This window comes from Salvelinus alpinus, chromosome 1 (genome assembly GCF_045679555.1).
Source record: "Salvelinus alpinus chromosome 1, SLU_Salpinus.1, whole genome shotgun sequence".
In the NCBI taxonomy this organism is placed as follows: domain Eukaryota; kingdom Metazoa; phylum Chordata; class Actinopteri; order Salmoniformes; family Salmonidae; genus Salvelinus; species Salvelinus alpinus.
Window position 1 is genome coordinate 45635817 of NC_092086.1, and position 68131 is coordinate 45703947.

General features: G+C 43.6%; 10 protein-coding genes across 10 annotated transcripts; 5 read left to right on the forward strand and 5 right to left on the reverse strand.

Moving 5' to 3' along the window:
- Nucleotides 1–22734: 22734 nt before the first annotated feature.
- LOC139540025 (hemoglobin subunit alpha-like) lies at nt 22735–23725 on the reverse strand. The gene is made up of 3 exons (XM_071343564.1): nt 23485–23725; nt 23052–23259; nt 22735–22942 (listed from the first exon to the last, which is right to left on the reverse strand). Exons 1-3 carry the CDS (start codon nt 23577–23579, stop codon nt 22814–22816), a joined length of 432 nt encoding a protein of 143 aa, XP_071199665.1. The 5' UTR covers nt 23580–23725; the 3' UTR covers nt 22735–22813.
- Nucleotides 23726–25059: 1334 nt separating this feature from the next.
- Nucleotides 25060–26022, forward strand: LOC139539716 (hemoglobin subunit beta-1). The gene is made up of 3 exons (XM_071342946.1): nt 25060–25239; nt 25451–25673; nt 25827–26022. The coding sequence occupies exons 1-3, from the start codon at nt 25148–25150 to the stop codon at nt 25953–25955; spliced, it is 444 nt and encodes a 147-aa protein (XP_071199047.1). The 5' UTR covers nt 25060–25147; the 3' UTR covers nt 25956–26022.
- A 5196-nt stretch (nt 26023–31218) lies between these two features.
- Nucleotides 31219–32155, reverse strand: LOC139539963 (hemoglobin subunit alpha-4-like). Its single transcript, XM_071343453.1, has 3 exons — nt 31962–32155; nt 31559–31766; nt 31219–31465 (listed from the first exon to the last, which is right to left on the reverse strand). Exons 1-3 carry the CDS (start codon nt 32054–32056, stop codon nt 31337–31339), a joined length of 432 nt encoding a protein of 143 aa, XP_071199554.1. The 5' UTR covers nt 32057–32155; the 3' UTR covers nt 31219–31336.
- On the forward strand, nt 31651–34871 carry LOC139539764 (hemoglobin subunit beta-like). Its single transcript, XM_071343078.1, has 4 exons — nt 31651–31789; nt 33848–34048; nt 34221–34443; nt 34623–34871. Exons 2-4 carry the CDS (start codon nt 33957–33959, stop codon nt 34752–34754), a joined length of 447 nt encoding a protein of 148 aa, XP_071199179.1. The 5' UTR covers nt 31651–31789; nt 33848–33956; the 3' UTR covers nt 34755–34871.
- Nucleotides 34872–36219: 1348 nt separating this feature from the next.
- On the reverse strand, nt 36220–37191 carry LOC139540215 (hemoglobin subunit alpha-like). Its single transcript, XM_071343903.1, has 3 exons — nt 36945–37191; nt 36537–36744; nt 36220–36427 (listed from the first exon to the last, which is right to left on the reverse strand). The coding sequence occupies exons 1-3, from the start codon at nt 37037–37039 to the stop codon at nt 36299–36301; spliced, it is 432 nt and encodes a 143-aa protein (XP_071200004.1). The 5' UTR covers nt 37040–37191; the 3' UTR covers nt 36220–36298.
- Nucleotides 37192–38356: 1165 nt separating this feature from the next.
- On the forward strand, nt 38357–39451 carry LOC139539902 (hemoglobin subunit beta-1-like). Its single transcript, XM_071343328.1, has 3 exons — nt 38357–38675; nt 38904–39126; nt 39256–39451. The coding sequence occupies exons 1-3, from the start codon at nt 38584–38586 to the stop codon at nt 39382–39384; spliced, it is 444 nt and encodes a 147-aa protein (XP_071199429.1). The 5' UTR covers nt 38357–38583; the 3' UTR covers nt 39385–39451.
- Nucleotides 39452–47660: 8209 nt separating this feature from the next.
- On the reverse strand, nt 47661–48567 carry LOC139540080 (hemoglobin subunit alpha-4-like). Its single transcript, XM_071343674.1, has 3 exons — nt 48408–48567; nt 48003–48210; nt 47661–47910 (listed from the first exon to the last, which is right to left on the reverse strand). Exons 1-3 carry the CDS (start codon nt 48500–48502, stop codon nt 47782–47784), a joined length of 432 nt encoding a protein of 143 aa, XP_071199775.1. The 5' UTR covers nt 48503–48567; the 3' UTR covers nt 47661–47781.
- Nucleotides 48568–50419: 1852 nt separating this feature from the next.
- On the forward strand, nt 50420–51386 carry LOC139539832 (hemoglobin subunit beta). The gene is made up of 3 exons (XM_071343201.1): nt 50420–50626; nt 50799–51021; nt 51161–51386. Exons 1-3 carry the CDS (start codon nt 50535–50537, stop codon nt 51290–51292), a joined length of 447 nt encoding a protein of 148 aa, XP_071199302.1. The 5' UTR covers nt 50420–50534; the 3' UTR covers nt 51293–51386.
- A 3446-nt stretch (nt 51387–54832) lies between these two features.
- On the reverse strand, nt 54833–55713 carry LOC139540153 (hemoglobin subunit alpha-like). Its single transcript, XM_071343779.1, has 3 exons — nt 55555–55713; nt 55134–55341; nt 54833–55024 (listed from the first exon to the last, which is right to left on the reverse strand). Exons 1-3 carry the CDS (start codon nt 55647–55649, stop codon nt 54896–54898), a joined length of 432 nt encoding a protein of 143 aa, XP_071199880.1. The 5' UTR covers nt 55650–55713; the 3' UTR covers nt 54833–54895.
- A 5570-nt stretch (nt 55714–61283) lies between these two features.
- On the forward strand, nt 61284–62221 carry LOC139540275 (hemoglobin subunit beta-1-like). Its single transcript, XM_071344027.1, has 3 exons — nt 61284–61440; nt 61669–61891; nt 62027–62221. The coding sequence occupies exons 1-3, from the start codon at nt 61349–61351 to the stop codon at nt 62153–62155; spliced, it is 444 nt and encodes a 147-aa protein (XP_071200128.1). The 5' UTR covers nt 61284–61348; the 3' UTR covers nt 62156–62221.
- The last annotated feature ends 5910 nt before the right edge of the window (nt 62222–68131 follow it).

Below are 68131 nucleotides of genomic sequence, written 5' to 3' on the forward strand. Positions count from 1 at the left end.
TATTTGGAGGGCAGGTTGGTCAGGATAATGTCTATTAGGGTGCCCATGTTTACGGATTTAGGGTTGTACCTGGTGGGTTCCTTGATGATTTGTGTGAGATTGAGGGCATCAAGCTTGGATTGTAGGAATGCCGGGGTGTTAAGCATATCCCAGTTTAGGTCACCTAACAGAACAAACTCTGAAGCTAGATGGGGAGCGATCAATTCACAGATGGTGTCCAGGGCACAGCTGGGAGCTGAGGGGGGTCGGTAGCAGGCGGCAACAGTGAGAGACTTATTTCTGGAGAGATTAATTTTTAAAATTAGAAGTTCGAACTGTTTGGGCATAGACCTGGAAAGTATGACAGAACTTTGCAGGCTATCTCTGCAGTAGATTGCAACTCCTCCCCCTTTGGCAGTTCTATCTTGACGGAAAGTGTTATAGTTGGGTATGGAAATCTCAGAATTTTTGGTGGCCTTCCTAAGCCAGGATTCGGACACGGCAAGGACATCAGGAGTGTGCTAAAGCGGTGAGTAAGGCAAACTTAGGGAGGAGGCTTCTGATGTTGACATGCATGAGGCCAAGGCTTTTTCAATCGCAGAAGTCAACAAATGAGGGTGACTGGGGACATGCAGGGCCTGGGTTTACCTCCACATCACCCGAGGAACAGAGGAGTAGTAGGATGAGGGTGCGGCTAAAGGCTATCAAAACTGGTCGCCTAGAGCGTTGGGGACAAAGAATAAAAGGAGCAGATTTATGGGCGTGGTAGAATAGATTCTGGGCATAATGTGCAGACAGGGGTATGGAGGGGCGCGGGTACAGCGGAGGCAAGCCCAGGCACTGGGTGATGATAAGAGAGGTTGTATCTCTGGACATGCTGGTCTCAATGGGTGAGGTCACCGCATGTGTGGGGGGTGGGACAAAGGGGGTATCAGAGGTACGGAGAGTGGAACTACAGGGTCCATTGCAAACCAAAACAATGATAATGAAAACTAGCCTGAACAACAGTATGCAAGGCATATTGATATTTGAGAGAGACATACAATAAGGCATAAAGTGATTGCAGGTCTTGATTGGGAGAGCTAGCTAAAACAACAGGTAAGATAACAGCAGCAATAACAGGGTGTTAGTCTAACACAGCAACAACAGGTAAAAATGGCGACGACTAGGCAGAGAGGGTCGGATTAACTACACACAGATCCTGAGTTAAAGCACAGAGCCGACAGGTAAAACACAAATAAACAGAATGGAGTACCGTGAATTAATGGACAGTCAAGCATGCATCAGCTATGTAGCCAAGTGATCATAGTGTCCAGGGGGCAGCCGTAGATGGAGCAGAGGAGGCCTCCACTAAGCTAGCACGCGGCGTATAAAGTTAGTAGCCCGGGGGGTGGTCTGCTCAGACGGAGGGGGTCTGCTCAGACGTGGTTGTGTCGACAGAGAATCCAAGCCAGATGGCGATGGCGAAAGAGAGGTTGTGAATTGTAGAATTGTGTTTGCTAACTGGTGCTAGCTTCGTGGCAGTGGCAGTGGCGCTAGCTCTTCAGCTAGCCGGCAGATGGGCCTAGCTCGAGGCTAGCTCAAGGCTAACTGGTGCTTGCTTCGGGACAGAGGTGTTAGCCAGTAGTAGCCACTCGGTTGCAGCTAGCTAGCTGTGATGATACGGTGTAATTGTCCAGAGCTTGCGTCAGGAATCCGGTGATGTGGTAGAGAAAAAGCAGTCCTATATGCTCTGGGTTGATATCGCGCTTGCAGCTAGCCGGCAGATGGGCCTAGCTCGAGGCTAGCTCAAGGCTAACTGGTGCTTGCTTCGGGACAGTGGTGTTAGCCAGTAGTAGCCACTCGGTTGCAGCTAGCTAGCTGTGATGATACGGTGTAATTGTCCAGAGCTTGCGTCAGGAATCCGGTGATGTGGTAGAGAAAAAGCAGTCCTATATGCTCTGGGTTGATATCGCGCTTGCAGCTAGCCGGCAGATGGGCCTAGCTCGAGGCTAGCTCAAGGCTAACTGGTGCTTGCTTCGGGACAGAGGTGTTAGCCAGTAGTAGCCACTCGGTTGCAGCTAGCTAGCTGTGATGATACGGTGTAATTGTCCAGAGCTTGCGTCAGGAATCCGGTGATGTGGTAGAGAAAAAGCAGTCCTATATGCTCTGGGTTGATATCGCGCTTGCAGACTGGCAGGTATTGGCCCGGTATTGAAGCTGGCTGTGTCCGAGTTGAGGGTGAAGACCGCAGCAGTGGCTAACTGACTACTAGCTAGTAGCTAGTTATCTGGCTAGCTTCTGCTTGGGGTTACGGTTCTAAAGTATAACAAAAAAATAGCAGGTCCGTACCACATTGGGTGAGGCGGAATGTAGGAATGTATATTCAGTTCCTAGATGGAAAGTGAAATTAAAATATATCTGAAATGTATACGAAAAATACGAAGACTATTTACTATTTACTATTTACACGCTACAGGACAATACAAACACACGTCCGACTGCTACGCCATCTTGGATTTAAGTTTAATGACTACAACAACCTGACCACTCCATAGTACACTGAAGAAAAATATCAACTGGCAAATTCTCTAAAATGACGGAGGCGGCTTATGCTAGAGAAATTAACATTCAATTCTCTGGCAACAGCTCTGATGGACATTCCTGCAGTCAGCATGCCAATTTCACGCTCCCTCAACTTGAGACATCTGTGGCGTTGTGTGTGACAACTGCAGATTTTAGAATGGCCTTTTATTGTCCCCAGCACAAGGTGCACCTGTGTAGTGATCCTGCTGATTGATCAGCTTCTTGATATGCCACGCCTGTCAGATGCATGGATTGTCTTGGCAAAGAAATGCTCATTAACGGGGATGTAAAACAATTTGTGCACAGAATTTGAGAGAAATAAGCTTTTTGTGCGTATGGAACATTTCTGGGATCTTTTATTTCAGCACATGAAACATGGGACCAACACTTTATTACTCAAAAAAAAAATGAAATGCACGTACATCAATCAATCAAATGTATTTATAAAGCCCTTCTTACATCAGCTAATATCTCGAAGTGCTGTACAGAAACCCAGCCTAAAACCCCAAACAGCAAGCAATGCAGGTGTGGAAGTACGGCGGCTAGGAAAAACTACCTACAAAGGCAAAAACCAAGGAAGAAACCTAGAGAGGAACCAGGCTATGAGGTGTGGCCAGTCCTCTTCTGGTTGTGCCGGGTGGAGATTTATAACAGAACATGGCCAAGATGTTCATAGATGACAAGCAGGGTCATAATAATAATCACAGTGGTTGTAGAGAGTGCAACACCTCAGGAGTAAATGTCAGTTGGCTCTTCATAGCCGATCATTAAGAGTATCTCTACCGCTCCTGCGGTCTCTAGAGAGTTGAAAACAGCAGGTCTGGGACAGGTAGCACGTCCGGTGAACAGGTCAGGGTTCCATAGCCGCAGGCAGAACAGTTGAAACTGGAGCAGCAGCACGACCAGGTGGACTGGGGACAGCAAGGAGTCATCATGCCAGGTAGTCCTGAGGCATGGTCCTAGGGCTCAGGTCCTCCGAGAGAAAGAAAGAGAGAATTAGAGAGCATACTTAAATTCACACAGGACACCGGATAAGAGACAGGAGCAATACTCCAGATATAACAGACCGACACTAGTCTAGACCACTGACACAATCTAAACGCTGTGACCCCTGTCAATACACAGTATAAACCGCCACCCCTGTCAATACACAGTATAAACCGCCGTGACCCCTGTCAATACACAGTATAAACCGCCGTGACCCCTGTCAATACACAGTATAAACCGCCGCGACCCCTGTCAATACACAGTATAAACCGCCGTGACCCCTGTCAATACACAGTATAAACCGCCGTGACCCCTGTCAATACACAGTATAAACCGCCGCGACCCCTGTCAATACACAGTATAAACCGCCGTGACCCCTGTCAATACACAGTATAAAACGCCACCCCTGTCAATACACAGTATAAACCGCCGCGACCCCTGTCAATACACAGTATAAACCGCCGTGACCCCTGTCAATACACAGTATAAACCGCCGCGACCCCTGTCAATACACAGTATAAACCGCCGTGACCCCTGTCAATACACAGTATAAACCGCCGTGACCCCTGTCAATACACAGTATAAACCGCCGCGACCCCTGTCGATACACAGTATAAACCGCCGCGACCCCTGTCGATACACAGTATAAACCGCCGCGACCCCTGTCGATACACAGTATAAACCGCCGTGACCCCTGTCAATACACAGTATAAACCGCTGCGACCCCTGTCAATACACAGTATAAACCGCTGCGACCCCTGTCAATACACAGTATAAACCGCCGTGACCCCTGTCAATACACAGTATAAACCGCCGCGACCCCTGTCAATACACAGTATAAACCGCCGTGACCCCTGTCAATACACAGTATCTCCTAATTTATTGCACAAGTTGACTGCAAGTATTTACTTACAAAGTAACTACAAATTTTCACGACTCTCTCCTGTATTTGGGAATCATCACTGCTTCCACTGGGCATTCCGCTGATTTCAAAACTTGGTCAACTTCTTCCGTGACAACACTGTTGATCTGCGTTTTGTCTGATTGAAGTGATCGGGGGAAGAATCTACAATGTCTGGTTCAGTGAGAAATGTTTTTACCTAAATAAGGGATTTCCACATCGTCTGATTCATTTTCAGAGTCCGCGTGGCACGAGCGTCCTCTAGGAAGTAGTCAGTCACAACCTTTACCCACTGGTCTTTGTTGATTCATTTTCAGAGTCCGCATGGCACGAGCGTCCTCTAGGAAGTAGTCAGCCACAACCTTTACCCACTGGTCTTTGTTGATTCATTTCCAGAGTCCGCATGGCACGAGCGTCCTCTAGGAAGTAGTCAGTCACAACCTTTACCCACTGGTCTTTGTTGATTCATTTTCAGAGTCCGCATGGCACGAGCGTCCTCTAGGAAGTAGTCAGTCACAACCTTTACCCACAGGTCTTTGTTGATTCATTTTCAGAGTCCGCATGGCACGAGCGTCCTCTAGGAAGTAGTCAGTCACAACCTTTACCCACTGGTCTTTGTTGATTCATTTCCAGAGTCCGCATGGCACGAGCGTCCTCTAGGAAGTAGTCAGCCACAACCTTTACCCACAGGTCTTTGTTGATTCATTTTCAGAGTCCGCATGGCACGAGCGTCCTCTAGGAAGTAGTCAGCCACAACCTTTACCCACTGGTCTTTGTCGATAGCGCTATTACCTTCAAGGAAGCAATGCAACACTGTTTCAGTTCTTTATGATCTCTTAATGAAGAGAAAGTTGGGATTAGAAAGGATCATCCACACCTACTGAGCAGCTCATGTTATAGACAGAAGTATGTTACGTGGCAGACCAATCCAAACTCATCTCTCGGCATATCAGCCAATCATGGCTAGCGGGTAGGTTCCTGCATGGCTAAACCAACTAGGCTCATAATTGAACACTTGTATTTACAGATGGCGTTCACGTTTGTTATTAAGATGAAAGTTAATATGTTCCAGAAGGCATTTCTGCCCATTTTGATAAAGAAATCATTCAAAAATACCTCTCCTGTGAAGACGTGCCACATACACCTAGCTTCCTGAAACGGGTCAAATATACTGTTTAGGTTTTCTACAGACAAGTTTACGCCTTACTATTGCAGTGGAACGTTTTGTCCAGGAAGTGGTCTAAAAGGCATTGCATTTGTTGTTGCCTAATTGTATTTTTGGTAGGTTTCTTCACTACTTTCCTTCCATCTATGACATTTCTTAATATTATGCCGTTCCTTTGGTGCCTCATGAGTCAGTATTGCTCTGTTCAAGTAGACTGTGATTGTGCTGTGGTCTGATAGGGGTGTTAGTGGGCTGACTGAACGCTCTGAGAGACTCTGGGTTGAGATCAGTGATAAAGTCGTCTCATGACTGTTCTGATCAGGTTACAGGAGACCACAACCCTACAGATTATCTCACCCCCAACAGAGGAGGAGAGATCTAGGGGTATGAAGATGTGGGGGTTTTATGACCCCTCACCCCATTGTAAGTCTTAGGCAACAGACTAAAATCCTTTGTCCCTCTCACTATGGAGAACCAGCCTCAGAACATTAAACATGAAATAAAGGGACTTTGGAACAATGGTTTCCGTCAGCCACAATGGTGGTCATAGATAGAAGGAATATGAAAATTTGTCATTTTTTGTTTTGTTATTAAAGGTTAATAAATGACGTTATTACGAAAACATTGTAACTTTAAGAGTTTTCCTAGTATATGCTTGATGTTTATACATTGTACGTTGTGTGGAAAATGTCCAAATCAAAGAGAATGTTTTGTTAAAGATGAAATGTGAAGTTGTCTAAAATGAGATTTGAGTAAAATCCAGACCTCCAGCCTCTTAACTTGGTACACCCAGAGAATTGCCCTAAAAGGGGTTACGCCCACTTCTGACCCGAGGGTATGGGGGTTACGCCCACTTCTGACCCGAGGGTATGGGGGTTACGCCCACTTCTGACCCGAGGGTATGGGGGTTACGCCCACTTCTGACCCGAGGGTATGGGGGTTACGCCCACTTCTGACCCGAGGGTATGGGGGTTACGCCCACTTCTGACCCGAGGGTATGGGGGTCACGCCCCCTTCTGACCCGAGGGTATGGGGGTCACGCCCACTTCTGACCCGAGGGTATGGGGGTGACGCCCCCTTCTGACCCGAGGGTATGGGGGTGACGCCCCCTTCTGACCCGAGGGTATGGGGGTCACGCCCCCTTCTGACCCGAGGGTATGGGGGTCACGCCCCCTTCTGACCCGAGGGTATAAGACATGTGAGTTAAGAAGGAACATATCAGACTAAGTGACCCGAGTTGCAGCTATGGTTTGAATAGTCAACGAACCCAAAACGCAACACAAGGTTGAAGACAAATATTTTTTCTATCCAAGCTACGGATGAGTAGCTGAGTCTAAGCGGGTGAATTCAAGCAGGACCACCTAGCCTCCACTCTCCATCGAATCGTGGTATCTACACTTTTTTTCATTCCTACGCTGTGAGCCCTGAGCTACAGAGCTGTCTGTCCTCAGAAGACCCCTTCCAGAGCAAGGGTGAGGAAACAGACCACTAAGCCAAAAGGACACCATGACACCGCGAGGACAACCAGAGAGTTGCGCAGGAGAAGTGCGTCATTGAGAAGCCTAAACGACCCACGCGGAGCTTCCCATCTGAGACCTCCCACACGTAATTACATCATTATATTCTGACCAATAAGAGCAGCAGTTCGGGGCAAGGCCAGGGTTGAAATAAGCATAGCTGACAAATGCACCCAAATGTATATTTCTCTCGTGTACTTTCTCTTTTTCTCTCTCTTTAAATTCCCATGTTGGGTGACACGCGCCAGAGTGTGTTGGCCCGTTGTACTAAGTTCTAATCAACAGCCTAGAATGTGTTTTTGTGTTTCTTTTATCATCATTTTAGCTTTCTAGTAAATAAATAATCCACTAAGATTGATGTGGTACGATCTCATTGGTGGGACCCGGGTCCGTGCAGATTCCCGGATTATGCGACGTTCAGAATGAGATTTGTAGAGGAAACTGATTAATTAGCGACTGTTGTAAAATCGATATTCTAATATTCTTTGAGTTAATTTGGGAAATAGAAACTCAATAATAAAACAAATTTTCCCATGGTGCCCCAGGTTAATGAGTTAATAATTGCTTGATTAATTTAATCACGCAATTCGAAACCTTTAATCATTCGATGAGCAACAGTCGTCACATTAACTAATACAGCGTCACTACAGTAGTCTACAGTACTACTGCAAAGGGATGAGCTATAGGTGTACCTACTGGAGTAGGAGTCCCCTCGAAGCCTACCATTGACTGTGCAGACCCAGCGTGTGACAGAGCTGCAGGAGTTGTGACCCGTTTTTGTTGGTTGTTCTGTCGTAGTTGTGACTAGGGGGGCATATGGGGGAGGGAATGCTGTCACCTCCAGGCAGGTGTTTGTCCCCCTGTGTGCTGAAGGTGTCAGGTCCTTGTCCGGTTCTGGCATTTAGGTCTCCACAGACTAGTACATGTCCCTGGGTCTGGAAATGATTGATTTCCCCCTCCAGGATGGAGAAGCTGTCTTCATTGAAGTATGGGGATTCTATTGGGGGATATAGGTTGCACACAGGACATTTTTCTCTGAGATCATTTCCTTATTAATGTTCCTGTTTTGATTAATTTAATAGAGTGGGTTAGGTCTGCTCTATACCAAATGAGCATACCCACTGAGTCGCTTCCCTGTTTCACACCTGGTAGTGTGGTGGATGGGATTACCAGCTCTCTGTAACCTAGCAACCAGTGGGTCCATCTCCTCTATACCCCCCACCTGGTAGTGTGGTGGATGGGACTACCAGCTCTCTGTAACCTAGAGGGCAACCAGTAGGTCTGTCTCCTCTATACCACCCACCTGGTAGTGTGGTGGATGGGACTACCAGCTCTCTGTAACCTAGCAACCAGTGGGTCCATCTCCTCTATACCACCCACCTGGTAGTGTGGTGGATGGGACTACCAGCTCTCTGTAACCTAGAGGGCAACCAGTGGGTCCGTCTCCTCTATACCACCCACCTGGTAGTGTGGTGGATAGGACTACCAGCTCTCTGTAACCAGTGGGTCCGTCTCCTCTATACCACCCACCTGGTAGTGTGGTGGATGGGACTACCAGCTCTCTGTAACCTAGAGGGTAACCAGTGGGTCCGTCTCCTCTATACCACCCACCTGGTAGTGTGGTGGATGGGACTACCAGCTCTCTGTAACCTAGAGGGTAACCAGTGGGTCCGTCTCCTCTATACCACCCACCTGGTAGTGTGGTGGATGGGACTACCAGCTCTCTGTAACCTAGAGGGTAACCAGTGGGTCCGTCTCCTCTATACCACCCACCTGGTAGTGTGGTGGATGGGACTACCAGCTCTCTGTAACCTAGAGGGTAACCAGTGGGTCCGTCTCCTCTATACCACCCACCTGGTAGTGTGGTGGATGGGACTACCAGCTCTCTGTAACCTAGAGGGTAACCAGTGGGTCCATCTCCTCTATACCCCCCACCTGGTAGTGTGGTGGATGGGACTACCAGCTCTCTGTAACCAGTGGGTCCGTCTCCTCTATACCATGTTTGTTGTAGGATGTCAATGCCTGTATTTCCAATTTCTTTGAAGTCTGGGTTGCTGTTCTTTAGGTCTCAGACAGATGACCTCAGACCTTGTATATTCCAGGATGAGATTGTTAAAGCTTTGTGTTCCATAGTTTCCAGTGTTGTTGTTTGTGTGGTTTAGGCCCATACCATTAGGAGTGAGTAGAGCATACTGAGCATCTGATAGGGTTGGTTTGGGAGGCCGTTAACTGGTTGGTTTGGGAGGCCGTTAACTGGTTGGTTTGGGAGGCCGTTAACTGGTTGGTTTGGGAGGCCGTTAACTGGTTGGTTTGGGAGGGCGCTAACTGGTTGGTTTGGGAGGCCGTTAACTGGCCCTGGCTCTCTTTCACTGCTTCTACAGACTAAATAGACGGTGCTACTAGCCTCTGGTGTCTGTCTGGGGAGGGGTAAAGGACTGGTGATACTAGACGGTGCTAGTAGCCTCTGGTGTCTGTTTGGGGAGGGGTAAAGGACTGGTGATACTAGACGGTGCTAGTAGCCTCTGGTGTCTGTCTGGGGAGGGGTAAAGGACTAGTGATACTAGACGGTGCTACTAGCCTCTGGTGTCTGTCTGGGGAGGGGTAAAGGACTGGTGATACTAGACGGTGCTACTAGCCTCTGGTGTCTGTCTGGGGAGAGGTAAAGGACTAGTGATACTAGACGGTGCTACTAGCCTCTGGTGTCTGTTTGGGGAGGGGTAAAGGACTGGTGATACTAGACGGTGCTAGTAGCCTCTGGTGTCTGTCTGGGGAGGGGTAAAGGACTAGTGATACTAGACGGTGCTAGTAGCCTCTGGTGTCTGTCTGGGGAGGGATAAAGGACTAGTGATACTAGACGGTGCTAGTAGCCTCTGGTGTCTGTCTGGGGAGGGATAAAGGACTGGTGATACTAGACGGTGCTAGTAGCCTCTGGTGTCTGTCTGGGGAGGGGTAAAGGACTGGTGATACTAGACGGTGCTAGTAGCCTCTGGTGTCTGTCTGGGGAGGGGTAAAGGACTGGTGATACTAGACGGTGCTAGTAGCCTCTGGTGTCTGTCTGGGGAGGGGTAAAGGACTGGTGATACTAGACGGTGCTAGTAGCCTCTGGTGTCTGTCTGGGGAGGGGTAAAGGACTGGTGATACTAGACGGTGCTATTAGCCTCTGTGGTGTTTAGTCTCTGGGCACAGCTTGGTCTAGTCTGTCTAGACACAGCTTGGCAGTAGTTAACATTAGACACAGCTTGGCTGTAGTTAACATTAGACACAGCTTGGCAGTAGTTAACATTAGACACGGCTTGGCAGTAGTTAACATTAGACACGGCTTGGCAGTAGTTGGCATTAGACACGGCTTGGCTGTAGTTAACATTAGACACGGCTTGGCAGTAGTTGGCATTAGACACGGCTTGGCAGTAGTTGGCATTAGACACGGCTTGGCAGTAGTTGGCATTAGACACGGCTTGGCAGTAGTTGGCATTAGACACGGCTTGGCAGTAGTTGGCATTAGACACGGCTTGGCAGTAGTTGGCATTAGACACGGCTTGGCAGTAGTTGGCATTAGACACGGCTTGGCAGTAGTTGGCATTAGACACGGCTTGGCAGTAGTTGGCATTAGACACGGCTTGGCAGGAGTTGGCATTAGACACGGCTTGGCAGGAGTTGGCATTAGACGCGGCTTGGCAGGAGTTGGCATTAGACGCGGCTTGGCAGGAGTTGGCATTAGACGCGGCTTGGCAGGAGTTGGCATTAGACGCGGCTTGGCAGGAGTTGGCATTAGACGCGGCTTGGCAGGAGTTGGCATTAGACGCGGCTTGGCCAGGAGTTGGCATTAGACGCAGGGCTTGGCAGGAGTTGGCATTAGACGCGGCTCTGGCAGGAGTTGGCATTCAGACGCGGCTTGGCAGGAGTTGGCATTGGGCGCCGGACTTGGCAGGAGTTGGCATTCAGACGCGGCTTGGCAGGAGTTGGCATTAGACGCGGCTTGGCAGGAGTTGGCGACTCAGACGCGGCTTGGCAGGAGTTGGCATTAGACGCGGCTTGGCAGGAGTTGGCATTAGACGCGGCTTGGCAGGAGTTGGCATTAGACGCGGCTTGGCAGGAGTTGGCATTAGACGCGGCTGACCCTGACCCCCTCTGCCATGTCTGGTCCCCTGGCCCAGTTCCAAATGGTGTTCCTGACCCCCTCTGCCGTGTCTGGTCCCCTGACCCCCTCTGCCGTGTCTGGTCCCCTGACCCCCTCTGCCGTGTCTGGTCCCCTGACCCCCTCTGCCGTGTCTGGTCCCCTGACCCCCTCTGCCGTGTCTGGTCCCCTGACCCCCTCTGCCGTGTCTGGTCCCCTGACCCCCTCTGCCGTGTCTGGTCCCCTGACCCCCTCTGCCGTGTCTGGTCCCCTGACCCCCTCTGCCGTGTCTGGTCCCCTGACCCCCTCTGCCGTGTCTGGTCCCCTGACCCCCTCTGCCGTGTCTGGGCCCCTGACCCCCTCTGCCGTGTCTGGTACCCTGACCCCCTCTGCCGTGTCTGGTCCCCTGACCCCCTCTGCCGTGTCTGGTCCCCTGGCCCAGTTCCAAATGGTGTTCCTGACCCCCTCTGCCGTGTCTGGTACCCTGACCCCCTCTGCCGTGTCTCGTGTCTGGTCCCCTGACCCCCTCTGCCGTGTCTGGTCCCCTGACCCCCTCTGCCGTGTCTGGTCCCCTGACCCCCTCTGCCGTGTCTGGTCCCCTGACCCCCTCTGCCGTGTCTGGTCCCCTGACCCCCTCTGCCGTGTCTGGTCCCCTGGCCCCCTCTGCCGTGTCTGGTACCCTGGCCCCCTCTGCCGTGTCTGGTACCCTGGCCCCCTCTGCCGTGTCTGGTCCCCTGACCCCCTCTGCCGTGTCTGGGCCCCTGACCCCCTCTGCCGTGTCTGGGCCCCTGACCCCCTCTGCCGTGTCTGGGCCCCTGACCCCCTCTGCCGTGTCTGGTCCCCTGACCCACTCTGCCGTGTCTGGTCCCCTGACCCCCTCTGCGGTGTCTGGTCCCCTGACCCCCTCTGCCGTGTCTGGTCCCCTGACCCCCTCTGCCGTGTCTGGTACCCTGACCCCCTCTGCCGTGTCTGGTACCCTGACCCCCTCTGCCGTGTCTGGTCCCCTGACCCCCTCTGCCGTGTCTGGTCCCCTGACCCCCTCTGCCGTGTCTGGTCCCCTGACCCCCTCTGCCGTGTCTGGGCCCCTGACCCCCTCTGCCGTGTCTGGTACCCTGACCCCCTCTGCCATGTCTGGTCCCCTGGCCCAGTCCCAAATGGTGTTCCTGACCCCCTTTGCCATGTCTTGTACACTGGCCCAGTCCCAAATGCTGCACTACTTTGGACCAAAGCGTTTGGACCAGAGCCATGCCAGCCCGCTGCCAGTATATATACTGTACCACCCCTTCTCTGATCCCATCCTCGCTCCTCTCTCTCTACCTGGCCCCTGAGTGCTGGGCTGTAAGGCCTCTCTCTGCCTTCTCTCTCTACCTGGCCCCTGAGTGCTGTGCTGTAAGGCCTCTCTCTGCCTTCTCTCTCTACCTGGCCCCTGAGTGCTGTGCTGTAAGGCCTCTCTCTGCCTTCTCTCTCTACCTGGCCCCTGAGTGCTGTAAGGCCTCTCTCTGCCTTCTCTCTCCACCTGGCCCCTGAGTGCTGTGCTGTAAGGCCTCTCTCTGCCTTCTCTCTCCACCTGGCCCCTGAGTGCTGTGCTGTAAGGCCTCTCTCTGCCTTCTCTCTCTACCTGGCCCCTGAGTGCTGGGCTGTAAGGCCTCTTTCTGCCTTCTCTCTCCACCTGGCCCCTGAGTGCTGTAAGGCCTCTTTCTGCCTTCTCTCTCCACCTGGCCCCTGAGTGCTGTGCTGTAAGGCCTCTCTCTGCCTTCTCTCTCTACCTGGCCCCTGAGTGCTGGGCTGTAAGGCCTCTTTCTGCCTTCTCTCTCCACCTGGCCCCTGAGTGCTGTAAGGCCTCTTTCTGCCTTCTCTCTCCACCTGGCCCCTGAGTGCTGTGCTGTAAGGTCTCTCTCTGCCTTCTCTCTCTACCTGGCCCCTGAGTGCTGGGCTGTAAGGCCTCTTTCTGCCTTCTCTCTCTACCTGGCCCCTGAGTGCTGTGCTGTAAGGCCTCTCTCTGCCTTCTCTCTCTACCTGGCCCACGAGTGCTGGGCTGTAAGGCCTTCTCTCTCTACCTGGCCCCTGAGTGCTGAGCTGTAAAGGCCTCTCTCTCTGCCTTCTCTCTCTACCTGGCCCACGAGTGCTGGGCTGTAAGGCCTCTCTCTCTACCTGGCCCCTGAGTGCTGTGCTGTAAGGCCTCTCTCTGCCTTCTCTCTCTACCTGGCCCCTGAGTGCTGTGCTGTAAGGCCTCTCTCTGCCTTCTCTCTCTACCTGGCCCCTGAGTGCTGTGCTGTAAGGCCTCTCTCTCTGCCCTGGCCCCTGAGTGCTGTGCTGTAAGGCCTCTCTCTGCCTTCCCCCCCCCTGATGTAGAGGTGACAGGTAGCATGACAGACTGTTTCCAGCAGGTAGAAAGTGATGACCTCAGGTGAGTTCCCACAGTCCAGGCAGATGACACAGCAGATAATGACAGCAGAGAAACCTGCACCGTGCTGCCTGTCCCCAGATGAACCAGTCAACCAGCTCACAGTTCACAGTTCATCTCCAGGGAATTGACGAGCAGAGTCGTAGGACACTTTGGACTCAATGGTAGTGCACTTTATAGGGAATAGGTGCCATGTGGAACACACCCTGTCATGCTTTCACTTCTCGGTCGCTTTCCATGAATCTCTCCACTGGGAAACATGAGTCCTGGTTGCGCGATGTTTTGATACAGCAGAGTTACTGGTGCTTCAACTCTGGATCACCTAGATCTCCTTGTCCAAACTCTAGCACAGGGCTTCTAGGAGGCACCACCCCAAGTGGGGTCACCTGATATGAAAATGGGGTCGTGGGACAAATCTTCGAAATCCTCCCCCAAAAATAAATATAAATGTTATATATATATATGTATTAGTACCAGTCAAAGTTTGGAGCACACCTACTCATTTAAGTATTTTTACTATTTTCTACTTTAACTTTAAGTGCACGTTGTGATTTATTTTTTAAATTTTTTAAAAACCATTCCTGACCCTGTGACCAGAAACAAGCTACATAGGGGCAATACCAAAATAAATGATCTAGTGATTCTGTCTCTTCGAGGAAAAATCTACAGAGCTGAGATTGTTGCCCCATATAAACATATAAAAACAGAAAGGTCCTCTCACTGTCAACTGTGTTTATTCTCAGCAAACTGAACATGTGTAAATATTTGTATGAACATAAGATTGAACAACTGAGGCATTAAACTGAACAAGTTCCACAGACATGTGACTAACAGAGATGGAATAATGTGTCCCTGAACAAAGGGGGGGTCAAAATCAAAAGTAACAGTCAGTATCTGGTGTGGCCACCAGCTGCATTAAGTACTGCAGTGCATCTCCTCCTCATGGACTGCACCAGATTTGCCAGTTCTTGCTGTGAGGTGTTACCCCACTCTTCCACCAAGCCATCTGCAAGTTCCCAGACATTTCTGGGGGGAGATGGTCCTAGCCCTCCAATCCAACAGGTCCTGCAGAGGTGAGATCCAGGCATCTTCGACTGGCCATGGCAAGAACACTGAGCATTCCTGTCTTGTGAGGGGAATACAGCACAGAACGAGCGGTGTCTGGCTGAGGTGGCATTGTCATGCTGGAGGGTCATGTCAGGATGAGCCTGCAGGAAGGGTATCACATGAGGGAGGAGGATGTCTCCCTGTGCGTTACAGGGAATAAATGCGAACCCGACCATCACCCCTGGTGAGACACACAACCGCGACTCGTCAGTGAAGAGCACTTTTTGTCAGTCCTGTCTGGTCCAGTGACGGTGGGTTTGTGCCCATAGGTGACGTTGTTGCCGGTGATGTCTGATGAGGACCTGCCTCACAACAGACCTACAAGCCCTCAGTCCAGCCTCTCTCAGCCTATTGTGGACACTGATGGAGGGATCGTGTGTTCCTGGTCTAACTCGGGCAGTTGTTGTTGCCATCCTGTACCTGTCCCGCAGGTGTGATGTTCGGATGTACCGAACCTGTTCAGGTGTTGCTGCATGTGGTCTGCGACTGCGAGGACGATCAGCTGTCCGTCCCGCCTCCCTGTAGCACTGTCTTAGGCGTCTCACTGTAAGGACATTGCAATTTATTGCCCTGGCCACATCTGCAGTCCTCATGCCTCCTTGCAGCATGCCTAAGGCACGTTCACACAGGTGAGAGCAGGGACCCTGGGCATCTTTCTTATGGTGTTTTTCAGAGTCAGTAGAAAAGCCTCTTTCAGTGTCCTAAGTTTTCATAACTCTGACTGTAATTGCCTACCGTCTGTAAGCTGTTAGTGTCTTAACGACCGTTCCACAGGTACATGTTCATTAGTTGTTTATGGTTCATTGAACAAGCATGGGAAACAGTGTTTAAACCCTTTATCATGAAGATCTGTCAAGTTATTTGGATTTTTTACGAATGATCTTTGAAAGAGGGTCTTGTATAGCATTCTGTTGGTGGCAAGTAACTTTTATATAATTTAAATTGAAGATGCTCGAAGTGTTGAATCAAGTGTTGTTTTGTACCAGTTCATAAACCACGTGGAATCGGTACATCTCGAATCTCTCTTCCTTTTATTTTGCCATCTGTGGCGCAGCTGTCAACATTTTTGTCCTCAGATGGAGGTGGTATATGTTTCTGTTTATGCCAGTTTGTCTGAAAGTAATTAAAGAGCAGCAGTAAAATAACAAAGAATGATGACTGAGTCGTGTCCCGGGGGGTACTGAGTCAATGTGCAGGGGCACCGTTTATTCGAGGTAATATGTACATGTAGGTGTAGTTATTAAAGTGACTATGCAACGATGATAACAACAGAGAGTAGCATCGGTGTGAAGAGAGGGGGTCGGGGGGGCAATGCAAATAGTCTGGGTAGCCATTTGACTAGATGTTGCATAAGTCTTTGAGTTGCAATAGTCTATTCGGGAGAAGATGAAAGCATGGATGAGAGTTTCGGCCGACAGGACAGGAGAGGGAGGGGCTGACTTTGGCGAATTTGCGGAAGTGCAATAATAGTTTTTTTTACAGGCTGACGGATGGGGTGGTTGAGGGATAGTGTCTTAAGGTAGACAAACATACATATTTCTGTCCAAATACCTTTCACAATTGCCTCATACAACCTTTGGATTGCTGCCATTGAGGTCTGATTCATCATACCACTGTGAGGACACAGTGCAGTTGACGACAAAATGTTATCCTTCTTCCTCTAGCTGAGGAGTAGCAGGGGGTACACTCCTACCTTGTGGAACCTATGTACCTGGAATCATTCATGACAAAATAACTCCCAGAAACACAACAAATCAGTCAAATAATGACCTTTAGATTTACAGTCTTAAATGAGACAACAACAACAAATAAGTGCCCTAAGCTAGAAATGCAGAAATCTTTTTAGAGGCAAACATAATAAAGCTTACCAGCTTGTTTGCTGCATTAACTTTTACTTGGTACTCATCCCGGATCCGGGAGCACCCCCATCAGTAAAAAAGCTGACTAGCATAGCCTAGCATAGCGCCACAAGTAAATACTAGCATCTAAATATCATGAAATCACAAGTCCAAGACACCAGATGAAAGATACAGATCTTGTGAATCCAGCCATCATTTCTGATTTTTAAAATGTTTTACAGGGAAGACACAATATGTATTTCTATTAGCTAACCACTATAGCAAAAGACTCAACTTTTTTCTCTCCACCATTTTCTTACTGCATAGGTAGCGTTCACAAATTCGACCAAATAAAGATATAAATAGTCACTAACCAAGAAAAAACTTCATCAGATGACAGTCTGATAACATATTTATTGTATAGCATATGTTTTGTTCGAAAAATGTGCATATTTCAGGTATAAATCACAGTTCTACATTGCAGCTGCAATCTGAAATAGCGTCGATGCAGCCAGAATAATTACAGAGACCAACGTCAAATACCAAAATACGCATCATAAAACATTTCTGAAAAATACACAGCGTACAGCAAATGAAAGACCAACATCTTGTGAATCCAGCCAATATTTCAGATTTTTTAAGTGTTTTACAGCGAAAACACAATATAGCATTATATTAGCTTACCACAATAACCAGAAACACAAGCAATTTACCAGCAGCAAAGGTTAGCGATCGTAACAATCCAGCAAAAGATATATAATTTTTGACTAACCTTGATAAACTTCATCAGATGACAGTCCTGTAACATCATATTACACAATGCATATAGGTTTTGTTCGAAAATGTGCATATTTAGCAGCACAAATCGTGGTTATACAATGTGATCAATAGCAACATTTCAGGCATTCTGGCCGGCGCCATCTTGGAGAGGCACCTAATCTAATCGATAACTAATCGTAAACTTGACTAAAAAATACAGGTTGGACAGCAAATGAAAGATGCATTAGTTATTAATGCAACCGCTGTGTTAGATTTTTAAAATTAACGTTACTAGACATACAGTGTGCGTTACAGCCAGACCAGTGTCGAAATTAATGGCGGACAAATCATTTTATATTTTTCCACAGAAATACGGATTAACATCATAAATAGCTCTTACTTTTGGAAGAGCTTCCATCAGAATCTTGGGCAAGTTGTCCTTTGTCCAAAATAATCGTTGCTCGGTTGTAAAACGTCCTCTTCAACTTTGGAAATAGCAGCAAACATTAGCTATGTGGCGCAGACATGCCCAAATCTTCAAAACGCAATACAAAGGAAATTCCGAAAATCGCAATATACTCACATAAACTGATATAACTCGGTTTAAAATAACTTCGTTATGATGTTTCTAACACCTATATCGAATAAAATCAGAGCCGGATATATCTAAGGCCTATAACTTGAGCTTTTGAGAATGCCATCCCGAAGGTTGAAAAGAGTGCATCCCCCATGCCATGGGCTTTTATAAGGTCTCAGATCTGCCTAGAAACTCCATTCCAATTCTCATTGGTTACTGACATCCAGGGGAAGGCGCGTGCAGTTCATGTCGACCCATAGGATACATACAGAGTTTTAAACTGATCCTAGAACAGAGTCTACATTTTCAGATTTTGCAGTACCTGTCAGGAATTTCGCTGCCAAACGAGTTCTGTTTCACTCAGAGAAATAATTCAAACGGTTTTAGAAACTAGAGAGTGTTTCATATCCAATAGTAATAATAATATGCATATTGTACGAGCAAGAATTGAGTACGATGCAGTTTAATTTGGGAACGATAAATGGTAACGTTGAAACAGCACCCCCTATATTGAGAAAAGGTTTTAACCAAGGTTGCATATCTTCCATGTGTCATTGTCTTATTTGCCCATTCATCTGTTGCCTTCATTTTTTGGGCCTCTAACTTCACCTTTAGCTGTGTTTTTACACCACAGAACATGCACTTCTTTGATGCTCCTCCTATTGATGTGTTACAACTAGGACACAGCTTACGGCTGGAGCCAGGAGCCATTCTGCATGAAAGGTGAATACGAAAGTGTCCGGAGAAAAAGCCCTATACACATAACTTTGACTGATGGAATGCACTAGGGAGATCCACTTTGGCAATGGGCTTGAATTGACAAGGAGAACTAGAGATTGTGAGATAAAAACTATACTAACAATAGCAATTAATAAAGAGAGTTTGGCCAACTAAGGAGCTGATGTTGAGTTCGCATTAAACGTCAAGCCCTGACCCTTCTCAAACCCATTAAAGAAGTGCTATGTGTGTTTGAAGGTGACATGGGTATCACTGACTCGATCATATGGGCCAGATCTGATAATGGACCTCACCTGGTACTAAAACTAAGCCTGGGGATTTAACATTACCCCACATGCCACACTGTAACGTAATGTGTCATACTAACTGTTGACTACTATTGTAACCTAGATGTAGGCTACCTGCAATAGCTTCAGGAGCATAGCGCAATGAGTGTCGTTAGTTGACAGATGAAACACTACCTGGGACAGTGGGATTTGGTTACTTATTTTAAGCTACACATTTTTAATAATCTCCTCCAGTTGGTTTGCATTTTTAAACTACAACCTGGTTTGGTTTTTGAAAACACAAGAAATGGGAAGAAAGCTGAATTAAAAGAGAAAAAGTCTCCACCTACTTACGTAAAATGCAGAGAGAGAGAGAGAGAGAGAGAGAGAGAGAGAGAGAGAGAGAGAGAGAGAGGAGACTAAAGGTGTCAGCCATAGGTTTAAGTGGTCTGAATAGAAGGGTTCAGGTAAGTGTGAGTGGTCTGAATAGAAGGGTGGTAGGTGTGAGGGGTCTTTATTTGGAGCTGCAAAGTAAACTTAACTTCCTGACTGATGCCTTGAGATGTTGCTTCAATATTTTAATAACGATGGTCATTATGGCCAAACAGTTCTATTTTTGTCTCATCAGACCAGAGGACATTTCTCCAAAAAGTACGTTCTTTGTCCCCATGTGCAGTTGCAAACCGTAGTATGGCTTTTTTATGGCGGTTTTGGAGCACTGGCTTCTTCCTTGCAGCCTTTCAGGTTATGTCGATATAGGACTCATTTTACTGTGATACTTTTGTACCTGTTTCCTCCAGCATCTTCACAAGGTCCTTTGCTGTTGTTCTGGGATTTGCACTTTTTGCACCAAAGTACGTTCATCTCTAGGAGACAGAACGCCTCTCTTTCCTGAGCAGTATGATGGCGCGTGGTCCCATGGTGTTTTTACTTGCGTACTATTGTCTGTACAGATGATTGTGGTACCTTCAGGCGTTTGGAAATTGCTCCCAAGGATGAACCAGACTTGTGGTTGTCACGTTCCTGACCTGTTTTCTGTTGTTTTGTATGTGTGTGATGGTCAGGGCGTGAGTTTTGGGTGGGCAGTCTATGTTTTCCGTTTCTATGTTGGTTTTGGGTTGCCTGGTATGGCTCTTAATTAGAGGCAGGTGTTTTGCGTTTTCCTCTAATTGAGAGTCATATTAAGGTAGGTTGTTCTCACTGTTTGTTTGTGGGTGATTGTCGCTGTGTCTGTTGCACCACACGGTACTGTCTCGTCTCGGTCGTTCCTGTTCATGTGTTCTTCGTTTCATGTAAGTTCGTAGTTTAGGTCTGTCTAGTTCGTTTTGTTATTTTGTTTATTTAGTCAAGTGTATTTCGTGTCTGTCTTCGTCTTAAAATAAAGTCATTATGTATTCATCACCCGCTGCGCCTTGGTCTACTCACTCACCGAAAGAGAGCCGTTACAGTGGTCTACAATTTTTTTCTGAGGTCTTGGCTGATTTCTTTCGATTTTCCCATGATGTCAAGCAAAGAGGCACTGAGTTTGAAGGTAGGCCTTGAAATACATCCACAGGTACACCTCCAGTTGACTCAGGCTAATTGACATAATTTATTAGAAGCTTCTAGAGCCATGACATCATTTTCTGGCATTTTCCAAGCTGTTTAAAGGCACAGTCAATTTAGTGCATGTAAACTTCTCACCCACTGGAATTGTGATACAGTGATTTCTAAGTGAAATAATCTGTCTGTAAACAATTGTTGGAAAAATGACTTGTGTCATGCACAAAGTAGATGTCCTAACCGACTTGCCAAAACTATAGTTTGTTAACAAGATAATTGTGGAGTGGTTGAAAAACGAGTTTTAATGACTCTAACATAAGTGTATGTAAACTTCCGACTTCAACTGTATGTACATAATTATTAATTCCTGAGAAAAGACACGAATTTATGTGCTACTTAATTCGTACGAAAAGACACATTTAACCAGTAGGCTACACACAAGCCTTTGCAACAACAATAGACGCTATAGACTATATTTCATTTTTGTTCTTCTTTATGGCTAATTCAACGTTATGAATATACCGAAATTATGTCTTTATTTAACCCTGTTTTAAAAGGTGTCGTTGTATGCTTATATGTAGTGTTTTAAACTTGCTGAACATAATTTTGAGAAAAGACACATTTACGTGCGACTTAATTCGTTGGATTAAAAAAAAATTAATGTCAATTTTGTTTTCTATGCTTGATTTCGCTTAATACTTTGGGATACTGGTGCAACAGCACACGATTTTCTTCATAACGCATTTATTACGTTAAACGGGTTAATGTAAAATAATGAATTATGTTGGCTTACACTTATGGCACTTCCAAGGCCTTTCCATGATGATTATTACGGTCATGTCACTCATGTTATATACTTAGGCTACAGTAACACGTTCAACCAGTTAGCAAGTCAGAAATGTCAGTTTCCTAGTACCGACTAGCACTTGAATGAGGTATTATGCTGGCTTCACATTCTCGTGGGAAATAGGAAGATGGGAAGTTGGAGCTCCGACATGATTGTGTTCAAGTGCTTTTGAAGTCGGAACAATTCTTAAACTAATAGGATTGGCAACATCCTTTTCTCATTTCCCACTTGTTATTCCTATTTGGAGAGTCATTCAAGTGAAACTTTCCAGTCGGAACTAGGAATTTCCGAGAACTCCGAAAGCACCTGAACGAGGCATTAGTATGTGTAGTTGTTGCAGTAACACAATACATTTAAAATATGATTTGGGGCTTTACTAAATAGGCGCACTGATAGATGAACCATCTTTAGGGCAACTGATGCAGGGATTTATTCAAACAAATCCGATGCACATACAAAATAGTGTTCCAAGAATTATTGCATCAATTCACGTAGTCCCATCAAACAAAGTTTGCGGTGCCAAACTGCATATGAATTGAATTACTCTCATGTGTAATCTTAGGCTATGTCTGCGCCTAACCTGCGCGTAAAACCAAGCCTGCGCGTAAAAACAATCAGGAACAAGGGCGTGCAACAAAAGCCCGACAAACTATCCTACTAGTAGGCTTACTAGACTAAATCTCAACAAGTGTATAAAACAATACACGTTTGTACGAAATAGTAAAACCATTTAACATACAGACATTTAGGTTCAGAGATGCGCAGCTATACTTTTTTATTACAAAATAAAAACAATCCTAAATATTAATGTATCAAAGTAAACTACAAAATGCCGCGGTGCCGAAAGGTGTTTAGTTTGAGAGAAAGTCGAGGCACGGAACTTCCAGAATGGGAGTGAGTGTATAGTGTGGTATATACAGTGAAAAACGATCACTTTGTGTTATAAAGTCGATTTCACGTCACCCACCAAATTCACTGCATTGAAAATACAAAATAGACCATTCTATGAAGTATCTTGTTGCAAATGACATGGTCATTTTTACAGTTTTTCAAAGTTATTAAACTATTTAAAAATCATGTAGAAATAAAATACATATCTGTTCATCTCTGAATAGGTTTTCATTGTGCCTCTACCGTCTTCATATAGCCCATTCAGTTTACCAACCTCTATCTGTAACTACTCCATATTCATCAAATATTAAATGAGGTCAGCAATATGCATGTTACACGTATTAGATAGGCTAACCAAAGTTATGGAGGATAACATAGTGAGCTAGTGGATGGTGGACCTAAAGCACCATTTAGTACTTAATCCCTTCCTTTCTTCATTCAATGTATTCAATCTACTAGATGTGATAGTGGTGAAATTCAAATATCACTTTGTGATGGTCAACTGTGGTGGAATAAGGACACAACAGAGGACATAACTTAATTAATTGCCTGTTTATTTTATTGTGATAACAACAGAGCAGAAACTGGAGTCCAATTTTGGACTTTCATGATGGTCTTATCTGTATTTGTCAGCCAGGGCAGCGGACAAGGCTGCAAGGAATTTATCCACAGCAATGTGCACTTCGGGGGTGAAATCCGCAGGGAAGTGAATAGCCAGGGTGACAAGGATGTTGTGGGACAGAATCTGAAAAGTATATTTTAAAAGTTAATATTGAAGGATTAAGCCTTAGCAACAGACAGAGTTGATGTCGAGAGTGATCAATATACAGACAATAGGTTATCTGGGGGCAAACCTTGAAGTTTCCAGGATCCATGCGCAGCTTGAAGGCGTGCAGCTCGCCGAGAGCACTCATTCCCCCCACGAGGTCGTCCATCAGTCCGACAGCTTCACCAATTGCACCCATGATGCTACTTCCATGCTTCTTGACTGGGCCAGAGCCGAGGCTCACGTCAGCCCAGTGGGAGAAGTAGATCTTAGTCTGGGGGTAAGCAGTCAGCATCCTGCAAAGGAAGGTACAGAATAGTTCGATTTATATTGGAGTTTTTGTTAGATGCTGAACTTCTAAGCATTACGCGTATCATATTTCTCCCATCGTCTGTGTCTACAACGTATTGAAAGTAGTTGACTTAATGTATGTTAAAATGCTTATTCGGGGTAGGCACATAGGCCGCTGTCAGCAGGTTAAACACAACCAGTCTCATAATTATTTCATTAAGAAGGCTTACCTTCCCAAAGCCTCAGCGCCGAGAACATCTGCCTTTCCACTAATCTTGCCCCAGAAGGCCTTGACCACAGATTTGTCCTTTGCTGTCAGACTCATTTTGCTACTTTTGATTGGCCTGTATTAAATCTACAAGAAATGATCTGAAGATGACTGCCTATACAACTAGGCCCCTTTATATTACAGTAGAGCGGCAGACACGCCCAGCTACTAGGGTACACTCCCCCTACACTGCAACCATCAATAAGATGTCAGATGGCTATGTTTCTAATAATATCCATTTATTTTGTTCCTTTTTGCGCAATGCAAATACTTTAGTTGTAGGCCTACCAGATGCAACAATTTCACAATTTGTTTGATTGATAATAATAATAATTATTATTATTATTTATTTCGTTGCATAAAATGAAATATTTCAGTGTAATCAAGCATTTATTTCCAATAGGTTAATTCTAAAGATGCAGCTGCTTTTGCCAAAATAACCAAATATTAAATTTATAGTTAATTGGCTAAATTTAATTTTATATCCTAAATAACGTTAAATAATTAAAAAGATCAAGAACAGTTATTTTGTAATTTATGAAATATTAAGTTTCAATTTCTATATTAAAGGTAGACTATATATTTGATTGTAGAGTGCTATAATATATATTACATTGGTAAATTTAAATGTAAAAACCAAATCCACCTACAAAGACCTGCATTCAACTGGAAAATATTTATTCAAAGTAACGTATTTCACATTTGTATTTTTTTATTTTGTAATTTAACTAGGCAAGTCAGTTAAGAACACATTCTTATTTACAATTACGGCCTGTATGTATCTATGAAATGCCTACTCTGGGGTTCAATGGAAGTTGGATATGATTCCCAATTATAAGGTTGATTGGATTTCGAATGATGATCGGGAAAAAAGTCAGAGGAAGAAAGAGGTCATGCGAGGACATGGGTACACACCTATCTGCAAATAATACAGGACATTACAGCGTGTCATATTTAATGTCTTGAAATTATTAACTTAAAATGGGCGGGACCGGTCTGAATACCCCGATAAAAAAAAGGAAGGCTTAATTTTGTCGTAGATAAGAAACTGTGCCAAATAGTAGGCCGTTGTTGTGCCGAAAATCTCCCCCAACCGGAATTAGCAGGAATAATCACATTTTCCAAATTCATAAAAATGTTTAGTGATTGCATCTCTTTCTGTTTTTTCATTAGAATAGCCTTATACACTGCAATGAAGGACGTGTAATCTTCGGAAGAGTTTTGCCATAACCTTGCTTTTATTCTTGCATCAGTGGAATAAATTAAAACTGCTAATTAAGCTCTTATCATGCGAATTTTGAAACGTTGGTAATCTAGATAAAACTGTATAGGCCTATTTACATATGCTTCCAGCTTTTAGGATCTAACCTACAGACTTGATTCTGCAACAGCTAATAAATGTGCATTTACTGTTTTTAACAGATAAATTATTGGAATTGATGTCATCAAATTCGAGAGCTGAAGCGCTCACTTGGCCAATACTGATCTTTGCCAGAGCCAATCATATGCGCCGCCTCCAGTGGGCGGAGAGCACTCATAAATATAATTGCAGGCAAAGTGTCTCCCTACACAAGACATTAATTTGTTTAATCTTGTTGCAAAACCGAAAAACAAACACTGACAACATGGTTGACTGGACAGACGCCGAGAAGAGCACCATCAGTGCTGTCTGGGGCAAAGTAGATATCAATGAGGTCGGACCACTGGCTCTGGCAAGGTAGGTCATGGCTTCAGCCTCATTCAAATATATCATTTAATATAGCTTATAGTGGAGATGATCATGAGTAATTATAACACTATTACACTTGTCCTGTTATCTATCGTTACTATTATTTAGTTTGAATGGAGCATGTTAAAGTATTAATTAGGCATATAATTGAAATACATTTGAAAGTAATTCACATATTTTGGTGTTCTTGCAATGACAGAGTCCTGATCGTCTATCCCTGGACTCAGCGTTATTTCGGCTCTTTCGGAGATGTGTCCACTCCCGCAGCAATCATGGGCAACCCCAAAGTTGCTGCTCACGGCAAGGTCGTGTGTGGAGCTCTGGATAAAGCTGTGAAGAACATGGGCAACATCTTAGCCACATACAAGTCACTTAGCGAGACCCACGCTAACAAACTCTTCGTCGACCCTGACAATTTCAGGGTAGGCCTTCTGTCTTGAGAAATAGGCTTATATTTTAGGCTTTACTGATGTAAGCCGACATACATAACAATCAGAGCAACACGTCTAATTCCAAAGGTGAAACAAAACCGCCAGTCTTATTTAACATCTTCCTCCTTTGTCTTTTGTCCACAGGTGTTGGCTGACGTCCTCACAATTGTCATTGCCGCCAAGTTCGGAGCCTCTTTCACTCCTGAAATCCAGGCAACCTGGCAGAAGTTCATGAAAGTGGTTGTCGCAGCCATGGGCAGTCGGTACTTCTAAATGCACCCCAGACAAGTGATTATGTTCTGACATCCCTGCCTGAGTGAAAATAAAGACATCGAAACAATCTATTGTATTTGTATTTATACAAACGTTTTTTTTAGAAGGGGGGGCAGGGACAGTTCCACCACAAAATTCTTAACATCTTTATTTTAGGCTATACCCTATTTAGATGAGGGAAGTGGAGCTAGACCCCTATATGGTAGGCAATCGAAGAAAGAAAACAAGTGGGCGGCCAGTACGATGCAGAACACTTTAGTAAACTATTTACAAAGCATACATATAAGTCGCAGGGCATCGTTTCCCAGAGCCTTCGTAGCCTTAAGATCATTGCTAGAACATTCTTGTCTTTAGTAGCCGAGTCGTTTCCCAGAGGCCTCGTTAGGAACGTGGCTTTTAAAAACGCTCTTAAAAACCTTTGCACATCTACGAGTGATCCAGACCACTAATAGAGCAGCCAAAGTGCATGGTTAGATGTTTTTTTGCACTTCCGCGTCACTTCATTTACAGAAGATCTCTGCAAAACATAGAAGCAAGATGTCTAGCCTGTCGGAGACTGCGGATAACAACAGAACGAAGCTGACTACAAAAACAAAGTTGCCGAAGTATCTGCAATTCTTACAAACAAGTCAAGGATAAAAGTATGGTTCAAATGAAAACTGAGATGACTGTATTAAAACAACCTACATACATGGGCATATAAATCAAATCAAACAACTTTGTCACATGCGCCGAATACAACACTTACAATAAAATACTTACCGTGAAATGCTAACTTACAAGTCCTTAATTAACCAACAGTGCAGTTCAAGAAGAGTTAAGAAAATATTTACCAAATAAACTAAAGTAGAAAATAATTTTAAAGTATCAATAAAGTAACAATAAATCGGCTATATACAGGTGGTACCGGTACCGAGTCAATGTGCAGGGGTACAGGTTAATCGAGGTAATTTGTACATGTAGGTAGAGGTGACTATGCATAGATAATATACAGCGAGTAGCAGCAGTGTACAAAACAATTGGGGGGGTCAATGTAAATAGTACTGTGGCCATTTTATTAATTGTTCAGCAGTCTTATGGCTTAGGGGTAGAAGCTGTTAAGGATCCTTTTGGTCCTAGACTTGGCGCTGCGGTAAAGCTTGTCGTGCAGTAGCAGAGAAGTCTATGACTTACCCAAGTCTCTGACTGGAGTGTCTGACAATTTTTTGGGCTTTCCTCTGACACCGCCTATTATGTAGGTCCTGCATGGCATGAAGCTTTGTCCCAGTGATGTACTGGGCCGTAAGCACTACCCTCTGTAGCGCCTTATGGTCAGATGCCGAGCACTTGCCATACCAGGTGGCGATGCAACCAGTCAGGATGCTCTCGATGGTGCAGCTGTAGAACTCCTTGAGGACCCAGGGACCCATGCCAAATCTTTTCAGTCTCCTGAGGGGGAAAAGGTGTTGTCGTGCCCCCTTCACGACTGTCTTGGTGTATTTGGACCATGATAGCTTGTTGGTGATGTGGACACCAAGGAACTTGAAACTCTCGACCCGCTCCACTACAGCCCTGTCCGGCCCGCCTTTTCCTGTAGTCCACGATTAGCTCCTTTGTCTTGCTCACAATGAGGGAAGAGGTTGTTGTCCTGGCACCACACTGCCAGGTCTCTGATTGTGTCAAGGCACAGATCTTGGGAAGGGAACCAACACATTTCTGCAGCATTGAAGGTCCCCAAGAACACAGTGGCCTCCATCATTCTTAAATGGAAGAAGTTCGGAACCACCAAGACTCTTCCTAGCCGCACGGCCAAACTGAGCAATCGGGGGAGAAGGAAAGTACAGAGAGCTCCTTGATGAAAACCTTCTCAAGAGTGCTCAGGACCTCAGACTGGGAAGAAAGTTCACCTTCCAACCATAAAACAACCCTAAGCACACAGCCAAGACAATGCAGGAGTGGCTTCGGGACAAGTCTCTGAATATTCCTTGAGTGGCCCAGCCAGAAGCCGGACTTGAACCCGATTGAACATTTTTTGAGAGACCTGAAAATGGCTGTGCAGCGACGCTCCCCATCCAACCTGACAGAGCTTGAAAGGATCTGCAGAGAAGAATTGGAGAAACTCACTAAATACAGGTGTGCCAAGCTTGTAGCATCATACCCAAGAAGACTTGAGGCTGTAATCGCTGCCAAAGGTGCATCAACAAAGTACTTAGTAAAGGTCTGAATACTTATGTAAATGTTATATTTCAGTGTTTTTTTGTTATTAAAGTTGTATTTATTAAACAAAAATAAAACATTGTACAGCATAAAAACATTGAGCATGACATCAAGACATATCCTCCAGCATAGCACATATACACAGTCAAATAGTATCGTACAGGTCACAATACAGAACTAAATGGGTTCACAAGCATAAGTAATCACCTCCCAGTCTTAGAAACATGACAAATAAAACGCGTCCAGCTTCTAGAATTGTTGTTTCTACCAGTGATCCTAGCAAGCATATGTTCATAAGATGCCACCTCCAACATTGATTCTATCGACTGTTTCAGAGTAGGAGTGGCATGACCTTTCCAAATTCTAAGATTACTCTAGCTGCTGTAACGATACCAACAGTGATCAGTGCAAATTCCTCATTTGTTACATTAGGTAACTATGTTGTATCACCTAAGAGACATATTCTCTGTGAAACTGGAATTGTTAAGCCCAACCATTCCTCCAGGTATTTCAAAACATTATTCCAGAAAGCACTAATGTTTATTTCCATATTGTGTGTAAAAATGTGTCTTTTTGGCAATTCCGACACAGAGAATTCTTGGTCAGCCCCATCTTATGAAGCCTTGTTGGGGTCCAATAAAACCTATGTAGTATCTTATATTGAGGAAGGTTCCCCCTGGCTTCCCTTATGTTTCACCCTGGGCTGGACAAGATCTTCAACCAGGTATCATCCTCAATTTCACACTTTAGGTCAATTTGTCATATTGTTCTGAGGTTTTGACAGTCTTTACTCTGCAGATGACTAAATATTGAGTAGAAAATGGCTGCTTTATGTTTGGGTAATTCCAAATAGTCAGCTATTGGGTTCTTTCCTGGATTTCGTTGATAGCCGGTTAACAAACATTCTCTCAATTCCTATTATTTCCAGAAATGCCCCTTGTCTCCCACATCATATTTTTGTACCAAATCTGAGTATGACATTAAAACATCTTCATTGTACAGATCACGTATAGTATGAATTCCTTTCATTGGCCACTGTTTCCAGTAAACAGACTTTTTTCCTATCCGTAGCCTAGGATTGTGCCACAATGATGAGTATCCTTGTTTTAGATGTGAAAATCCACATATCTTGTGTACTGTTCTCCACACCTCTTTTGAGTATAACAAAATTGGGTTGGGAGTATCAACAGACCTCTGCCCTGTAAGACTATGTGACAGAGGATAACTTAGTTCCCGTTCTTTTGTTATCCATTCCAAGCCAGCATCCCTTTAGCCCCAATGTTTCGCCTATTTAGCCATTTCAAATGATACATTGTACAATGTAACATCTGGTAAAGCCACATCTTCTTCATATTAATCCTGTTTTATTTCCTATCCCACAAAAAGTATTTAGTTCATTTGTCATATTGTTTAAAATACCGGTCTGGATTATTCATTGCAGATATATAATTCATTTGTGGGACTACAACCATTTTCATCACGTTGATCATTCCCCATAAATAAAGTTTCATCCTATCCCAAAATAAAACAAAGCAACTAGGAATTTAACGTTGCTTCTCAGATGAGTCAATCATCACAGAACTGTCTTTGATGCTGCAGAAAATAACCTGCAGTCTCAACTCAAAATTCCTTATGGTCAATGAGGAGTGGGTGCCTGACGTGCTCGTGTAGTTGTTTCTTCGCCGTTGCAAACTTCTTCCTCTTCATTGCCAGTTCCTTGAACAGGACCGGGGGGAAATTAAGCCAGCCGCCTTCCCACTGAACGCCACACCTTTCTTTCGTCGCTTTAAATACCTTTGTCCCGGGCTGTAGATCGTAGGAAGCGGATGAGAACCGTTAAACTGTGATGTGTTCGTTCAATTTCGAATTCGTGCCTGTCATCAAATCTAAATCCTTCTGCGATGAATTTCTGCACACACGAGATTAGTCCACCGCCAGCCTCACTCCCCCCTTTCAGATTAACCAATCTCACCGTATTTCTCCTATTTCTGTTCTCAAATTATTCAACACGATTCCACAATATATCCCGTTTTTTCACATGACTCTCATTAGCCTTCTCCAGACGGGAGATGGCATCATTCACTGTTGAAATCCGTCACTCTGCCCAATCCATCCTCTCTCTTGTATCGGTGCGATACAACTTTTTCCTTTAGCTCGGTAGTTGTTGTTTTTATCGTGGAGACATCGGATTCAACATCCAATAAAATCGTGTTCATCTTTCCGATTTGCTCAAATAGATCCTATAGATTTACCGATTTCTCTGGATTTACGTGTTTATCCATGTATTGGTGGGGGTGTTGAATACATTTTTAGCGTGTGTCGACATTCCAATAACGCCACTTTAGCGAGATGTTTCAAAATGTAAACTAACTTTATATTAAACTGTACTTCAAGTCAATATATTAAGACAAAAATGAAAGTATATGCGGTTGAATTTCAGTATTTACATGTGGGTATTAGGAGCTCTCTAAACTGCTGCCATCTTCTTCGGCGGTCCCACGTGACACCTCCAGTTTATTTATTTTTAATAAATTTGCTAACGTTTCTAAAAAACAGTTTTTGATTTGTCATTATGGGGTATTGTGTGTAGATTGATGAGGCTAAAAAACCTTGTTAATCCATTTTAAAATAAATCTGTAACCTAACAAAATGTGTAAAAGGTAAAGGGGTTTGAATACCTTCGAATGCACTATAAATCACAAGACAAAGTGAGCAGGGGCTTCATGCATCGCAAAATTCTGAGGGGACATAAAGTAAGTGAAGATGGCTGTGGGGTGGTCCCTAAATTGGAGCATTTTGACACGCTTGCTTCTCTAACTTGATTGATAGCCTGAAATGGCTTATTGGTAGATAGATATGAGTTTGGGAACTCATCTGAACTAGCTAAAGCCAACTTCATACAATTGCTAAATGGCTAGTAGTACTACAGAGAAAAAAATATTATTATTATCTTTATTTCGTTTTTTTAAGAGGACAACTCTGAAGGGGTACGTGCCCCTGTGCCCTCTACGGATATGGCCCCTCTGAATGGGAGACAACGAAAATGACAAACAAACACCTCTGTATAAGTTTCAAATAGCTTTATTGTCAGTGTGTCAATATCGGAAGGACATTACGTTTGAGAAACATGGTTGAACGTCTAATTCTGATATAAGACTGTGAGAGCTTGTAGCTCTGATGACAGTTTAGCGGTACTTCTCCGCCAGGGCCAGAGCCAGTTGCTGCAGGAACTTGTCCACGGACAAATGGATCTCGGGGGTGAATTCGGCGGGGAAGTAGGCGGCAATGACCACAATCAGGTTGTGAGCCAGGATCTGCAAAGGAAAGGGAAATAGATTATTTCACCTTCATTCAGGTAAAAACTCAGATTGTTTTTGGTGTTTTCCTTGTGTGTCTTTTTCTCTTACCTTGAAGTTGGTGGGGTCCACCCTCAGCTTGGTGGCGTGCAGTTCACTGAGCTTGGTCAAGAAACCAAAGAGATCGTCCAAGTTGCCAACACATTCATCGATCTGATTCATGATGGTGATGCCGTGCTTCTTCACTGGAGCGGAACCGGGGGCCACGGAAGCCCAGTGGGAGAAGTAGGCCTTGGTCTGGGGGTAGACAACAAGCATCCTGTCGTGGACATTAGAAATGAGGTGAGACAAAATTCATTTTAAATAATCATTCACACGGTCTGGGATCGCGTCCATATTTTTGCTGAGATAGTTATACACATTCATAGCTTCCATAGATTTGACTGAGGAGTTATGTGTTAATAATTTGAATACATGTTCCTAGTCTATAATGTATACATCGTTATGTAATTACCTGGAAAGAGCCTGTTCTCCAATCTCATCGGATTTAGGGAGGATTTTGCCCCAGATGGCCTTCACGTTGGCTTTGTCCTTGGGTGAGAGACTCATAGCTGTCTTGTCCGGTTATCCACTTAAATGAAGATGCTGAGAAAAGAAGTGTGTGAGGATAGACTTTTCAGAGGCTGTTTTTATTGACGCATGAGAGAAGGCACACCTCGATATAATCTCGGCTCCTCCTCTGGGCATTTTTCCAAGACAAGATTAATGTTTTTTATATGTTGTGGATCTGAGACAATTCGTATAATGCCCAAAATATGACATTTGCACATAATCGATTTCGTTTGTAAAAATGCTGTCATAACATTGTATGTATTTATTTCATATAGATTGAATAACAAAGTGTCTTTGAAACACTTAATACCTCAATATTTTCTTTACAGTTAAGGTTTAGTCATACGGTCTAATATTGCAGAGTATAGGCTATGTGATTCTGTACACAAGGCAGTGTTGGGGAGTAGTGGACTGCATTTTTAGTTAGGGTTTTCAGTAATGAACTACTTTTGTTTTGCCATGTAGCAGCTAACTACTGGAACTACACACTACTTTTTTTGCAAAATAAAATAAAATATGGATGAAGTAGGCAATCATTTACTTTTTGGTGCATTAGACCTGCCTAATTCTGACTTGAAACATCGTTTTTCTGCTAATAGGCTAAAATACACACTGTCAACATTTTACCCCAAAGTTCTCTGACTTACAATTTTTACTCTATTACATTTCAGATTTACATATGATCATTTTTCACGAAGTTGTTTGGATAGTGAACTTCTTTTCCATAGTAACTTTATATTTTTCTTAAGGGTAGCTTTAGAGTAGCTTAATTTCTTCCAGTGTGAAGTAATTGCTAGCTTGGTAAACTATATTTTCAGAGTAGCTTCCCCAACACTAACAAATAGTTGCAATATGATCGGACTAGCAACCAAATCAAGACGTGTTGGCTTATATCCCATTTGGCTTATGTAGTCAATATTCACAGTTAACACATAAATACTGAGACAAATTATATGCCTGATAATCGGAAAGGTTTTGTTTCGGTTAAAAAGCGTACCCTATGCCTATCACTAAACATTTTAATAATATATAGGCTACGCGCATTGTATTTCAGTGGGGTTAAACAAAATGCTGTGGTTTCATTGAAGTAAATAGGCTGATATCCACATTGAATAGTGTCCAGTTAGAACCCATCATGTAATTCCCCTGATGAAGGCAGATAAAACGACTTTTCACCAACTGACATTTAGATTATCATTCAGAAAGACCAGAAATATGGAACTATCAAATGGGTGGGGCCTTCTGAATATTAAGATAAAACAATTTGAGTCATGCTCTTTCTTTAATAGTTTACTCCCAATCTAGGCTTTTCTTTTTCAAACGAGACCCTAAATAAACACTTACATCAATAATTCGCATTTTATTAAGATAATATTGCAATTCAATGTGAATATTGCAACGATACATTAAAATAGAATTTAGGGACAAATAAGGTTCTATCCTGAGATAATTGGCATAAAAGTTCCCGAACCTTCATTGGTTTGAGTGGTGTCAGATATTATTTTGAACTTAACAATATGAATTGGGGTATTAAACACGACATGTAAGTATGTAGAGAACATTGAACATAAAAAGACTATGTCAATAACAAAATTTTGACAAAAATACCGATGAAGGCGAATCATGACTTGTTTATTCCATCCGTAATAATTTGAATTTGGCAACGCCTAAATGACCAAGCATTATCTTTAAAGGTGGGATGAGGTTGGCAGAATGCCGATATGTGCCACACTCGAGGACCTTGCCCCCTCAAGACATTCATCCAATCGTTTTCTGTGTTCTGTTCAGGGCGGAGATACTGAACATCAATAAATTGGACGTCCCATGAGACAAAAAGCTCAGGGATCTCTTGTAACATTTTGCAAGTACAAACGGAAATCAACAAACAAACGTCAACATGGTCGACTGGACAGATGCTGAGCGCAGTGCCATCGTAGGCCTGTGGGGAAAGATCAGCGTGGATGAGATCGGACCCCAGGCCCTGGCCAGGTACATTCTTATAATATTTATGTAGAAATCATTAAATAATAACACGATAATAGGCTACCTAGGTTATTTAGCACTAATTGCGTAGTAGGAAATCCCGGTGTTCACCATTGGTGCGATACAGACCATATTGATTGTTAAGTATAATTGTAATGCCTGTTGTATTCATTTTTAGACTTCTGATCGTGTCTCCATGGACTCAGAGACACTTCAGCACCTTCGGCAACCTGTCCACACCCGCTGCCATCATGGGTAACCCCGCCGTGGCCAAGCACGGAAAGACCGTGATGCACGGACTGGACAGAGCTGTGCAGAACCTGGATGACATCAAGAACACCTATACTGCACTGAGTGTGATGCACTCCGAGAAACTGCACGTGGATCCCGACAACTTCAGGGTGAGTACTTAACGTAATACATATAGCCTACTATTTTGTGCTTCATACAATTTTTTTTTTTTAAGGTATGACCAATTTTCCTTCGAGACATTTAGGAGAAAATAGTGTTATGCATTAAATAGCGGTGTGAGCCGATGTAAAGTGTATGCCAATATTATTTTACCGTCCCCTCTCCACAGCTCCTTGCCGACTGCATCACCGTGTGCGTGGCCGCCAAGCTCGGTCCCACCGCTTTCAATGCTGATACTCAGGAAGCCTTCCAGAAGTTCCTGGCTGTCGTTGTGTCCGCTCTTGGCAGACAGTACCACTAGAGCATCACTCGACAGCATCAATATGGAAGAAGATGACACTCCAACTCCAGTCTGTTAGGCTGGAAGCTGTGCCATAGCGACACGCATTGAAAATAATAAAATCAATTTAAAAGCGTTTATCTTTTTGAAATGTTGTTTTTATGGAAACCGTTCTCCAGCAATTGTACTGATGGCACATGGTTTCTACACTCTAAAAATTAGGGAATGTGAATGAATGAAAAAAAATATTTTGATGATGGTTTTCATACACATACTTTGTTCATAATCTAGAGGCCTATGGGATATTCATTGATGAGATATTCATTGATGAGAGGAAAGAGGATGGCAAATGTGATCTGCATAACATACCAATAGCAATTGACATACCTTTGTATGCCTCCTTGTCTGTATACCTGCAGACACAAAAGTGAGCAGTTCAACCATCTGCACCCAATACAGGCAGCCTTCAAAATATTCTTATTGCCTAAATATTCTTACCTCTTTGTTGATTGATATCCATTGAATTGTGTCCATCTTTTGTTTTAGAAAGATTTGCACAAATATGAAAAGATAGATCATCATTAAACAATATACATTCAGTTCATACAAGGTACAAACCTTCTCTTAAATTGAGGAGATCTTTACATTTTTCAGTTAAGTGCCGGTACCTGCTGCCCTTTCAAATCCACATGTTTCAGTTGGGCAGCTGAAGAGGTTCCTCGATTAACCCCACCTCTTATGGGGGGTTCTTGGAATAACCTTTTGGGGGCCATTTTCAGTTCCAAGAACCCTAAGGTTCTACAAAGAACTTTGGGGACCTTAGAAGAACCCTTGTTGAACCCCTCATTTTTAGAGTGTATGAATTCTGCGGTGTGCATGTTTTTTTAATCATCTTTATAATTACTATTTAATAATGACCTCATACTTCTCCCTCCCTACACCTCTGATGAGTATAACAAGAAACATGTTCGATCCCCATGCACTCAAAATCATTCTGGCTGTGGATATGGAGAACATCAACACATTAACATCAACGTACCAGAGGATAAACCCATTGGACTTGGGGCTCTGCTGGGAGTTTACCTCATATTTTTATTTTATTTTATTCTGCTTGCCACTAAAATCATAATAAACACTGAGAACTAAAATATTGTGTTATTGTTGTTATTGTTATGCGTATTATTATTCATGAGAATAATAACTGGGGAGGGGGGTAGTTCAAAAATGAACCCCAAAAATGTTATTCAAAAGGTTATTTAAGGATCCATTAAAAGGGGTTCGTTACACGTATTAGATAGGCTAACCAAAGTTATGGAGGATAACATAGTGAGCTAGTGGATGGTGGACCTAAAGCACCATTTAGTACTTAATCCCTTCCTTTCTTCATTCAATCTATTCAATCTACTAGATGTGATAGTGATGAAATTCAAATATCACTTTGTGATGGTCAACTGTGGTGGAATAAGGACACAGCAGAGGACATAACTTAATTCATTGCCTGTTTATTTTATTGTAATAACAACAGAGCAGGAACTGGAGTCCAATTTTGGACATTTATGATGGTCTTATCTGTATTTGTCAGCCAGGGCAGCGGACAAGGCTGCAAGGAATTTATCCACAGCAATGTGCACTTCGGGAGTGAAATCCGCAGGGAAGTGAATAGCCAGGGTGACAAGGATGTTGTGGGACAGAATCTGAAAAGTATATTTTAAAAGTTAATATTGAAGGATTAAGCCTTAGCAACAGACAGAGTTGATGTCGAGAGTGATCAATATACAGACAATAGGTTATCTGGGGGCAAACCTTGAAGTTTCCAGGGTCAACGCGCAGCTCGAAGGCGTGCAGATCGCTGAGAGCACTCAGTCCTCCCACGAGGTTGTCCATCAGTCCGACAGCATTACCAATTGCACCCATAATGATGCCTCCATGCTTCTTGACTGGGGCAGAGCCGGGGCTCAGGTCAGCCCAGTGGGAGAAGTAGGTCTTAGTCTGGGGGTAAGCAGTCAGCATCCTGCAAAGGAAGGTACAGAATAGTTCGATTTATATCATATGTCATATGCGTATCATATGTCTCCCATCGTCTGTGTCTACAACGTATTGAAAGTAGTTGACTTAATGTATGTTAAAATGCTTATTCGGGGTAGGCACATAGGCCGCTGTCAGCAGGTTAAAGACAACCAGTCTCATAATTCTTTCATTAAGAAGGCTTACCTCCCCAAAGCCTCAGCGCCGAGAACATCTGCCTTTCCACTAATCTTGCCCCAGAAGGCCTTGACCACAGATTTGTCCTTAGCTGTCAGACTCATTTTGCTCCTTTCTGATTGGCCTGTATTAAATCTACAAGAAATGATCTGAAGATGACTGCCTATACAACTAGGTCCCTTTATATTACAGTAGAGCGGCAGACACGCCCAGCTACTAGGGTACACTCCCCCTACACTGCAACCATCTTGGTCAAAATCCAAGAGTAAGATCCGTTATCTTGGCTTTTATCAAATATTAAGTTAGCGTTTTATATAAAAAACTTCAATAAGATGTCAGAGGGCTATGTTTCTAATAATATCCATCATTAACCTTTTTGCGCAATGCAAATACATTCATTGTAAGCATATATTTCCAATAGGTTAATTCTAAAGTTGCAGCTGCTTTTGCCGAAACAGCCAAATAATACATCTTTAGTTAATTGGCAAAATGTCATGCATTTAAATCAATTGCACCAGATGCAACAGAGATGTCAACAATTTTACAATTTGTTTGATTGATAAAGATAATTATTATAATTATTCTTTTATTTTTTTGTTGCATAAAACGAAATCTTTGAGAGTAGCCTAATCGAGCACATATAATATATATTACATTGGTAAATTATATTGTAAAAATCAAATCCACCTTCACAAAGACCTGCATTCAATGGGAAAATATTTATTCAAAGTGACGTGTTACATTTGTATTTTTGTATTTTTTATTTAACCTTTATTTAACTAGGCAAGTCAGTTAAGAACACATTCTTATTTACAATGACGGTCTGTATGTATCTATGATATGCCTACTCTGGGGTTCAATGGAAGTTGGATATGATTCCCAATTATAAGGTTGATTGGATTTCGAATGATGATCGGGAAAAAAGTCAGAGGAAGAAAGAGGTCATGCGAGGACATGGGTACAGACCTATCTACAAATAATACAGGACATTTCTGCTTATCATATTTAATGTCTTGAACTTAATAACTTAAAATGGGCGGGACCGGTCTGAATACCCCGATAAAAAAAAGGAAGGCATCATTTTGTCTTAGATAAGAAACTGTGCCAAATTGTAGGCCGGAATTATCTGGAATTATCACATTTTCCAAATTCATAAAAATGTTTAGTGATTGCATCTCTTTCTATTTTTTCATTAGAATAGCCTTATACACTGCAACGAAGGACGTGTAATCTTCGGAAGAGTTTTGCCATAACCTTGCTTTTATTCTTGCATCAGTTGGATAAATTAAACTGTTTAGCTAGTGATCATGCGAATTTTGAAACGTTGGTAATCTAGTTAAAATTGTATAGGCCTATTTACATATGCTTCCAGCTTTTAGGATCTAACCTACAGACTTGATTCTGTAACAGCTAATAAATTAAAATTTACTGTTGTTTTTAACAGATCAATTATTGGAATTGATGTCATCAAGTTCGAGAGTTGAAGTTCTCACTTGGCCAATACTGATCTTTGCCAGAGCCAATCATATGCGCCGCCTCCAGTGGGCGGAGAGCACTCATAAATATAAATTGCAGGCAAAGTGTCTCCCTACACAAGACATTAATTTGTTTAATCTTGTTGCAAACCCGAAGATCAAACACTGACAACATGGTTGACTGGACAGACGCTGAGAAGAGCACCATCAGTGCTGTCTGGGGCAAAGTAGATATCAATGAGGTCGGACCACTGGCTCTGGCAAGGTAGGTCATGGCTTCAGCCTCATTCAAATATATCATTTAATATAGCTTATAGTGGAGATGATCATGAGTAATTATAACACTATTATACTTGTCCTGTTATCTATCATTACTATTAATATTGAGTTGATATTGTTAAGTTTGAATGGAGCATGTTACAATATTAATTAGGCATATAATTGAAATACATTTGGAAATAATTCACATATTTCGGTGTTCTTGCAATGACAGAGTCCTGATCGTCTATCCCTGGACTCAGCGTTATTTCGGCTCTTTCGGAGATGTGTCCACTCCCGCAGCAATCATGGGCAACCCCAAAGTTGCTGCTCACGGCAAGGTCGTGTGTGGAGCTCTGGATAAAGCTGTGAAGAACATGGGCAACATCTTGGCTACATACAAGTCACTTAGCGAGACCCACGCTAACAAACTCTTCGTCGACCCTGAAAATTTCAGGGTAGGCCTTTTGTCTTGCGCAATATGTTTTAGGCATATAACATTCAGAATAATACGACTAATTCCAAAGGTAAAACAAAATCGACGGTCTAATGCAACATCTTTCTTCTTTGTTTTTTTTTGTCTACAGGTGTTGGCTGACGTCCTCACAATTGTCGTTGCCGCCAAGTTCGGAGCCTCTTTCACTCCTGAAATCCAGGCAACCTGGCAGAAGTTCATGAAAGTGGTTGTCGCAGCCATGGGCAGTCGGTACTTCTAAATGCACCCCAGACAAGTGATTATGTTCTGACATCCCTGCCTGAGTGAAAATAAAGACATCGAAACAATCTATTGTATTTGTATTTATAAAAAGTGATTTTTTTTAAGAAGGAGTGGGGGGGGGGTCAGTTCCAAGACAGAATTCTTAACATAGACCACTAACAGAGCAGCCAAAGTGCATGGTTAGATGCTTTTTTGCCCTTCTGCGTCACTTCATTTACAGAAGATCTCTGCTAAACATAGAAGCAAGATGTCTAGCCTGTCTGACTGTGACTGCGGATAACAACAGAACGAAGCTGACTACAAAAACAAAGTTGCCGAAGTATCTGCAATTCTTACAAACAAGTCAAGGATACAATTATCCTTCAAATGAAAACCAAGATGGCTGTATTAAAACAACCTACATACATGGGCATATAAAGGCTTTTTTCAATCATACTGAACTCAATTTCATATTCAATCAATTTAGTTATTTTGCCACGAGGCTACTGTGTACTTTTTGCCTCAGTGTTTTCATGATGTGTGACAACAAGTGCGCAATGATGTGCTCGATCTGTGATTTAGTCCATTATTGCGTAAAGCATAATACGCCGTCAGTAGCCTATTTGCAGCTATAGTCAAAGTGATTGCCTACACAACCTAGGTTAACCTGTAGTCAAGTCTGTGTTTTGGTCAAATAAGCAGTCAAATCTTATTCATTGAAAATCATAAATGAGCTCTTGATCATTGTCGATTAAAAATCTGGTTAATTATCACTAAAGCAACAATATGGTATTAACATTGTTGGTTTTATAGGCCGCTACAACATAGGCCTATTGGAACACCAACAAGCTCCTGAGATCTGCCTAGCAAACGTAGTAGCCTTCTCCCACTGATAATGAATTGCCTTCAATTCTGAAATGTAAAATGTTACACCGTGTTGTCATCTTACATCTTGAAGACGTCAAACATCATATTCTCATGTTAAACAAGGTTGTTTGAGTCCTGATTCTTTCAAATATTTAATAAAATTATACAAAGATATGTGTGCAAACTATGATCTGAGTCTGACCCAAGATAGCAAATAAGGCTGGTATGCTGCAGTCAACTGGGGGGGAAAGTTCCCAAGATGGTCCCATTTCACTATAGTTCCATAAATGGCCTTGTGTGGTTATGTGGCCAGTTACAGCAGGGAAATCAATCATGCTATCCTGCGTGTAGCAGGGGCGAAAATCTGATATCAACTTTGGAGGGGACAATTACGTGAAATTTTCTCAAGAGCAATTCCTGAGGGGGACACCAAAAGTAGTGCTGTAACACAGCCTACGTTGTAATATGTTAAATGTATATTGAGGAACCATAATTACTACTACTGGATAATTGACAGGTACAGTAGTTAACTGAAGGGTTGTCCCAACTTGTTCAAATGTTTAAATCATTATAATACTACTAATAATAATAGTTATAGCAGTGTTCCTTATCAGTCCAGTATGTATGCAGGCATTTGTATTTACAACCAGCAATACCAAGAAAGCCAGTAGGTGGTAATGGTACTGTACACTGTATGGGTGCAGTTTTCATGAATACAATGAACATGGTGCGATCTCATCTCAAAGAATCTCCATTGAGAACCATCACAAAGTTGGTCTCCGCACTGAACTGACCTTTTTATTTAACTTTTTCTGATTCATTTATATAGTCATTAAATATGTGCCACTGGTTTGAGTCTATTACTGTCACGTTCGTCGTAACGGGGAGACCAAGGCGCAGCGTAATTTGAATACATTCTTCTTTTAATAAACGAAGAACACTTAAACAAACGAACAAAATAACAAACCGAACGTGAAGCTATAAACAACTAGTGCTGACTAGTGCTGACCCCTAGACAATACAAAACCTAAACAAAACACCCTTGTCACACCCTGACCTAACCAAATAATAAAGAAAACAAAGATAACTAAGGTCAGGGCGTGACAATTACAACATCTCTACAAGAACAAAACGCTCAGAATAAGTACAGTTCAAAAAGCGAGATAACTACTTCAATGAATAACTCAAACAAATCAACCAAAATATCCTTCAGAAACAGTCTCAACTCTTCAAACAACAGCTATGGACAAGTATGTCACACAAAGTATGCAATGTTAAATAAAATAAAACTGAAAACTACAAAACAAAATCACAAATATCATACTATACACCAGGGGTTCTCAAACAGGGGTCCGTGGACCACTAGGAGTCCCTGGTGTAATTGCATGTCACGAACATCAAAGGGAGAGAGAGAGGACCAAGGCGCAGCGTGTGAAAAATACATCTTCTCTTTATTTAGGAGATGAACGAACGAAGCAAAACAACAAATAGACGACCGTGAAGCTATAACCGAACAAAATGCAAACATGCAACCTAGACACAGACACAGACCTAGACAATGACCCAACAAAAACATGATGCCTATGGCTGCCTAAAATATGGCTCCCAATCAGAGACAAATGAAAGACATCTGTCTCTGATTGAGAACCACTCAGGCAACCATAGACATACCTAGAAACATTCACTCAACCATAGACATACCTAGAAACATTCACTCAACACAAACCCATACACTAAACCCAACACCCCCTTTTCCATAAAACCACCCGAAACGAGACAAAACACAAACATTCCCCATGTCACACCCTGACCTAACTAAAATAATAAAGAAAACAAAGATAACTAAGGCCAGGGTGTGACATAACCCCCCCCTTAAGGTGCGAACTCCGGGCGCACCAGCATAAAGTCTAGGGGAGGTCTGGGTGGGCGTCTGTCCACGGTGGCGGCTCTGGCACAGGTCGTGGTCCCCACCCCACCATAGTCACTACCCGCTTACGTAGCCTCCTCCAAATGACCACCCTCCAACTTAACCCCACAGGATTAAGGGGCAGCACCGGACTAAAGGGCAGCACCGGACTAAGGGGCAGCACCGGACTAAGGGGCAGCACCGGACTAAGGGGCAGCACCGGACTAAGGGGCAGCACCGGACTAAGGGGCAGCCCCGGGACAAGGTAGCTCAGGACAGAGAGATAGCTCAGGACAGAGGGATAGCTCAGGATAGAGAGGTAGCTCAGGATAGAGAGGTAGCTCAGGATAGAGGGGCAACTCCGGACTGAAGGGCAGCTCCGGACAGAGAGACAGCTCTGGACTGAGGGGCAGTTCTGGATAAATGGCAGCTCTAAGCTAAGGGACAGCTCCGGGACAAGGTAGCTCAGGACAGAGAGGTAGCTCAGGACAGAGGGATAGCTCAGAATAGAGAGGTAGCTCAGGATAGAGAGGTAGCTCAGGATAGAGGGGCAACTCCGGACTGAAGGGCAGCTCCGGACAGAGAGACAGCTCTGGACTGAGGGGCAGTTCTGGATGGCGAACGGCTCTGGACGCTCATGGCTGGCTGACGGCTCTGGACGCTCATGGCTGGCTGACGGCTCTGGACGCTCATGGCTGGCTGACGGCTCTGGACGCTCATGGCTGGCTGACGGCTCTGGACGCTCATGGCTGGCTGACGGCTCTGGACGCTCATGGCTGGCTGACGGCTCTGGACGCTCATGGCTGGCTGACGGCTCTGGACGCTCATGGCTCACTGGCGGTTCTGGACGCTCATGGCTCACTGGCGGTTCTGGCAGATCCTGTCTGGTTAGCGGCTCTGGCAGATCCGGTCTGGCGGAAGGCTCTGGCTGATCCGGTCTGGCGGAAGGCTCTAGCGGCTCCTGTTTGGCGGACGACTCTGTAGGCTCCTGGCAGACGGGCGGCTCTGCAGGCTCCTGGCAGACGGGCGGCTTTGCAGGCTCATGGCAGACGGACAGTTCAGACGGCGTAGGGCAGACGGGCAGTTCAGGCGTCGTTGGGCAGACGGGCAGTTCAGGCGGCGCTGGGCAGACGGGCAGTTCAGGCGGCGCTGGGCAGACGGGCAGTTCAGGCGGCGCTGGGCAGACGGGCAGTTCAGGCGGCGCTGGGCAGACGGGCAGTTCAGGCGGCGCTGGGCAGACGGGCAGTTCAGGCGGCGCTGGGCAGACGGGCGACTCAGACGGCGCTGGGCAGACGGGCGACTCAGACGGCGCTGGGCAGACGGGCGACTCAGACGGCGCTGGGCAGACGGGCGACTCAGACGGCGCTGGGTAGACGGGCGACTCAGACGGCGCTGGGTAGACGGGCGACTCAGACGGCGCTGGGTAGACGGGCGACTCAGACGGCGCTGGGTAGACGGGCGACTCAGACGGCGCTGGGTAGACGGGCGACTCAGACGGCGCTGGGTAGACGGGCGACTCAGACGGCGCTGGGTAGACGGGCGACTCAGACGGCGCTGGGTAGACGGGCGACTCAGACGGCGCTGGGTAGACGGGCGACTCAGACGGCGCTGGGTAGACGGGCGACTCAGACGGCGCTGGGTAGACGGGCGACTCAGACGGCGCTGGGTAGACGGGCGACTCAGACGGCGCTGGGTAGACGGGCGACTCAGACGGCGCTGGGTAGACGGGCGACTCAGACGGCGCTGGGTAGACGGGCGACTCAGACGGCGCTGGGTAGACGGGCGACTCAGACGGCGCTGGGTAGACGGATGACTCAGACGGCGCTGGGCAGACGGATGACTCAGACGGCGCTGGGCAGACGGATGACTCAGACGGCGCTGGGCAGACGGATGACTCAGACGGCGCTGGGCAGACGGATGACTCAGACGGCGCTGGGCAGACGGATGACTCAGACGGCGCTGGGCAGACGGATGACTCAGACGGCGCTGGGCAGACGGATGACTCAGACGGCGCTGGGCAGACGGATGACTCAGACGGCGCTGGGAAGACGGATGACTCAGACGGCGCTGGGCAGACGGATGACTCAGACGGCGCTGGGCAGACGGATGACTCAGACGGCGCTGGGCAGACGGATGACTCAGACGGCGCTGGGTAGACGGATGACTCAGACGGCGCTGGGTAGACGGATGACTCAGACGGCGCTGGGTAGACGGGCAGCTCTGGCCGGCTGAGGCGCACTATAGGCCTGGTGTGCGTGGTGCCGGAACTGGTGGTACCGGGCTGGGGACACGCACCTGAAGGCTAGTGCGGGGAGAAGGAACAGGGCATACTGGACCCTGGATACGCACATTAGGCCTAGTGCGTGGTGCCGGCACTGGTGGTACCGGGCTGGAGACACGCACCATAGGGCGAGTACGTGGAGGAAGAACAGGGCTCTGGAGACACACTGGAAGCCTGGTGTGTGGTGCCGGAATTGGTGGTACCGGGCTGGAGCGGGAAGGTGCTACAGGAGGAGCAGGACTAGGGAGGCACACAGGAGACCTAGTTCGTGGAACTGTCATTCCCAGACGGTTAGCACGCAACTCAGGACGAGCATGGAGAACTGACTCAGGTAACATCACATCCCGCACACGCTCTGTCGGGTGGATGTCGTGCCTCACGCACCAACACAGCAGCTCCCTCATTTCACTCTCCTCCAAACTCCTCAATAAATCCTTAACAGTCTCTGTATCATTCCCGTTGCTCACCTCCAATATCCGCACAACTGGCTCTGGTTCCCTCTTTTCACGCTGCTTGGTCCTGAATGGTTGGGTCATTCTGTCACGAACGTCAAAGGGAGAGAGAGAGGACCAAGGCGCAGCGTGTGAAAAATACATCTTCTCTTTATTTAGGAGATGAACGAACGAAGCAAAACAACAAATAGACGACCGTGAAGCTATAACCGAACAAAATGCAAACATGCAACCTAGACACAGACACAGACCTAGACAATGACCCAACAAAAACATGATGCCTATGGCTGCCTAAAATATGGCTCCCAATCAGAGACAAATGAAAGACATCTGTCTCTGATTGAGAACCACTCAGGCAACCATAGACATACCTAGAAACATTCACTCAACCATAGACATACCTAGAAACATTCACTCAACACAAACCCATACACTAAACCCAACACCCCCTTTTCCATAAAACCACCCGAAACGAGACAAAACACAAACATTCCCCATGTCACACCCTGACCTAACTAAAATAATAAAGAAAACAAAGATAACTAAGGCCAGGGTGTGACATTGCAGGGATCTGTGAAATAAAAAGTATAATGAAGGTATTCAGTACCACAAGGTTTCCAGTAACTTTACATATAATATAGAGGGGGTGGAGGTCCTTTGATGTGCTGTGAATATTTCAATGGCTTTTCTCCAGTTCCTAAATCCTGCACTTATGAAGACAGCATCCGCTCTTTGGCCAAAAGATGGCTGGCTTGAAAACCCTTGGCTACAGTGAAAACCCAACACTCCTTTTATTGATGGATTATAATGTAGCCAGGGGAAATCGCGAAACCATCTCTCTTGAAACGTCAACACTCTGTTGGCAAGAGTTTGTGGTTCTATAAATTGTGGGTGTGGCTGATATGGTTTTGTACCATCACTGAGGTAATTGGACAATGCTGTGCCACTTTCCCCTATACTGGTGCAGCTGGCGTCAAGGTTGACACCTGGTCCTGCCGTGGCTGTGACACTGTCCTCTGAAGTCTCTCACCCTGGCTCTTTCCCTTTCACCACCCTCACTGACTCACAGTCTGTCTCCTAGAAAATAAATAAGGTGTTTGCCATACTCATAACTACCGGTACCCAAAACTACACAATTAATCACAATAGCAATACCATTGCCTTAAACAAATCTTAGTTCAGTCACCAGTTTAAGTTGAGAGTGGGGGAATCTATGGCATTTTACAATTATGTCCCTATTTTACAAGTCAAAAAAAGAAAGAACCTTTCATAGTGTTGCCAAAGACTCAACAAACTTACCTGAGACTCCACTCTCTGTCTCTGCCAGTCTGTCCCTGCCCATCTGTCCCCAGCTCTGCTGTCTGTGTGCCATCTGTTGCCTGCTCTGCCTAATGACATCATTGTGAAACATTTCAATTAGCATTTCACTTCTTTCTTATGAACCTGGGTTCTTACTTTGCGTTTTGGTGTCCTGAAAAATACTGATGTCCACCATTTTTCTACCTGGCTGGCTGGCTACACACACACACAGTATGCAGGATATTTACAGTAGGAGATGGGCTTCAATCTATAAGGTAGCTAGCTAGTCAACTAACAAATGTGAAATGGATTGCAGTGACAAGGGTTGACAGCTGTATGAGTTCACCATTTACACAACGTATGCTGCAACCTTTTGTAATTTTAATATAGTATGTTTTATATTGGCTGGCTTCCAACAATAGCTGAATTTGCAGAGCTAGCGAGCACCAATTCCGTTTCTGTGGTGTTTGCTATATAATCTTTGCTATCGTCAGTTTACTCCAAGATCGGCACACAGGTGCTTCAAAGTCCCCTAGCGACAATTTAGCTTTTGCAACGAGACCATTAAATATATTTAAGACAATGGTAGAAGAGAGTGTAGTTCTGTTCAGTTGGACTTCAGTTTATCGCTAACCTTATCACAGGGACTTCGAAGCACTACAGCTGCATGCTGATCTTGGAATAAACTGACGATAGTAAAGATTCCATCTTTGAAGACGCCACATAAATGGAATAGGTACTAGCTAGCTTGATAGTTAATGTTTGCTTTAGTTTGCTCGCTAGCTCTGCAAATTCAGCTATAGTGTGTGTGAACCGACTGGATTAACCTCACGTTAGTTACGTGCATTGGGTGCCTTTCAGACAGTAGTCACGAACCCCCTATTACCTTGCCAGCTAAGGAACACTAGATTGCATTGCTAGCTTCTCTCATTGACTCAAATTCAAATAGCTGCAAACACTGGTTGATGTTACTGTAGCTACCTAGTAGTAATATATCTAATATATCCTTTGTTTGAACTACTTACTGGAGGTCAGCCACCAACGACAGACACTGTCAGATTCCCACAGTACCTGCATCATGTGCCACTGGCAGTGGATCAAACCATTGTGAAGCAAAGGGCGGGGATCGCAATCTTTTGAAACTGAAAAACACGCTATTAAGTGTCTATAATCAGCACAAGTGCTTTCATTGCATATTATTAATATTATTGAAATTACAGTTATGTTTCCAGTGATATATTGGGGGGGACAAATTATATTTTCCCCTGGGATTTCCGCCCATGTGTGTGTAGCCTACTGGTTACATTGTTGTGTCTTTTCTGACGAATTAAGCCAGACAAAAACGCACGAAATTTGCTGAAATGCATTATGTACATATACGCACGAATTGATTGTGAAACTGTGTTGCACAACATGAGGGGGTACGTGTCCTTCTGCCCCCTATGGATATTGAATGTGAGACAACGAAAATGAAAAAGAACACCTCAGTATGAGTTTCATTTAGGTTTATTGTCAGTGTGCCAATATCGGAAGGACATTACGTTTGAGAAACATGGATGAACGTCTAATTCTGATATAAGACTGTGAGAAGCTTGTAGCTCTGATGACAGTTTAGCGGTACTTCTCCGCCAGGGCCAGAGCCAGTTGCTGCAGGAACTTGTCCACGGACAAATGGATCTCGGGGGTGAATTCGGCGGGGAAGTAGGCGGCAATGACCACAATCAGGTTGTGAGCCAGGATCTGCAAAGGAAAATGGAAATAGATTATTTCACCTTCACACAGGTAAAAACTCCGATTTTTTTAGTGTTTTTTTGTGTGTCTTTTTCTCTTACCTTGAAGTTGGTGGGGTCCACCCTCAGCTTGGTGGCGTGCAGTTCACTGAGCTTGGTCAAGAAACCAAAAAGGTCGTCCAAGTTGCCAACACATTCATCGATCTGATTCATGATGGTGATGCCGTGCTTCTTCACTGGAGCGGAACCGGGGGCCACGGAAGCCCAGTGGGAGAAGTAGGCCTTGGTCTGGGGGTAGACAACAAGCATCCTGTCGTGGACATGAGAAATTATGTGAGACAAAATTCATTTTAAATAATCATTCACACGGTCGGGGATCGCGTCCATATTTTTGCTGAGATAGGCTACGCATTCATAGCTTCCATTATAATTGACTGAAGAATTATGTGTTAATAACTGGAATACGTGTTATAGTCTATAATTTATCATACATCGTTATGTAATTACCTGGAAAGAGCCTGTTCTCCAATCTCATCGGATTTAGGGAGGATTTTGCCCCAGATGGCATTCACGTTGGCTTTGTCCTTGGCTGAGAGACTCATAGCTGTCTTGTCCGTTTATCCACTTAAATGAAGATGCTGAGAAAAGAAGCGTGTGAGCTTACACTTTTCAGAGGCTGTTTTTATTGAGGCAAGAGAGAAGGCACACCCCGATATAATCTCGGCTCCTCCTCTGATTGGGCATTTTTCCAAGACAAGATTAATTTTTATTTTTATTTATTTATTTTTTACATGTTATGGAACTGAGCCAATTCGTATAATGCCCAAAATATGACATTTGCACATAATCGATTTCGTTTGTAAAAATGCTGTCATAACATTGTATGTATTTATTTCATATAGATTGAATAACAAAGTGTCTTTGAAACACTTAATACCTCAATATTTTCTTTACAGTTAAGGTTTAGTCATACGGTCTAATATTGCAGAGTATAGGCTATGTGATTCTGTACACAAGGCAGTGTTGGGGAGTAGTGGACTGCATGTAATTCAACTAGTAATTTAACTGCATTTTGCAGTAGCTTGGTGGTACTTGAACTACATTGAAATCTAACTAGGGTTTTCAATAGTTAACTACTTTTTCCCCCACGTATCAGCTAACTACTGGAACTACACACTACTTTCCCCCCCATGTATCAGCTAACTACTGGAACTACACACTACTTTTTTTGCAAAATAAAATAAAATATGGATGAAGTAGGCAATCATTTACTTTTTGGTGCATTAGACCTGCCTAATTCTGACTTGAAACATCGTTTTTCTGCTAATAGGCTAAAATACACACTGTCAACATTTTACCCCAAAGTTCTCTGACTTACAATTTTTACTCTATTACATTTCAGATTTACATATGATCATTTTTCACGAAGTTGTTTGGATAGTGAACTTCTTTTCCATAGTAACTTTATATTTTTCTTACGGGTAGCTTTAGAGTAGCTTAATTTCTTCCAGTGTGAAGTAATTGCTAGCTTGGTAAACTATATTTTCAGAGTAGCTTCCCCAACACTGACAAATAGTTGCAACGTGATTGGATTGGCAACTAGCAACCAAATCAAGACGTGTTGGCTTATATCCCATTTGGCCTATGTAGTCAATATTCACAGTTAACACATAAATACTGAGACAAATTATATGCCTGATAATCGGAAAGGTTTTGTTTCGGTTAAAAAGCGTACCCTATGCCTATCACTAAACATTTTAATAATATATAGGCTACGCGCATTGTATTTCAGTGGGGTTAAACAAAATGCTGCAGTTTCATTGAAGTAAATAGGCTGATATCCACATTGAATAGTCCAGTTAGAACCCATCATGTAATTCCCCTGATGAAGGCAGATAAAACGACTTTTCACCAACTGACATTTAGATAATCATTCAAAAAGACCAGAAATATGGAACTATCAAATGGGTGGGGCCTTCTGAATATTAAGATAAAACAATTTGAGTCATGCTCTTCCTTTAATAGTTTACTCCCAATCTAGGCTTTTTTTTTTTTTTTAAATGAGACCCTAAATAACCACTTACATCAATAATTATCATTTTATAAAGATAATATTGCAATTAAATGTGAATATTACAACGATACATTCAAATAGAATTTAGGGCCAAATAAGTTTCTACACTGAGATAATTGGCATAAAGTTTCCGAACCTTCATTGGTTTGAATGGTGTCAGATATTATTTTGAACTTAACAATATGAATTGGGGTATTAACTACTATTTGCAGTATGTAGAGAACATTGAACAGAACAAGACTATGTCAATAACTAAATTCTGACAAAAATACCGATGAAGGCTAATCATGGCTTGATAATTCCATCCGTAATAATTAGAAGTTGGCAACGCCTAAATGACCAAGCATTATCTTTAAAGGTGGGATGATGTTGGCACAATGCCGATATGTGGCACACTCGAGGACCTTGCCCCCCAAGACATTCATCCAATCATTTTCTGCGTTCTGTTCAGGGCGGAGATACTGAACATCAATAAATTGGACGTCCCATGAGACAAAAAGCTCAGGGATCTCTTGTAACATTTTGCAAGTACAAACGGAAATCAACAAACAAACGTCAACATGGTCGACTGGACAGATGCTGAGCGCAGTGCCATCGTAGGCCTGTGGGGAAAGATCAGCGTGGATGAGATCGGACCCCAGGCCCTGGCCAGGTACATTCTTATAATATTTATGTAGAAATCATTAAATAATAACACGATAATAGGCTACCTAGGTTATTTAGCACTAATTGCGTAGTAGGAAATCCCGGTGTTCACCATTGGTGCGATACAGACCATATTGATTGTTAAGTATAATTGTAATGCCTGTTGTATTCATTTTTAGACTTCTGATCGTGTCTCCATGGACTCAGAGACACTTCAGCACCTTCGGCAACCTGTCCACACCCGCTGCCATCATGGGTAACCCCGCCGTGGCCAAGCACGGAAAGACCGTGATGCACGGACTGGACAGAGCTGTGCAGAACCTGGATGACATCAAGAACACCTATACAGCACTGAGTGTGATGCACTCCGAGAAACTGCACGTGGATCCCGACAACTTCAGGGTGAGTATTACACTTTAGCAAACTGAAACAAAATACAAAAATAAATAGTCTTGTGAATTAAATAGCGTTAAGAGCCGATGTAAAGCTTATTCCAATATTACATTCTCCATCTGGTTCCTTTACGGTCCCCTCTCCACAGCTCCTCGCCGACTGCATCACCGTGTGCGTGGCCGCCAAGCTCGGTCCCGCCGTTTTCAATGCTGATACTCAGGAAGCCTTCCAGAAGTTCCTGGCTGTCGTTGTGTCCGCTCTTGGCAGACAGTACCACTAGAGCATCACTCGACAGCATCAATATGGAAGAGAGATGACACTCCAACTCCAGTCTGTTAGGCTGGAAGCTGTGCCATAGCTACACATATTGAAAATAATAAAATACATGTAAAAGCATTTATCTTTATGAAGTGTTGTTTTTCGATGGAAAATGCTCTCCTGCAATTTTCCTGATGGCAATTGGGTTCTAGTTAGGCCCTCAGTGGATTCAAATAAGCGATGTACATCGCCTAGCCTACACATCTTCATGTTTGAAAATAAATTATTTCCTAAAACGTGGGCAGATGATCACATGTTTTACATTTAGCAGATGCTCTTATCCAGAGAGTCTGCTAATTCAGAGTTAAGTTCGCAGAGTACGACCCTGCCTCACGCAGGAAGCGGCGCAGGTCCTAATCCAGGCACTTGTCATCTCCCGTCTGGATTACTGCAACTCGCTGTTGGCTGGGCTCCCTGCCTGTGCCATTAAACCCCTACAACTCATCCAGAACGCCGCAGCCCGTCTGGTGTTCAACTTTCCCAAGTTCTCTCACGTCACCCCGCTCCTCCGCTCTCTCCACTGGCTTCCAGTTGAAGCTCGCATCCGCTACAAGACCATGGTGCTTGCCTACGGAGCTGTGAGGGGAACGGCACCTCCGTACCTTCAGGCTCTGATCAGGCCCTACACCCAAACAAGGGCACTGCGTTCATCCACCTCTGGCCTGCTCGCCTCCCTACCTCTGAGGAAGTACAGTTCCCGCTCAGCCCAGTCAAAACTGTTCTCTGCTCTGGCACCCCAATGGTGGAACAAACTCCCTCACGACGCCAGGTCAGCGGAGTCAATCACCACCTTCCGGAGACACCTGAAACCCCACCTCTTTAAGGAATACCTAGGATAGGATAAAGTAATCCTTCTAACACCCCCCCCCTTAAAAGAGTTAGATGCACTATTGTAAAGTGGTTGTTCCACTGGATATCATAAGGTGAATGCACCAATTTGTAAGTCGCTCTGGATAAGAGCGTCTGCTAAATGACTTAAATGTAAATGTAATGTGTCCTGCTCAATGGCACACACGACCTTTCGGTTAACAACACTCTTATCCACTAGGCTACCTGCCGACCATCACATAATGTTTTCTAATTGTAATATGATAACTACAGTATATTTAAATAGTATTTTCTTTGTTTTAGATATTTAAATATGTATTTCCTTAGAATGACTGAAATCCACTGTCAACAAATGCTTTTACCTAAAAACCCATTTAAGTCAGTCTTTTTAGCAACATTTTAAACGTCATACCCCAATCATGTGAAATTATTTTCAACACATTAATTGAGTAGCCTAACACAATCCATTTAAAATATGATTTTGGAGCCTTGCCCTCACCATCGTCGGATTTATCCACAGCAATGTGACAGATCGCGCCGTCTTGCAAAACGAGGGCAACTGATGCAGAGCTATATTCAAACAAATTCGATAAAATACAAAATAGTGCTGTAAGAATTATTGCGTCCTCGCGAGTGGCGCAGCGGTCTAAGGCACAGCACAGTGCTAGAGGCGTCACTACAGATCCGGGTTCGCATGGCTCTCGACCTTTGCCTCGCCCGAGTACGTATTGGATTTGCAGCAATGGGACAAGACTGCAAATACCAATTGGATATAACGGAATTGGAGGGTAAAACATTTAATATAGGCCTATATACTGTATATTATTTATTGCATCAATTCACTGTCCATCAACTCCTGGCTGAACACTATGTCACAGCCACTAACAACTAACAACGCATATGCCTGGAATCCTTACATCATAAAGCAACATGATACAGTGGTCTCGTCGCTGTAGCACATTCAGAGATCGATTGATAGACAGTAATCCAAAATAATTAATATATTTCAAACGAAAACCACTTTCTGTTTGTCATAGATGGACCAGATTAAAATGAGATGAAAGGCGAATTCCTAGTTAGTTCAAGGAAAAGTTCTGTGAGACATTTACAGCAATGGGGGAAGACATTTGGATCAAGAGAGACCTTTAGAAAATATGCAAATTTTCTCTAACACTGTACATACAAATATGTATTTTACAGTAATAAGGAAGGTGAAATGTCATAGTTAGTCATTTTATAATTTGACTATACTATATTTAGAAAGCATATAAGTAATTTGAAGTCTTATTCATGCAGTTTTGTTGAATAGGAAATACATCATATAAATATTTCCTATTTTTGCTTGTGTCCTCAAAAGTGACTACACCTCAGCAATTTATAACTATTTCTGCCAGAAAGGGGATATTTTAACATTTCTTGGAGTATGCAGTATTACTATTGTTTATGACCCTCTCATGATAAATCATTAATTTTGGGGATTATGTAGATTACATTTTAGATTACATTTAGTTATATTTAAGAGTTTTTAAAATGTTTGCATTTTAAACATTATTCTAGAATATTCAGATTATGCATTACATATTATAATAAGGTGGTATTTATCCCAACAATGGGATTTGCATAGGCTTTTAGGGAACTCATACACTCTCTAAGCCACATCGAAGATACAAAAAAGTGAATGTTCAACCTTAACATGTGATAACTATACAACAGAACAGATTAACAAGAATGACATTAACTCTCATGGTGGCTAAACATAATTATCTGAAAGCCACACCCCTAAACTACGTCTCCAATCTTCTGATCTGACCCACTGGGTAATTTAAGCAATAAGGCCCGAGGGCTAAGGGCTGTTCTTATGCAATGCGGAGTGCCTGGATACAGCCCTTGGCCGTGGTATATTGGCCATATACCACAAACCTCAAGGTGCCTTATTGCTATTATAAACTGGTTACCAACGTAATTAGAGCAGTAAAAATAAATGTTTTGTCATACACGTGGTATAGGGTCTGATATACCACGGCTGTCAGCCAATCAGCATTCAAGGCTCGAACCACCCATTTTAGAAATCTAAGTAACCCAGCACCAATAACCCAGCATCAACAACCCAACACTGCTCTTTTTTAAAGAAAACAACCTAACTAAGTCACCAAACGCCAGCAGTGCACAGGACTTTCAGAATGAGCGCAAATAACCTGTTCGCTTTCAATGTCGAGTCCACTTCCCAATTTTGGACCAAATTCACTGCATTGAAAATAGTAAATACCATTCTCTGAAGTATCTTGTTACAAATTACACGTTGATTTTACCCCAGTACAAGTGACAAAATACTCAAAAGAATCCTAATTAAATATTTCAAATTTATGTGAAATAAATATTATCCATCTCGAGGTTTTCATTGTGCCTATGCTGTCTCTAGTAGTATCCCATTCAGCAACTACTCCACATTCATCAAAATAAATGTTACACGTATTAGATAGGCTAGCCAAAATGATGGGAAACAACATAGCGCATTGCGGGCCTAAAGCACCATTTTTTTTATAATGTCTTCATTCCTTTGTCATTCCATTGTTTTAAATGTTTGAATCTACATTATTTAGCCTGTTGTATTGCCAACATTCAAATATGACCTTGATGGTGAAATGTGGTGGAATAAGGACACAAACACAGAAAATAACGTAATTCATTGCCCGTTTATTTTATTATGATAACAACAGAGCAGGAACTGCACTCCAATCTATCTATATTTGTCAGCCAGGGCAGCGGACAAGGCTGCAAGGAATTTATCCACAGCAATGTGCACTTCGGGAGTGAAATCCGCAGGGAAGTGAATAGCCAGGGTGACAAGGATGTTGTGGGACAGAATCTGAAAAGTATATTTTAAAAGTTAATATTGACGAATTAAGCCAGCAACATACTTAGAGTTGAAGTTGAGATTGATATATATAAAGATAATAAGTTATCTGGGGGCCAACCTTGAAATTGCCAGGGTCAACGCGCAGTTCGAAGGCGTGCAAATCGCTGAGAGCACTCAGTCCTCCGACGAGGTCGTCGATCACTCCGACGGCATTACCAATTGCACCCATGATGACGCCTCCATGCTTCTTGACTGGGGCAGAGCCGGGGCTCAGGTCAGCCCAGTGGGAGAAGTAGGTCTTAGTCTGGGGGTAAGCGGTCAGCATCCTGTAAAAATGAGTTTGTGTACCATTTTAGGCGTATTTAGAATCCTTAACTTTTAAGCATTATGCGTGTCTTACTCCTCTCGTCTTCTGTCTACAATGTAATCAAAGTAGTTTACTTATTGTATGTTAAAGTGCTTGGTCAGGGCAGGCAATATGCCGCTGTCATCAGTTTAAACACAATCATTCTCATAATTCTTTCATTAAGAAGGCTTACCTTCCCAAAGCCTCAGCACCGAGAACATCTGCCTTTCCACTAATCTTGCCCCAGAAGGCCTTGACCACAGATTTGTCCTTAGCTGTCAGACTCATTTTGCTCCTTTCTGATTGGCCTGTATTAAATCTACAAGAAATGATCTGAAGATGACTGCCTATACAACTAGGTCCCTTTATATTACAGTAGAGCGGCAGACACGCCCAGCTACTAGGGTACACTCCCCCTACACTGCAACCATCTTGGTCAAAATCCAAGAGTAAGATCCGTTATCTTGGCTTTTATCAAATGTTAAGTCAGAATTTCTATATTAGGCCCTTCCATAAGATGTCCGAGGGCTATGTTTGTAATAATATACATCATTAACTTTTTTTCTGAAACATTTTTGCCTATGTTTTCGTCTTCTGACTGTACTGTGAAACAATGTATTGAAATAAATTGTACCAGAGCTGTCAACAATTTTACAATTTGTTTGATTGATAAATATAATAAAAATAATACATAATAATAATTCTTATTTATTTCGTTGCATAAAACGAAATATTTCTGTATAATCAATCATATATTTCCAATAGGCTAATTCTAAAGCTGCTTTTGCCAAAATAGAAAAATGAGTTAACTAGTTAATTAGCTATTTAAAGTTACGATGCACATAGTAAATTAAATTGTACAAATCAAATCCACCTTCAAAGATCTCCATTTAATTGGAGAATATTTATTCAAGGTGACATATTGGACATTTGTTCAATTAAAGTTCGATATGATCCCCAATTATAAGGTTGATTGGACTTCGAATGATGATCGGAAAAAAAGTCAGAAGTCATGCGAGGACATGTCTGCAAATAAATCAAATCAAATCAAATTTTATTAGTCACATACACATGGTTAGCAGATGTTAATGCGAGTGTAGCGAAATGCTTGTGCTTCTAGTTCCGACAATGCAGTAATAACCAACAAGTAATCTAACCTAACAATTCCACAACTACTACCTTATACACACACACAAGTGTAAAGGGATAAAGAATATGTACATAAAGATATATGAATGAGTGGTGGTACAGAACGGCATGGCAAGATGCAGTAGATGGTATAGAGTACGGTATATACATATGAGATGAGTACTGTAGGGTATGTAAACATAAAGTGGCATAGTTTAAAGTGGCTAGTGGTACATGTATTACATAAAGATGGCAAGATGCAGTAGATGATATAGAGTACAGTATATACATATGAGATGGGTAATGTAGGGTATGTAAACATTATATTAAGTGGCATTGTTTAAAGTGGCTAGTGGTAAATTTTTAGGGTAAAGGAGAAGCTGGGGAGGCTTGGGCGAGTAGCAGCGGAGGGGGCGGGGCTGTTGGCCAAGGTTGGAGTCGCCAGGAGGAAGGCATAGCCAGCCATTGAGAAATGCTTGTTGAAGTCTTCGATTATCACGGATTTATCGGTGGTGACCGTGTTACCTAGCCTCAGTGCAGTGGGCAGCTGGGAGGAGGTGCTCTTGTTCTCCATGGACTTTACAGTATCCCAGAACTTTTTGGAGTTAGAGCTACAGGATGCAAATTTCTGCTTGAAAAAGCTGGACTTTGCTTTCCTGACTGACTGCGTGTATTGGTTCCTGACTTCCCTGAACAGTTGCATATCGCGGGGGCTCTTCGATGCTATTGCAGTTCGCCACAGGATGTTTTTGTGCTGGTCGAGGGCAGTCAGGTCTGGAGTGAACCAAGGGCTATATCTGTTCTTGGTTCTGCATTTTTTGAACGGAGCATGCTTGTCTAATATGGTGAGGAAGTAACATTTAAAGAATGACCAGGCATCCTCAACTGACGGGATGAGGTCAATATCCTTCCAGGGTACCCGGGCCAGGTCGATTAGAAAGGCCTGCTCGCAGAAGTGTTTTAGGGAGCGTTTGACAGTGATGAGGGGTGGTCGTTTGACCGCGGACCCGTGGCGGATACAGGCAATGAGGCAGTGATCGCTGAGATCTTGATTGAAGACAGCAGAGGTGTATTTGGAGGGCAGGTTGGTCAGGATAATGTCTATTAGGGTGCCCATGTTTACGGATTTAGGGTTGTACCTGGTGGGTTCCTTGATGATTTGTGTGAGATTGAGGGCATCAAGCTTGGATTGTAGGACTGCCGGGGTGTTAAGCATATCCCAGTTTAGGTCACCTAACAGAACAAACTCTGAAGCTAGATGGGGAGCGATCAATTCACAGATGGTGTCCAGGGCACAGCTGGGAGCTGAGGGGGGTCGGTAGCAGGCGGCAACAGTGAGAGACTTATTTCTGGAGAGATTAATTTTTAAAATTAGAAGTTCGAACTGTTTGGGCATAGACCTGGAAAGTATGACAGAACTTTGCAGGCTATCTCTGCAGTAGATTGCAACTCCTCCCCCTTTGGCAGTTCTATCTTGACGGAAAGTGTTATAGTTGGGTATGGAAATCTCAGAATTTTTGGTGGCCTTCCTAAGCCAGGATTCGGACACGGCAAGGACATCAGGGTTGGCAGAGTGTGCTAAAGCGGTGAGTAAGGCAAACTTAGGGAGGAGGCTTCTGATGTTGACATGCATGAGGCCAAGGCTTTTTCGATCACAGAAGTCAACAAATGAGGGTGACTGGGGACATGCAGGGACTGGGTTTACCTCCACATCACCCGAGGAACAGAGGAGTAGTAGGATGAGGGTGCGGCTAAAGGCTATCAAAACTGGTCGCCTAGAGCGTTGGGGACAAAGAATAAAAGGAGCAGATTTATGGGCGTGGTAGAATAGATTCTGGGCATAATGTGCAGACAGGGGTATGGTGGGGCGTGGGTACAGCGGAGGCAAGCCCAGGCACTGGGTGATGATAAGAGAGGTTGTATCTCTGGACATGCTGGTCTCAATGGGTGAGGTCACCGCATGTGTGGGGGGTGGGACCAAGGAGGTATCAGAGGTACGGAGAGTGGAACTACAGGGTCCATTGCAAACCAAAACAATGATAATGATAACTAGCCTGAACAACAGTATGCAAGGCATATTGATATTTGAGAGAGACATACAATAAGGCATAAAGTGATTGCAGGTCTTGATTGGGAGAGCTAGCTAAAACAACAGGTAAGATAACAGCAGCAATAACAGGGTGCTAGTCTAACACAGCAACAACAGGTAAAAATGGCGACGACTAGGCAGAGAGGGTCGGATTAACTACACACAGATCCTGAGTTAAAGCACAGAGCCGACAGATAAAACACAAATAAACAGAATGGAGTACCGTGAATTAATGGACAGTCAAGCATGCATCAGCTATGTAGCCAAGTGATCATAGTGTCCAGGGGGCAGCCGTAGATGGAGCAGGGAGGCCTCCACTAAGCTAGCACGCGGCGTTTAAAGTTAGTAGCCCGGGGGGTGGTCTGCTCAGACGGAGGGGGTCTGCTCAGACGTGGTCGTGTCGACAGAGAATCCAAGCCAGATGGCAATGGCGAAAGAGAGGTTGTGAATTGTAGAATTGTGTTTGCTAACTGGTGCTAGCTTCGTGGCAGTGGCGCTAGCAGCGCTAGCTGCAAGCTAGCTGTGAGGATCAGAAGTAGTGGCTCAGGGATTACGGCAGGAATCCGGCGTTGTTGTCGAGAGACAGTCCGGTGCTGGTAAATTGGTGAGTAATATCCAGGCTAATAACAGGGCTGGTGTCTGTGCAGAAGGTAAAAGCTACTAGCAGCGGCAAAAAAAATAAATAAAAAAAGAAATGGCTAAATTAGCTTGTAGCTGGTATTGTAGCCCAAGAATTCGCTGGTAGACCTCTTCAGCTAGCCGGCAGATGGGCCTAGCTCGAGGCTAGCTCAAGGCTAACTGGTGCTTGCTTCGGGACAGAGGTGTTAGCCAGTAGTAGCCACTCGGTTGCAGCTAGCTAGCTGTGATGATACGGTGTAATTGTCCAGAGCTTGCGTCAGGAATCCGGTGATGTGGTAGAGAAAAAGCAGTCCTATATGCTCTGGGTTGATATCGCGCTTGCAGACTGGCAGGTATTGGCCCGGTATTGAAGCTGGCTGTGTCCGAGTTGAGGGTGAAGACCGCAGCAGTGGCTAACTGACTACTAGCTAGTAGCTAGTTATCTGGCTAGCTTCTGATTGGGGTTACGGTTCTAAAGTATAAAAAAATAGCAGGTCCGTACCACATTGGGTGAGGCGGAATGTAGGAATGTATATTCAGTTCCTAGATGGAAAGTGAAATTAAAATATATACGAAATGTACACGAAAAATACGAAGACTATTTACACGGGACAGGACATGACAAAGACACGTCCGACTGCTACGCCATCTTGGATTCACGATTAGCCTTGTTCAAATCCCCAGCTACGATGAATGCAGCCTCAGGGTGTGTGGTTTCCAGTTTACAAAGAGTCAGATAAAGTTCGTTCAGGGCCATCGATGTGTCTGCTTGGGGGGGGATATATACGGCTGTGATTATGATTGAAGAGAATTCCCTTGGTAGATAATGCGGTCGACATTTGATTGTGAGGAGTTCTAGATCAGGTGAACAGAATGACTTGAGTTCCTGTGTGTTGTTATGATGATCACACCACGTCTCGTTAATCATAAGGCATACCCCCCCGCCCCTCTTCTTACCAGAAAGATGTTTGTTTCTGTCGGCGCGATGCATGAAGAAACCAGCTGGCTGCACCGACTCCGTTAGCGTCTCTTGAGTTAGCCATGTTTCCGTGAAGCAGAGCACGTTGCAATCCCTGATGTCTCTCTGGAATGCTACCCGTGCTCGGATTTCATCAACCTTATTGTCAAGAGACTGGACATTGGCGAGTAGTATGCTAGGGAGTGGAGCGCGATGTGCCCGTCTCCGAAGCCTGACCACGAGACCGCCTCGTTTGCCCCTTTTACGGCGTCGCACAGGGTCGCCGGCTGGGATCAGATCCATTGTATTGGGTGGAAGGCAAAACACTGGATCCGTTTCGGGAAACTCATATTCCTGGTAGGAACGATGATGAGTTGTCGTTAATCGTATATTCAGTAGTTCCTCCCGACTGTATGTAATGAAACCTAAGATTACCTGGGGTACCGATGTAAGAAATAACACATAAAAAAACAAAATACTGCATATTTTCCAAGGAACGCGAAGCGAGGCGGCCATCTCTTTTTCGGCGCCGGAAGTAATACAGGACATTCCTGCTTATCATATGTAATGTCTTGAAATTAATCACTTAAAATGGGCGGATCGGTCTGAATCCCTCGATAAAAAAGGAAGGCATAATATTGCCCTAGATAAGAAACTGCCAAATTGAATTAGCTTGAATTATCAAATTATCAAAACTCATTAAAACATTTAATTAAAGTGATTGCATCCCTTTAGAAACGTTTATTTGAATTGCCTTACACCCTGCAATGAAGATATTTAGAATAGTTTTGCCATAATCTTGCGTCAGTTGGATCAACAAAACGGTTTAGCTGGGGATCATACGAATTTTGAAACGTTGGTAATCTAGATAAAACTGTATAGGCCTAATTACATATGATTTCAGATTTTAGGATCTAACCTACATAATTGATTCTGCAACAGCTAATAAATTAGCATTTACTGTTGTTTTTAACAGATCAATTATTGGATTTTGAAACTGAATTCTCAATAACATCAAATTCGAGAGCTGAAGCGCTCACTTGGCCAATACTGATCTTTGCCAGAGCCAATCATATGCGCCGCCTCCAGTGGGCGGAGAGCACTCATAAATATAAATTGCAGGCAAAGTGTCTCCCTACACAAGACATTAATTGTTCAATCTTGTTGCAAAACCGAAAAACAAACACTGACAACATGGTTGACTGGACAGACGCCGAGAAGAGCACCATCAGTGCTGTCTGGGGCAAAGTAGATATCAATGAGGTCGGACCACTGGCTCTGGCAAGGTAGGTCATGGCTTCAGCCTCATTCAAATATATAATTTAATATAGCTTATAGTGGAGATGATCATGAGTAACTATAACACTATTATACTTGTCCTGTTATCTATCATTACTATTAATATTGAGTTGATATTGTTAAGTTTGAATGGCGCATGTTACAGTATTAATTAGGCATATAATTGAAATACATTTGGAAATAATTCACATATTTCGGTGTTCTTGCAATGACAGAGTCCTGATCGTCTATCCCTGGACTCAGCGTTATTTCGGCTCTTTCGGAGATGTGTCCACTCCCGCAGCAATCATGGGCAACCCCAAAGTTGCTGCTCACGGCAAGGTCGTGTGTGGAGCTCTGGATAAAGCTGTGAAGAACATGGGCAACATCTTGGCTACATACAAGTCACTTAGCGAGACCCACGCCAACAAACTCTTCGTCGACCCTGAAAATTTCAGGGTAGGCCTTTTGTCTTGCGCAATATGTTTTAGGCTACACGTATAACATTCAGAATAATACATCTAATTCCAAAGGTAAAACAAAATCGACGGTCTAATGCAACATCTTTCTTCTTTGTTTTTTTTTTGTCTACAGGTGTTGGCTGACGTCCTCACAATTGTCATTGCCGCCAAGTTCGGAGCCTCTTTCACTCCTGAAATCCAGGCAACCTGGCAGAAGTTCATGAAAGTGGTTGTAGCCGCAATGGGCAGTCGGTACTTCTAAATGCACCCCAGACAAGTGATTGTGTTCTGACATCCCTGCCTGAGAGAAAATAAAGACATCGAAACATGCTGCTGTATTCGTATTTGTACAAACAACATTAGGGTTAGGATTGGAGGGGTAGAAATTTCTGGGGAAAGTTCCACCACAAAATCCATAATATCAATATTTAGGCAATATAGAGATGGGCATTGACTGATGGGGAACGGATGGTTTAGGGTCATGGACTATTGTGTGAATGAAGGGCGGCTACACTGTAAACCCTTATTAGTTATCATTAATCAAAAGTTTTGTGGAAACCCGCTGCACTAGTATTCTAGAGTACAGTTACTTACAACGTTAGAGCTGGCTCTACTCAAACTTAAAGTGTCACATGATCCCAAATGGGCAACAATTTATAGTTGATTCAATACAAAACGTTTTAGTAAGTAGCAAGAAAGCTGAAAAGCTAGTTGCTAGGTGGTATAGGATCTACAGTTTACATTATGCTCTTTTTCAGGTGATGTCATACGAGACATTGTCAATTCCTGTTTAAAAAAACAGCTTTGTTTTAAAACTTACTCCATATGCACTAGTGCATTTCTGAGATGATTTGTAGTCAGGTCCAAGCTATCTGGATGTAACTTCACCTAAGAGGGCAAGGTGGAGTTATACCCAGAATGCTTATAGCTGTCAAAATAATATGTCCATATGTGTGTATTTTCGAACGAATTGAACCACATAAAAATGCACAAAAACGCACGAAATCTGCTGAAATACATTTGGTACATATATGCGCGAATTGAATGTGAGGCTGGGCTGCCATATGGGCTTCACTAGTGCGTATGGAGTCAGGTTTAAGGGACATTTTGGCATATATTTTGTAACAATATGTGCAATGTAGGTTTTGATGAATCTAAAACAGTTTGAATGAGGTTGTATTTGAGCTAAAGTTCATATTGTGTTTTGTGTAAAGACTAAGATATATAATTAATTTACGTTTCTGTTAAAATATCGCTTTGTTGTTAAGGGGTACACAGACCACCAGAGAATTCTTTCCAAACTGTACAAGATGTGAGGTCAAAGTGCTAATCCCAAACTATCACCTAAACTTAATGCAATTGTGAAGATCTGAAATTATTTGTAGTCAGGTGCAAGCTATCTGGATGTAACTTTACCTAAGGAGGCAAGGTGTCGTTATACCCAGAATTCTTACAGATTACTAAATAATGAGCTCTACAAAAATGCTAAAGGAGTAGGGTTTAAGGGGCAATTTGAGATTGAAGTTTGAAGAAAACCTTCATTCAAAATAAAGCTGAAGTTTGAAGTTGAACACTGTTGTTTCTTCTTGCATATTCCCTTGTATAGAAATAATACTTTTTAGTAAATTTTTCCAAGTATATTGAGGTAACTATTTGCATCAGCTTTTTAAGTATAGTTGTATAGAGTATATTTGTATAGAGTATATTAAGTATAGAGTATATTTGAGTAGTAGGAACCCAATTTAAATACATGTTACTAACCTGAATACCATAAGTAACTGAGCAAAAAACATTTGTAGATTAAACATAGAATATCAATTATGATACTGAGTAAATTCAGCAAATTAAACTTACAATATTAGTTCTGTAACTGATTACATTAAGTATATCAAACTTAACATTAGTTCTGGGACTTGAATCACTTGAGCAGGTCAAACAAACCAAAAACATTCTGAACCTGATGAAATTAAGTTGAATGAAAGGAATTTTTGAGATCCTGTTAGTTGTTTGCACTTAATATATTTGAATTTGTAATGCACTAAAAGTGAAGTGTATATTATACTTAAAAGGCTGATGCAAATAGTTACCTACATTTTTTAAAGTAAACAGGGCACAATATTTGTTACTGTGTGTAACTTGATATTTTTTGTTAAGTAACTCAAATAATTTGTGGAAACCAGCTGCACTTCAACATTTTAAGTCAAAGACTACTCTTAAAATCTAAGTTCTTTCTTTCAGTCAACTTGTCTAAAGCAAGTTAGCTTTATAACAGTTTATTTTTTATAAAATGACATTTTCTTTAAAACACTGCGTCTTCAGAAACACATGTCTAATTACATGAATGCACCAAACATGATTAATCTATTTTAGCATCCATCAATAGATGAATGCCATTTCTGTACAGCATGGCTCATTTGAACAGAACTTTTAAAAGACTCCGATAACAAACCTCCAATTTTCAATCAATTCAATACTGTGTAACACTGCAACATTCCCCATCAACAACTTAACTATTAAAACATAAGCACAGTATAATGACCCTTCTCCAATTAACACTTTCAACTGATGTGGTAGCTTCCATTCAATTTAAAATTTTAAATAAAAATTAGGTAGTGATGTGCGACATCCATTTCACAGTCTAACAACTTCACTGCATTCAACTGTTTAAAATGAAGATTAATCTTGACAATTTACATTTCTTCCTCCACGACAATTTTAACTCCATTATGTTTACAAAACAAAGTAATACTTGCAGATTATAAAATTGACTTATGCACGCAATGTTTCGGTCCTAAACCTTCATTCCTGACTAAGGTGTCACGCCAAATCATTAAACTGACATATAAACGTTCTAAATGCAAGTAGACAATGTGTGCGAACGTTGTTTCCCCAACATTCTAATATGTACCGGTCCACAACACTACACAGGTATGCAAACGACCTCTCCTTACAACTCCATGAAGATTCCCTATCCATTTTCATCCTCTGGGACCTCCGCCATTTTTCATATGATGACGTCAGCAATGTGAGATTTGTGGCCAATGCCTCTAAAGCTTCCTATATACAAGGATTTGTAAGGTAACTTCACAATGCCCATGTTCAGTTTTCCCAAACAGAAACACTTTCAATTAAACTCTACACCAACTGAAGTTACTCTTGTATCTCTGTACATGTCAACGTACATGTACGTGGCTGGGCTCCCTGCCTGTGCCATTAAACCCCTACAACTCATCCAGAACGCCGCAGCCCGTCTGGTGTTCAACTTTCCCAAGTTCTCTCACGTCACCCCGCTCCTCCGCTCTCTCCACTGGCTTCCAGTTGAAGCTCGCATCCGCTACAAGACCATGGTGCTTGTCTACGGAGCTGTGAGGGGAACGGCACCTCCGTACCTTCAGGCTCTGATCAGGCCCTACACCCAAACAAGGGCACTGCGTTCATCCACCTCTGGCCTGCTCGCCTCCCTACCTCTGAGGAAGTACAGTTCCCGCTCAGCCCAGTCAAAACTGTTCGCTGCTCTGGCACCCCAATGGTGGAACAAACTCCCTCACGACGCCAGGTCAGCGGAGTCAATCACCACCTTCCGGAGACACCTGAAACCCCACCTCTTTAAGGAATACCTAGGATAGGATAAAGTAATCCTTCTAACCCCCCCCCCCCCTTAAAAGAGTTAGATGCACTATTGTAAAGTGGTTGTTCCACTGGATATCATAAGGTGAATGCACCAATTTGTAAGTCGCTCTGGATAAGAGCGTCTGCTAAATGACTTAAATGTAAATGTAAATGTCAAGACTAAAGGCCAATAGTATTGCATGACTTTCTCATTTCTGTGACCGGTTTGACTAAAGGCACAGATCAAATCAAATGCAGGTAGACATTTTTGTTGGCATTTGCCTACAAAATATTTAGTCGTCTTCAGTTGTTTACATTTTTTTTTATCCCTAAATCTCTTTTCCTTATAGGATAACGTAACTATTTACAATTGTTTAGCGCCATAAATGTTTTTGGTGTTGGTATTTTACAGTTGATTTTTCAAAGCAAGGACCTTTGGCTTCATTCTGTCTCCATCCAAGTTTAACAACACTTTTTGTATAAACCCAAACGTGTTCTTCGTGCAATTCGGGTATCCATGTTGGAGTGAGTACATTAGCCCGTACAAACATACAAGTGCATTAGGCCAGCACCGGAAATCCTTCATAACCACATTCTCCTCAAGGACCACGTAGACTCTTCCTGGATGGAATGGCACAGCAGCTACATCTGCATCGTCGTCAATGACAGATAATGGCTGCTGGTCTCGATGGCTGCAGGGTCTTGGGATGTTCCCTCCTGAGAAAGATCATGCAAATGTGATTATCATGTCACAATAAACTCTTATGAAGACACACAAGTAGTTTCTCCCCTCCTTTATTTTGGGTCAAATAATATTTGAACCTCACACACAAACACAACACACCGTGCAAGTTGTGAACACTCCAGAGTCATCCTCTTGGAGTATTGCTGGAAGACATCTGAGGACAACAGTTCGATCTGTGTTCACATCGTGTGGTTGCTCCAGAGAAACATTACAAACAAACTATATATCTGTGTAAGGGCATCACTGATCTTAAAATGTAACATTTCAATCCAATCATTTGCTTTACATTTTGCTTACTGATTTAATTTGTATACCTGGCTGTACATATTCCCGAATGGCAGCTATCTTCTGTCCATTTCTTCCAGTCTTTCCCTGCTTCTCTGGATAGGGCGAGCAAGTGTTCTGTGTGTTGATCAACATGGAATAAAACGAATCCCGGAGTTGCTGGTTTGTGATGCGATGGTACTCTGCACATACCTAAAACAAAGTACAAAGGCAATTGAAAACTGCTTTACTCCCCCCTAACGTTAGCTAGGCTACCTAATTGTTGAGGCGTACTGCCAACCAGTTAAAACATCAAATAAATACGCAGATGCATTTCTTTTTTTATCTTTTTTTTTTTCGTTAAAATTTTCTCCCATTTTCTCCCCAATTTTCGTGGTATCCAATCGCTAGTAATTACTATCTTGTCTCATCGCTACAACTCCCGTACGGGCTCGGGAGAGACGAAGGTCGAAAGCCATGCGTCCTCCGAAGCACAACCCAACCAAGCCGCACTGCTTGGTTGGGTTGTGCACAAAACAAATTTGTGCACAACATTTGAGAGAAATTAAATTTTTGTGCGAATGGAACATTTCTGAGATTTTTTATTTCAGCTCATGAAACATTCAGCTCATGACCAACACTTTACATGTTGCATTTCTATTTTTGTTCAGTGTAGATTGGTCATTATTGAGACATGCTAGAACTGATATAACGGCAACAAAGCAATGGAAAACAACTTTAGGCGCATTAGAGCTTTTTAGATAAATCCGCTCAGAGGTGGTTAAAAGTAAACTGGATTCTAATGTCGACTTTTATTATGAATAACAGTATCAAGCAAAGGGTTTTACTCATGCTGGGCGGCAGGTAGCCTAGTGGTTAGAGCGTAGTGACAGTAACTGAAAGGTTGCTAGATTGAATCCCCGAGCTGACAAAGTAAAAATCTGTCATTCTGCCCCTGAACAAAGCACTGCTCTTAGGCCATCATTGTAAATAAGAATTTGCTCTTAACTGACTTGAATAGTTAAATAAAGGTCAAATAAAAAATGAACAAAAAAATGCTCAGTTCTAGGGTCTGGAGTGCTGCGTGAGTGGAAATTTGAAATGGAATAAATATCTCTCTGGGAAGAAGGGCGGGGGTGTATGTTTCATGATTAACTACTCATGGTATGATTGTGATAACATACAGGAACTCAAGTCCTTTAGTTCAACCGACCTAGAATAACTCACAATCAAATGCCGAGCGTATTACCTCCCAAGAGAATTCTCTTCGGTTATAGTCACAGCCGTGTATATTCCCCCTCAAGCCAATACCACGATGGCCCTCAAAGAACTCCACTGGACTTTATGCAAACTGGAAACCACATATCCTGAGGCCGCATTTATTGTAGCTGGGGATTTTAACAAAGCAAATTTGAGAAAAACGTTACCGAAGTTCTATCAACATATTGACTGTAGTACTCGCGCTGCTAAAACACTCGACCACTGCTACTCCAACGTCCGGGATGTCTACAAGGCCCTCCCCCGCCCTCGCTTTGGCAAATCTGATCACGACTCCATTTTGCGCCTCCCTTTTTATAGGCAGAAACTCAAACAGGAAGTACCCGTGCTCAGGACTATTCA

Excerpts from the sequence above, each read along its gene's own strand:
- LOC139540025 (XM_071343564.1), bottom strand. The coding sequence starts at position 23,579 with ATGAGTCTGACAGCAAAGGACAAATCTGTGGTCAAGGCCTTCTGGGGC. Across the intron at positions 23,260-23,484 it reads GGCGCTGAGGCTTTGGGAAG|GATGCTGACTGCTTACCCCC; the intron begins GTAAGCCTTCTT and ends CTTCCTTTGCAG. Across the intron at positions 22,943-23,051 it reads TGGATCCTGGAAACTTCAAG|ATTCTGTCCCACAACATCCT; the intron begins GTTTGCCCCCAG and ends TATACTTTTCAG.
- LOC139539716 (XM_071342946.1), top strand. The coding sequence starts at position 25,148 with ATGGTTGACTGGACAGACGCCGAGAAGAGCACCATCAGTGCTGTCTGG. Across the intron at positions 25,240-25,450 it reads GGACCACTGGCTCTGGCAAG|AGTCCTGATCGTCTATCCCT; the intron begins GTAGGTCATGGC and ends TTGCAATGACAG. Across the intron at positions 25,674-25,826 it reads TCGACCCTGACAATTTCAGG|GTGTTGGCTGACGTCCTCAC; the intron begins GTAGGCCTTCTG and ends TTTTGTCCACAG.
- LOC139539963 (XM_071343453.1), bottom strand. The coding sequence starts at position 32,056 with ATGAGTCTCTCACCCAAGGACAAAGCCAACGTGAAGGCCATCTGGGGC. Across the intron at positions 31,767-31,961 it reads GGAGAACAGGCTCTTTCCAG|GATGCTTGTTGTCTACCCCC; the intron begins GTAATTACATAA and ends TGTCCACGACAG. Across the intron at positions 31,466-31,558 it reads TGGACCCCACCAACTTCAAG|ATCCTGGCTCACAACCTGAT; the intron begins GTAAGAGAAAAA and ends TTTCCTTTGCAG.
- LOC139539764 (XM_071343078.1), top strand. The coding sequence starts at position 33,957 with ATGGTCGACTGGACAGATGCTGAGCGCAGTGCCATCGTAGGCCTGTGG. Across the intron at positions 34,049-34,220 it reads GGACCCCAGGCCCTGGCCAG|ACTTCTGATCGTGTCTCCAT; the intron begins GTACATTCTTAT and ends ATTCATTTTTAG. Across the intron at positions 34,444-34,622 it reads TGGATCCCGACAACTTCAGG|CTCCTTGCCGACTGCATCAC; the intron begins GTGAGTACTTAA and ends CCCTCTCCACAG.
- LOC139540215 (XM_071343903.1), bottom strand. The coding sequence starts at position 37,039 with ATGAGTCTGACAGCTAAGGACAAATCTGTGGTCAAGGCCTTCTGGGGC. Across the intron at positions 36,745-36,944 it reads GGCGCTGAGGCTTTGGGGAG|GATGCTGACTGCTTACCCCC; the intron begins GTAAGCCTTCTT and ends CTTCCTTTGCAG. Across the intron at positions 36,428-36,536 it reads TTGACCCTGGAAACTTCAAG|ATTCTGTCCCACAACATCCT; the intron begins GTTTGCCCCCAG and ends TATACTTTTCAG.
- LOC139539902 (XM_071343328.1), top strand. The coding sequence starts at position 38,584 with ATGGTTGACTGGACAGACGCTGAGAAGAGCACCATCAGTGCTGTCTGG. Across the intron at positions 38,676-38,903 it reads GGACCACTGGCTCTGGCAAG|AGTCCTGATCGTCTATCCCT; the intron begins GTAGGTCATGGC and ends TTGCAATGACAG. Across the intron at positions 39,127-39,255 it reads TCGACCCTGAAAATTTCAGG|GTGTTGGCTGACGTCCTCAC; the intron begins GTAGGCCTTTTG and ends TTTTGTCTACAG.
- LOC139540080 (XM_071343674.1), bottom strand. The coding sequence starts at position 48,502 with ATGAGTCTCTCAGCCAAGGACAAAGCCAACGTGAATGCCATCTGGGGC. Across the intron at positions 48,211-48,407 it reads GGAGAACAGGCTCTTTCCAG|GATGCTTGTTGTCTACCCCC; the intron begins GTAATTACATAA and ends TGTCCACGACAG. Across the intron at positions 47,911-48,002 it reads TGGACCCCACCAACTTCAAG|ATCCTGGCTCACAACCTGAT; the intron begins GTAAGAGAAAAA and ends TTTCCTTTGCAG.
- LOC139539832 (XM_071343201.1), top strand. The coding sequence starts at position 50,535 with ATGGTCGACTGGACAGATGCTGAGCGCAGTGCCATCGTAGGCCTGTGG. Across the intron at positions 50,627-50,798 it reads GGACCCCAGGCCCTGGCCAG|ACTTCTGATCGTGTCTCCAT; the intron begins GTACATTCTTAT and ends ATTCATTTTTAG. Across the intron at positions 51,022-51,160 it reads TGGATCCCGACAACTTCAGG|CTCCTCGCCGACTGCATCAC; the intron begins GTGAGTATTACA and ends CCCTCTCCACAG.
- LOC139540153 (XM_071343779.1), bottom strand. The coding sequence starts at position 55,649 with ATGAGTCTGACAGCTAAGGACAAATCTGTGGTCAAGGCCTTCTGGGGC. Across the intron at positions 55,342-55,554 it reads GGTGCTGAGGCTTTGGGAAG|GATGCTGACCGCTTACCCCC; the intron begins GTAAGCCTTCTT and ends TCATTTTTACAG. Across the intron at positions 55,025-55,133 it reads TTGACCCTGGCAATTTCAAG|ATTCTGTCCCACAACATCCT; the intron begins GTTGGCCCCCAG and ends TATACTTTTCAG.
- LOC139540275 (XM_071344027.1), top strand. The coding sequence starts at position 61,349 with ATGGTTGACTGGACAGACGCCGAGAAGAGCACCATCAGTGCTGTCTGG. Across the intron at positions 61,441-61,668 it reads GGACCACTGGCTCTGGCAAG|AGTCCTGATCGTCTATCCCT; the intron begins GTAGGTCATGGC and ends TTGCAATGACAG. Across the intron at positions 61,892-62,026 it reads TCGACCCTGAAAATTTCAGG|GTGTTGGCTGACGTCCTCAC; the intron begins GTAGGCCTTTTG and ends TTTTGTCTACAG.